The 72,089-nt window shown below is 32.9% G+C and overlaps 3 protein-coding genes across 3 annotated transcripts; all 3 read left to right on the top strand.

Moving 5' to 3' along the window:
- Positions 1–37,163: 37,163 nt before the first annotated feature.
- On the top strand, positions 37,164–38,513 carry LOC133033467 (uncharacterized). Its single transcript, XM_061108208.1, has one exon. It carries the CDS (start codon positions 37,164–37,166, stop codon positions 38,511–38,513), a length of 1,350 nt encoding a protein of 449 aa, XP_060964191.1.
- On the top strand, positions 38,510–42,583 carry LOC133033466 (uncharacterized). Its single transcript, XM_061108206.1, has one exon. The coding sequence runs from the start codon at positions 38,510–38,512 to the stop codon at positions 42,581–42,583; it is 4,074 nt and encodes a 1,357-aa protein (XP_060964189.1).
- Positions 42,584–52,375: 9,792 nt separating this feature from the next.
- LOC133032401 (cytochrome P450 78A3-like) lies at positions 52,376–54,642 on the top strand. Its single transcript, XM_061106333.1, has 2 exons — positions 52,376–53,507; positions 53,736–54,642. Exons 1-2 carry the CDS (start codon positions 52,521–52,523, stop codon positions 54,351–54,353), a joined length of 1,605 nt encoding a protein of 534 aa, XP_060962316.1. The 5' UTR covers positions 52,376–52,520; the 3' UTR covers positions 54,354–54,642.
- Positions 54,643–72,089: the final 17,447 nt, after the last annotated feature.

Here is a 72,089-nt window from a genome sequence, read left to right as displayed (position 1 = left end):
CAGGCTTTGGCACCAGGACCGGATTGGCTAGCAATTCCGGGTAGTAGACATCTCGAATCATGCCACTCGTTAGTAGTTTGTCCACCTCTTTCTCTAAGGCTTCAGCCTTTACTGAGTCGAGGGGGCGTCGCTTCTGTTGAACCAGTGGCATGTCCGGGTTGACATTGAGGACATGGGTGATGACGTGGGGACTTATGCCAGTCATGTCTTCTTGGCACCATGCGAAAACGTCAATGGCACCTCTCAATGTCTTTATTATTTTTTCTTTTTCCTCCGGTTCTAGGCTCTTTCCTAGCCGGAGGACTTTGGTGGAGTCGAGGTCGCACACTGACACTTCCTCGACGTCCTCCATTGGTTCTACAATTTTTTCGGATCCCACACGGGGATCCAACTCATCTTCTTTCGCCATTTCTGGCTCAATAGTTTCTCGGACCATCAATACGCGTAGGTGGGCTGCAAGGTTATAGCACTGCCTAGCCTCCCTTTGGTTTCCCTTGACGGTCCCTATCACAGCCTCTTGGGTTGGGAACTTCAGGCACAAGTGCCGTATTGACGTGACTGCACCAAAGTCCACCAAGGACGGTCGGCCGAGGATTGCGTTATAAGCTGTTAGGCAGTCCACCACCACAAACGTGCAGTACTTGAAGGTGCTCTGGGGTGTATCCGGGCATAAGGTGACTGGGAGCCTCACTTTTCCCATAGGGATAAGTGTTGTTCCATTGAACCCTGTGAGTTGGGAACCACTTGGTGATAAGTCTCGGTCCGTTAGGCCTATTGCAGTGAAGGCCTCTTTGAATAGCAGATTCACGGAACTCCCATTGTCGATCAGGACTGTGGCCACGATTTTATTGGCAATGGGGGTCTCTATGACCAACGGGTCATGGTGAGGAAAACGCATTGTTTTAGCGTCTTCTTCCGTGAATGTAATGGGCTGATCCATTAGCCGGGGCCTTTGAGCTGGGAGTTGAGTAACTTCCCAAACTTCATCGTGTTTCACGGCCCCCGTGCGTACCGCTTGAGCTCTTTGCGGGTAGTTCCTCCAATGTGGGGTCCTCCCGAGATCATAGCCACTCTCCTGTTGGGTCTAGGTGGCAGGCCGGGCATATGCTGGGCATCTCCGGGGGGATCAACTGGAGCCAATACTCCTGCTGCACCCCCTGGTACTCCTTACAGCAAAGCTCCAGCCGCCTGACCTGGGTTGAGATGGGGCAACCGGTTTTTGATCCATTCGTAGAGGTGTCCCAATCGGATCAAGTTTTCAATCTCGTCCTTGAGATTTTTGCATTCGTTGGTGTTGTGCCCAATGTCATTGTGGTACTCGCATCTCTTATTGGGATCCCTTCGGGAGCTATCTTTGTACAGGGGAGGCGGTCTCCGGTAGTGCGTATTTTGCTTAGTAGCAAAATATACACGTTCTTGAGAGTCCGTTAATTCCGTGTACTGGGTATATTGGGGGGTATACCCCCTTTTCTGTCGCTTATCCTCCCTCTGGGTGCTGCCCTTGGAGGACCTTTTACTCCTTGAGCCCTGGGGAAGGACCGGCTAAACTTGTAGCCGGAGTGGAGTGTGAGGGGGCTTGTCCAATTATCCCTGAGGGATTTCCAAAATGGGAAGATGCGGGGGCTAAGGTCTGGCCTTGGCTATGTCCGGGAGTAGCAGAAAACTGTATGTCGCTCATCGGTGGCGTTGCTGCTGGCATAGGGCCTGAGAGCTGGGCTCCGGGCACATATCCTGCTATCCCGGTGGGATAGTATCCTCCATAGGCCACTATTTGGGCTTCTTCCAGGTTGATGTATTTCTGGACTCTCTTCTGGAAGTCTTGAAGGCTGGAAGCCCCTTCTTGATGTAACTCGTTCCATAATGGAGTCCCTGTACGGATACCTGCTCGGAGAAGAGCAAGCTGTTGTCCGTCATCTACTTTCTTGGTTTTAGAGGCTTCTTCCCAGAACCTCTTTATGAAATTATTCAGTGTCTCCGTAGGCAGCTACTTGATGTTAGTCAAAGCGCTGACCTCCAGTTTGACTTTTCTTGCGGCGACAAACTGTCTCCGGAAGTTGGTTTGTAACTTATTCCAGCAACCCACGGATCTCGGTTCCAATTTCTTGAACCATTCTTCTGCGGATCCGCCAAGAGTAAGCGGGAAGCACAAACACTTAGCGTCATTGCTGACCCTCATGACTGTCATGACTCGGTTGAATCGTGACAGGTGATCACTTGGATCAGAGTTCCCGGTATAAGCTGCCATTTCGGGCATCTTAAAGTTTTTGGGGAGCTCCGCTTCTAGGATGTGTTTAGCACACGGCTCCCGGTCCTCACAATCAGAGTCAGAGTCGCCGCCTTTCTGTCTCCAGGAGACTCGGGCGATAGTATGGCAAATTCTACCATGATTCCTTCGTTTAACGTTCCCGTGGAGACCGCGGGTCCGTATTTCTTTTGGTCTAGGTGATCCCGGAGATCACCTTGGTTCCTGTTAATCTAATTTTGCAAATCAATGGGAGGACATTTCTGGCCCCTTCTTCCTTTCCCTCCAGGCTCTTGGTGCACAGAAACGCTCTTTCGGTACTCTCGATCCTGAGGGCCAAGACTCCCTTTTTGGAGTTTGCCCCTCTGCGGACCTTTCCCATTCGGGAAATCTGAGCGGACCTTTCGCGGATCCTGCACCTTTTTCTTTTTCCCAAGAGTGGAAGTAGGGTTTTTCTTTTTGTTCCCTTCAGCAGGATACCTTATAGGGCTTGGTTCCCTAGACTTCTGCTTTTGGGTACTTGGCGAGGACTCCTCTGGCTCCTTTCCAAGTCCAGCAGGGATGGCTTTAGGATGCACGTGGATTCCTGCTGCCTCCATGGCTTTTTACATGGCCAGCATCACCTATTGCATCTTTTGGTTTTGCTCTTTTTGGGCTGCGATTTCAGCTTCATGATCGATAGCCTTTTGCCTTAAGAGTACCAACTCTGAGTAGCTGCCTTCGTCGTAGGCGTACTCATCAAAGTTTCGTCATCAAGGGCTCCCTCTTCTTCCTCAGAACCCACAGTTGCTCTTGAGGCCACGTCCTCATCGTTTGGATCTTTAGCATCTTGAAGAGGGCGAGGTTGACGTGTCTCTCGAGTCTCCACCATTGTTGTTTTGTTGTAATGTACTGTCGACTTTCAGACGCTTCCTTCAACTCTCAATGAAAGCACCAAAATATTGACCGAGGTTTTCGGCAACCACTATAATAATAATTTAGAGAGCTATAAGAAATTAAGAGAGAGAGAAATTTTTACGTGGTTGGGGCGTTAATGAGCCTTAGTCTACGAGTCTGTGTATTGACGTGTCCTTCGAGTCTCCACCATTGTTGTTTTGTTGTAATGTACTGTCGACTTTCAGACGCTTCCTTCAGCTCTCAATGAAAACACCAAAATATTGACCGAGGTTTTCGGCAACCACTATAATAATAATTTAGAGAGCTATAAGAAATTTAGAGAGAGAGAGAGAGAGAGAGATTTTTACGTGGTTGGGGCATTAATGAGCCTTAGTCCACGAGTCTGTGTATTTATGATAGTATTTATTACAGAGAATGTTCTTGGTGGATTTTTACTCTTCTAGTTCTTTTGAAACCCAGAATTCTCGACCCCTCTTTAATGAGCTTTGGGGGGTATTTATAGTGTTTTTGTGGGGTGATCCCTAGAATTAAGGTACATGCATTTCTGTAACTATCAGTAAAGCCACACATTCCCAATGAATATATCATAGGTAATGCATGGTCTAATCCCTAAGCTCTGTAGGGATTTTATGAGTGCAGTCCTTCATCCTTTTTGACTGATGTGATTCCTCACAGAGTAGCCGTCACTAGACTTTATTGATCATAGCCTAGTAGGTGCAGAGTGGGGGTTGTGCCGTCAGACTTTATTACGTATGGCAGTTTCGACACGCCTCCGCCCATGCGGCATTAAATGCGAGATGACTGTTCAGATAGAACCTGACACCACCCGGAGGTGCTTTTGTGCAATCTTGCTCTCCGGGAGCATACGAGATTTGCATGCCTTCTCCGGGAGGCATGTCTAAGGTAATCCTGGGCTTTAAGGAGACTTAGCTGTTTTATTCAAATGCTAATCCCTTTCCATCCACGTGTCATCATCCGGTTGGTCCACGTATTTTGGACAAAATGAAGGGCAACAATACCAATCCCACCAATCAGATTAAGTGGTTTTTTTTTTCTTTCTATATATATATGTTTTTATAATATAAAATCTATATATAGTATAATTTATACATATTATTTTAAAAATAAAAAATCAAACTATTATATTTTTTACGGTGGTTGATTTGAACTTTAAATTCAATTTATATATTTGTTTCATTATCACAATTAACTATAATATAATAATTGAATGTGAAAAAAATATTAGTGCTTGATTTGGACAGGTTAACTATACCAAACCGACCAATTCATTGAACAGGTTGATTTTTTTTTTTTTATTATTTAGGCATGTTGTATTTAAATTTTTGTAACACAATGTTTATGTTGAGTTAAATAAAATATAACATAATATCAATCAAAATGACTGACACCCTTAAATTCAACCAAAAAGGGAATAGTAAGAAAATGAGTCTTTAGTTTTAATAGCCCATGTATTTTTTTATAAAGAGGACTACATGTCCACTATAAGAAAAAGAAATTGGGGGAGGGGTAAAAACGGTCAAATTCTCTAAATACCTCGTCTTTTTTGTAACTCTTAAATTCGATATAAAGTAACTTGTATATTAAAATTTTTTAATACTAGAATTACGTAAAAATTTCATTTCATAAATACATTATTATTCAGTCGAACTACATAATTATGAATAAAATTAATAAGAATCTTAAAAGATATATTTATATATATATATATATATAAGAAATTTCTGCTATTATAATGTATTAGGAATTACTCCTAAATAATCCTGTATAAATAAATATCTTTATATATTAAAAGTGCCTATCTAACGGCATTTTTTGGTTTAACAGAATATACTTAAAAATAAAAGAATATTCTGTTAAATTTAACGATTAGGTTTGATCTCCCGTTAACAAATAAACCCAATAATTAAACCAAAAAAATTAAACAATCTTTTAAATATTAATAATCTCTTTTTAAATTAAAAAAAAAATCATCTTAGCCACATATCTCTCTAACAAACCTATCTTAAGAGAATATTAATAATTTTTTTTATTTACTTTTTAAAAAAGAAAAATCTTTATATATTAAAGTTAACCTCACGTTATCTAATGTTTCTCTTGATAAGCATAGGAAGCAGAAATACCACTTCCATCTTTGTGTGATTGCAGATATACTACTTCTGTCATTGACCCACTTTTTAGTTTTATAAATTGAGATGTTCACATAATATTAACACTTTACAGAATATTTATAGATATAAACTTACATGATATGTTAAAAAAAGAACTAAATAGAATAATCTACTACTCCAATAATAAATTTATTTACAATTTTATAATTACACTAATATTATTTTTAATATATTATTAAATAATATTTCAAATATAAATATTTAATTTTTTCAAACAAAAAATTTGTAATTTTTAAAAATAAAATACATTTAAAATCTTAAAAAGACTAAAATCTTAAATGAAACTAACAATACGTGGCTCGACACGTACATTCACCTAGTATATCTATATATATATATTTATACCGAGGGACATGAGGTGAGGGCATTTATAAAATATGGCAACATTAATGATGAGTGATGGGAGGGATGAACAAAGTTGTCCACTTGAGAAGGCAGAGCTCTTAGAAGTTTAATTTGGATAATTTTTGTGGCTAGCAAAGTCATGGCAGAGCTCTGAACTCAACTTTGTGTTAACACCAACCAAAACCTTACGCAGACCCACCCAGCTGGAAGAGAGACCAAAAAGCTGAGAGAAAACAACACCAATCATATATTCCAATTCAAAACTTTTTTATTTTGTAATATATATATTTATTAACGAAAAAGATTTTTTGTCTTTGTCTAAAAATAAGACAAGTTAATTAATGTGAGTAACTTCGGTTATTAATCAACATATTTTAACTTTTTGTTCAAAAAGAATTAAGCATTTTAATTTGTATACGTTAGCTTTCGACAATGTCCGCATGCATTTGCGTATATATGAAAAATCTTACTGAAATCACTCTTTCCGGGAGTTGCAATTTGACGAAGATTATGTCAAAAGAGCATTTTGGTAAATGGTATTTTTATTTGACAAAATTATGTGTACCACTGGCTACTAATACGGTGAAAGAAGGGGCGCAATAAGTTTTGAAATTTTTACAGCACCTACTCAAATTTTTTACTTTTTTACTTTTTTATTATGGGCAGAATTTTTTGTAAAAAATACTAAAAAAAAATATTGTAGAAGTTTTATACTGTGTACTGTGTTAAGTTTTTCACAATTAATCTACAGTTGTTTTTTAGTTATTTTTCTGTTGCTTTAATTATTTTGTTTTGTTATTTTACAGTTGTTTTATAAAAAAACAGTATTTCTGTTATAAATTTTTTGTGACAGTAAAATTATAAACTTTTACTCAAAATTTATAAAAACTCTTAAGTTTTAAGAGTTTTTGTGGCTAAACTATCTCAACTATTATTTCACTTGCATTTAACCCTCTATAAACTCAAATTTTGGTGGTAAAATCCTCCAAACTACTAAACTATTGGCAAATTTAAGGTGACATCTATTTTTCATAGCTAACATAAACTGCTTTTGTGTACATTTGTATACACGTGGCATATTTATATTACTACACCTAATATTATTATTTAAAAATTATAAGAAAATATTTCAAAATTTATAATATTTTTATTTTTGTTATAAATAGTATTAATTATGTGGATGTCCAAATCTTTTATTTATTACCATTAATGTAATCAACATTCCCTTTTTCTTAGTTTTCCTTTCTCTTAGTTTCTTAATATTTGACTCTTGTATGTGTATAAATAGGAGATCACCTATTGGAATAAAACATAGAGAAAATTCTCATCTCTTCTCTATTTTCTTTCTCTAAATTATAATATTACATAATACTAATATTTCATAATACGTTATCAGCACGAGCCTCTAACCAAGGTATGACAATGTTTTTGTTATGTGATCTCGAATTGCTTCAAAGTCATGATACACTAAATATATATATGTATATATATATATACTTATCTGACTGAAACACATTCGAGTTAGCCATTTTTTTTTCTAATGAATTAATATTTATACAATATATGTCTATGCTTATATATATCTATATAGATGCTTATATATTATATATGTGTGTTGATTTGTTTATCATATTATATTGTTTAATCTTATTATCTTATTCTATATTTTACTATATTTGGTTGTATTTTTTTTCAAAGTTTATGTATATGTCTAATAATTTACACTTTATATTGATATAGTTTTATCCATGGCAAACCTTGCAAAACTTGATTTTGTGGCACTTGATATTTCTGGAAAAAACTATTTGTCATGGATTCTTGATGCTGAAATCCGTTTAGATGCTATGGGTCTTGGAGACACCATCAAAGATCAAAATACTGAAACAAAACAAGATAAGGCCAAGGCTATGATTTTCCTTCGCCATCATCTCCATGAGGGGTTAAAATCTGAATATTTAACCGTAAAAGATCCTCTTGTGCTTTGGCAAAATTTGAAAGAAAGATATGACCATCAAAAAAACTGTCATATTGCCAAAGGCTAAAAATGATTGGTTGCACCTGAGGTTGCAAGATTTTAAATCAGTAAGTGATTATAACTCTGCAATGTTTAATATCACTTCTAAATTAATGTTGTGTGGAGAAAAAGTTACTGACTATGAAATGTTAGAAAAAAACATATACTACTTTTCATGCCTCTAATGTGCTCCTGCAGCAGCAATATAGAGAGCGAAATTTTAAAAAATATTCAGAATTGATTTCATGTCTTCTAGTAGCTGAGCAGAATAATGAACTTTTGATGAAAAATCATGAATCTCGCCCAACTGGGTCTGCTCCATTCCCTGAAGTGAATGCTACAATTGCTGACAATCATAATCATAGTCGTAGTCGTGATCATAATCGAAGTAATAGACGTGGTCGTGACCATAATCAAAGTCGCGGTCGTGGTCGCGATCGCGGTCGAAGCAATGTTTGGCATCGTAATGGTCAAAATAAAAATTCATATACTCCAATGAAAAGCACAACTACTGAGAACAAGGGAAAAGGTCCTCAAAATAATAATCATAGAAATTCTGAAAATTTATGTTCCAGATGTGGAATAAAAGGACACTGGGCACGTGCTTGTCGTACGGAAAAACACCTTGCTGATCTTTATCAAGCATCTGTGAAAGGAAAGGAGAAAATAGAAGCAAATTTTGCCTATCAAGATGATGGTTTTCTCAAATAGCCTTTGGATATTACGCACTTAGATGTTGCAGATTTCTTTAATGAAGATCTCATTAATAACAACATGAATATCGATAATGGAGATGGGAATGTCCACAATTAGTCCCTTTTCTTTGTTATGTTTTTTTTTTTTATTATTATCATTTATTTACTTTAAGGTGTTTATTTTATTTGGCATATTTATGTAATGAACTTTTATTATTTAAGCATTTATATTTTGAACTTATTATGTTTTTTTTTGTTGATGAAGTAATGGACATTTGTCATTCTATACATGATTCTACAAATAATGGTGATGATATGTGTTTGGTGGATAGCGCAACCACTCATACAATACTCAGAAGTGATAAATATTTTTCAAATTTATCAAGAATGAAGGCAAATGTTAATACAATATCAGGCACTGCAAATTTAATTGAAGGCTCCGGAAGAGCCATTATATTGATGCCTAGAGGAACAAAAATTATTATAGATGATGCCTTATTATCCACCAAATCAAAAAGGAATCTGTTGAGTTTCAAAGATATACGTCGTAATGGATATCATATTGAGACAATAGATGAAAATAATTTTGAATATCTTTGCATTACATCTATTGTTTCAAGAAAAAAATGCATGATAGAAAAATTACCTGGTTTGTCTTCAGGTTTGTACGTTACACGTATAAGTACAATAGAAACTCATGTTATTGTGAACGAGAAGTTCGCAAACCAGAAAAATTTATTTGTTATTTGGCATGACCGGTTAGGCCATCCCGGTTCAATTATGATGCGTAGAATAATAGAGAACTCACATGGTCATCCATTGAAGAACCAAAAGATTCTTTTATCCAGTGAGTTCTCATGTGCTGCTTGTTCTCAAGGAAAGTTAATCATTAAGCCCTCACCGGTAAAGGTTGGAATTGAATCCCCTGGATTTCTTGAACGAATTCAGGGCAACATATGTGGGCCTATTTGCCCACCATGTGGACCATTCAGATATTTTATGGTATTGATAGATGCATCAACTGGATGGTCACATGTTTGCTTATTATCTACTCGTAATGTAGCATTTGCAAGATTGCTTGCTCAAATAATCCGATTACGAGCACAATTCCCGTACTATGCAATCAAGACAATCCGCCTTAATAATGCTGGTGAATTTACATCACAGGCTTTTAATGATTATTGTATGTCAATAGGGATAAATGTTGAACATCCTGTTGCTCATGTACATACACAAAATGGTCTAGCAGAATCATTTATTAAACGCCTCCAATTAATCGCAAGACCATTACTTATGAGAACAAAACTCCCAATTATAGCTTGGGGACATGCTATTTTACATGCTGCGGCACTTGTACGCATTAGGCCAACATCATATCACAAATTCTCCCCACTACAATTGGCTTTTGGTCAGGAGCCAAATATTTCCCATCTAAGAATCTTTGGTTGTACAGTATATGTTCCGATTGCTCCACCACAACGAACAAAGATGGGTCCTCAAAGGAGGCTGGGAATATATGTTGGGTATGAATCTCCATCTATCATTAAATATCTCGAACCCACAACTGGAGATGTATTTACAGCACGTTTTGCTGATTGTCATTTTGATGAGACAAGTTTCCCAGCTTTAGGGGGAGGGGAAAAGAAACAGCTGGAAAAAGAAATTATATGGAATGCACAATCATTATCTCAATTTGATCCTTGTACAAATCAATGTGAACTTGAAGTTCAAAGAATAATTCATTTGCAAAATATTGCAAATCAATTACCAAATGCATTCACTGACCCAAAGAAAATTACAAAATCACATATTCCAGCTGAAAATGCTCCAATTCGAATTGAAGTCCCAGAAGGACAATTAATTAATGATTCTAAAGCACGTTTGAAACGTGGTAGACCAGTCGGTTCCAAAGATAAAAATCCTCGAAAAAGAAAGGGAGCAAATAATCAAGATGGCCCTAATGAAGAGGCTGAAAATTTCGAGGAAGATGTTGACATAAACAAATCTCTTGAAGAGATTCAGGTACCTGAAAATATTAGCAATAATGAGATCTCAATAAATTATGTCAATACAAGAAAAGAATGGAACCGACTCGAAGTAATTGTCGACAATATTTTTGCTTATAATGTAGCGCTAGAAATTATGAATGAAAACGAGGATCTTGAACCTAAATCTATCAAAGAATGTCAAAATAGAAAAGATTGGCCAAAATGGAAAGAAGCAATTCAAGCAGAATTGAATTCACTTGCTAAACGCAAAGTATTTGGACCTATAGTCCAAACACCTGAAGGTGTGAAACCCGTTGGATACAAATGGGTATGTTTACGTAAAAGAAATGAGAAAAATGAAGTTGTGAGATACAAAGCAAGACTTGTAGCTCAAGGTTTTTCTCAAAGGCCAGGTATTGATTATGAGGAGACATATTCTCCTGTCATGGATGCAATAACATTAAGATATTTGGTTAGCTTGGCTGTGAGTGAAAAACTCGATATGCGATTAATGGATGTAGTCACAGCTTATTTATATGGATCACTAGATAGTGATATTTACATGAAGATCCCTGAAGGATTTAAGATGCCTGATGCATATAATTCAAGCAATCGAGAAATGTGCTCAATTAAATTACAAAGATCATTGTATGGATTAAAACAATCAGGACGCATGTGGTACAATCGACTTAGTGAATATTTATTAAAAGAAGGATATAAAAATGATCCTATTTGCCCATGTGTTTTTATAAAAAGTTCAAGTCCTGAGTTTGTTATCATTGCTGTATATGTTGATGATTTGAATATTATTGGAACTCCTGAAAAACTTTCGAAAATTTGTGGAATATCTAAAGAAAGAGTTCGAAATGAAAGATTTAGGAAAAACAAAATTTTGTCTTGGTCTACAAATTGAGCATTTAAAATGTGGAATTTTCATTCATCAGTCAACTTATACTGAAAAGATTTTGAGATGGTTTTATTTGGATAAATCACACCCATTGAGTAGCCCAATGGTAGTTAGGTCACTTGATGTAGAAAAAGATCCTTTTCGACCTAGAGAAGAACATGAAGAGCTCCTTGGTCCAGAAGTACCATATCTTAGTGCAATAGGAGCATTGATGTATCTTGCTAATTGTACAAGACCTGATATAGCTTTCTCTGTCAATTTATTAGCAAGATTTAGTTCTGCTCCAACATATAGACATTGGAAAGGGATTAAGCACATACTCCGCTATCTCCAGGGTACTATTGAAAAAGGATTATTATATTCTAATAATTGTGGGTCACAACTTATTGGCTACGCAGATGCAGGATATTTATCTGATCCACATAAAGCCAGATCTCAAACTGGCTATTTGTTCACTTGCGGTGACACTGCTATATCCTGGCGATCAACAAAGCAAACTCTGGTGGCTACTTCCTCAAATCATGCTGAGATACTTGCAATTCACGAGGCAAGTCGAGAATGTGTTTGGTTAAGATCAATGACACAACATATTCGAGGAACATGTGGATTAACATCTAATAAAGAAGTACCAACAATTCTCTATGAAGATAATGCTGCTTGCATCGCTCAACTTAAAGGAGGGTACATTAAAGGAGACAGAACTAAACATATTTCACCAAAATTCTTCTTTACACACAATCTTCAAGAAAATGGTGATATCGATGTTCAACAAATTCGATCAAGCGATAATCTTGCAGACTTATTCACGAAGTCATTACCAACATCAACTTTTGAGAAGATGGTTCACAAGATTGGAATGCGTCGATTAAAGGATCTCCACGAATGCCAAAATGAGGGGGAGTAATTTCATACTGCACTCTTTTTTTCCTTGACCGAGTTTTGTCCCACTGGGTTTTCTCGGCAAGGTTTTTAATGAGGCAGTTATTATGGACATCCAAGGGGGAGTGTTATAAATAGTATTAATTATGTGGATGTCCAAATCTTTTATTTATTACCATTAATGTAATCAACATTCCCTTTTTCTTAGTTTCCCTTTCTCTTAGTTTCTTAATATTTGACTCTTGTATGTGTATAAATAGGAGATCACCTATTGGAATAAAACACAGAGAAAATTCTCATCTCTTCTCTATTTTCTTTCTCTAAATTATAATATTACATAATACTAATATTTCATAATATTTTTTTAGTATTCTATTTTTTATTTTTATAATTTTATTTAATTTTACAATAAATTTTGAAATAATAATATTAGGTGTACTAATATAAATGTGCCACGTGTATAAGAGTATACCCATAAACGGTCTATGGTAGCAATTAACCGAATAACACCTTAAATTTGCTGACAGTTTAGTAGTTTGGAAGGTTTTACCGCCAAATTAAAATTTGAGTTTGGAGGATTAAGTACAAGTGAAATGATAGCTGAGATGGTTTAGTTGCTAAAAACTCTAAGTTTTAATAATTTATAGTTATAATTAATTTTTTTCATTAGTTTTAATTAAATGATGTTAAGTAATGTATTTTTTTTTAGTATTGCAGTTATATTGATGTAACATTTAAATGTGATTATATATATGTATTTTATATGTATAATATTGTAAATATTATAAAAATATCTATAATATTTTAAATATTTTAAATTAAAATTAAAATTTTTTATAAAAAATATTTATATAATTTTTATTTTAAAATATATATAATAATATTAAAAAATTAATAAAATATGTTCTGTTAACAAAAAAAATATTATAATTATATAAACATCTTTTATATAGAATGAATATTGTGGAGTTTAAAATATATATAAAATATTAGCATATACTTATGTTATGGCTTTTTTGCTTGATTAATGAAGTATTTAGAAGGGTGCTAATTATAACTTTTAATTATAACTTTTTTGTGTGTCTGAATTTGAGCGTACATATGTATTCCCATCATATATAGTACTCTGGTCCTTTTTTTTTACATCAATTATTATATCAGTTTTTTTTTTTTTTCATTAGATCTTCCCTAAAAGCAAAAGTAATTAAATTTACAGTGAATAGTACTTAATAATTTCACAATTCGCATTATCTTCACATGCTACTTTGATTGTTGTTTAGAAAAAGCATATATCGAGAAAGATAGAATTTGCACCAAAAACAAATCGTAAAAGCATTTTTAATAGCGTAAAAACTAGAAAGATTATGTGAAATTTAATCTTACTTTTAAGATCTCAACTATATTCTATACATATCATTCTAGAAAATGTTAAAACATTAAATAAATTCAATTACTATAATTTGTTTGTATATCTATATACAATTTGTGTGTTTATATATTGTTCAAGTTCGAAACATTAAATATATGCTTTTCCTTTATTTTTCCTGTTCTGGAAAGTATATATTTGTTTATGTCCATTTAATCAAAATAACAATATTTGTTTAGAAATTAAGTTTTAATGGACCAATTAATACTTATTACTTTATCACGTAAAAAAAATATTTATTATTTTATTGTTTGAAAATTGGTAAATATTATTTAGACTTTTTATTTTATAAAAATTATAGATTTAACTCTCTAATTTATTAAATGATAAAGTAGATCTTATATTTTTTAAAATAATACAAATAGAATACTGAAATAATTTTTTTGTCAAAATAAAATTTAATAACAATGTAACCTAGAGGTATTTACTATTTTGACAGAACTGATTAAATTTTTTGTATCTGTTCGTGTTAGAAATTGTCTTCAACTTAATTAAAAAAATTGTCAAAAATTAAGCTCAAAGTCCTATTTGTACCATATTAAAAAATACAAGTGTCATTTGTCATTTAACAAAACAGATGATACAGTATGTAACTTTTACAAAACACAGGATCTAAAATAGTATTTACCATTTGAAAATTAATCCCCAAATAACAACTGATCAGTTTATATGAAATTCAATTTCACTTTAAATTTTTAATGGATATTACTCATAAATATGTATTATTAGGAAAATTTAAGTTCTTATGTTTAATTTTGTTATATAATTAAAAAAAAATTATTTTTATATTATATATATGATTGAAGTTGTTTTATAAGACTAAAGAGAAATAAAAAATATTGAGTTAGAGAGGAATAAAAGTAATAATAAATATAAATATATTTTTGATGTAGTGTAAAAAAATAGAATTTTTAAAATAAAATTAAGAATAGAAAAATAATAATTCTTAGATTTTGTTATATGAAATTGTTATTTATGTTAAATAATAATTTACATGAAAAATAATATCATCTTGTATAAGTATTCTTAACACATCTGAAAACCCATTTTAGAAAAGAACAAAAAAACTCCAACAAAATTATGAGATATTCTCTACCAGAATGATACACAAACAATAAATTGACTCCAACTATACAATCAAAAAATTGTAGGCTAATTAAGATTTTTATTCTCTTTGACATGTACCAAATTATGTTCCCTAAACTATTTTAGTCGTTAAAAATTCCCCATAAACTATTGAGATAGTTAGATTTAAGAACTTTTGTCTAATTTCATTCAATTTTACTATTTCAGTGATTATTTATGTACCAGACTTTGATATCTACTAAATCATGTCCCTCAAACTTTGACATGTATTAAATCATGTCCCCTTAATTTTCATCCATGTTAGACTTTTTTTTACTAAAATTGGATAAAAGTCCATAAATTCAACAATCTCAATAGTTCATGGGGCATTTTTAACGACCTTAAAAGTTCAGGAGCATGAGTAAAAATCCTAATTAATCAAAATTGTATGCAGTCGTTAACAATTAAACCAAAGAAAGAGGTCATCGTAAATTGACTGTGAATATCCTCAACTACTACTAAGCAATTTGTCTCAAGAACCATCATTGACAAACTTTTTTCCTTAATCTAACTAAGGGTCTCTCGAATTCTCATAATCTTAGCCAACTCAAATGTCATGTTACCATACTGACACACAGTATAAGCTTCAATAAGGCGACCCAGATGAACACGTGTCACCATACCAGCTTTGAAATGAGTTGTCTTAACAAACAATACAACATTAACATGATGGCTAATTTATTTTTGTAATTTGATTTTAAAATGTGAGACTTTTTTTCATTGGGTATTTATTTATTTTGTGGTTTAAATTTATATTACTTTTTTTTAGGGTGTAACTGTTTTTTTTTTTTGTTTCTTTTTATATTGAGAAATAGGAGATTCAAACTTCTGAAATTATTTCAAGATATGCCTATGATCACCAAATACAAAATGATGATAGTGCGGATCATTAGTTTTATGTTTTAGGTTAGAAAGTTATTTTTATTAAGAAGATTTGATATATAGAATCAAATATAAGTTTTTAACGAACTTTAGCTTAATTATTTTAGAAACCGGGCCAATCATATTTTTATATCATTTGATCTTATTGTAGCCTAGTCTTTGGTAGGTGGGTTGTTCATCAAATAGTTTATATTGTATAATGTATATAAATCATCTGCACCGTATAATATTGCACAAAAAAATATGGTTTAAAATTTTTTACAGTATAATTGTTGCGATTTTAAATTTTAAAATTGGGATTCAAATTCTACTACAGTATTACAAAGTTACCCAAAGAATAGGGTGTTCTGTAGATTAGAAAATGAGTTATTTTGATAGATCGACAAGTTAACATGGGAGATTTAAGTTTATTGAGGGTGCTTGTTGAACACGTGGGGGATCGTGTGGCTAGGCTTTGTCGGGTCAGAAGGACAGGAGTACTTGCACCTGTGGCCCATGCACTTATGGGTTATGGCTATTGTGCACTGTTTTTGGGCCTAAATCCTATAAGACTGATCCTTTGGCCCACTTCCGTTGCTACGTCGCCACGTGTTCGTTGCATGCAATGCAAGTTTCATGTTCATGACGTTGACAATTCACAATCACAACCTTCTCTCTCCTAATTATTAAAAGTTTCCTCCAAACGTGGCCTTAATAGCGATAACAGAAATTGACAGCCTTTTATTCCCAAATTATCCTTCCATAACTTTAATTTAGCCATTTATGAGAGCTTTATGATATGGGTATTATAGTCATAGTACGAAGAAGTATGCGGAGTAGCTGGTGAGGGTGACTTATCATTCATGGTGTACGGCTTTTGAGAAAGAAGAATAGACAAAAATAGTGCTGTGGACTGTCCTAATTTTGCTCCGTTTGGGCTCTTTAGTGGACGGCCTGGATTTGTATCCCTTAGCCTTGACGAATCCCTGTCCGTTGATTTTAAGGTCATCATATATTGTCATAATGAGCACATATACAAAATATTATTGAAGACCATTTCTAAGTGAAAGAATACCATATGGCAAAAGTAGTTAGATTAGCCATTTCAAAAATAAATAAATAAACACATCATAGTTAATAGTTATCTGATTAATAAGGGTTGGTAACAATTTTTGAATTTCTTTTGTTTTTTGTAATTTGAAAAAAAAATATTTTTTAAAAATATGTTTTATATTTTTTTTTAATTTTTTAATTGAGAATTAAAATTTTCAAAATAAAAAAAAAATCATACTCAGACTCGGACCTCGTCCCTGATCCCAAATCCAAACCTCGACCTCAAACCCTGTCCGTCCCTAGACCTCAGCCCCAACCCCAAACCCACCCAGGACCCTGACCCTGGCCTCTGACTCTGGACCTTAGACCTGACGTAAATAAAATCAACAAATGAAAATAAAAATGAAATTTACATAACACATTTTTATTTTCTATTTTTAAAATTAAAAAACAGAAATAGTTATAAAACGCGTTTTTATTTTTCAATTTTTTTTTTTACATGCATGGTTAACATTTGGTAGTGTTATTTGTGTTTTCGAGCAATAGATACGTGACATAATTAAAGAAGAAGATTTGTCAACCTCCTGGATCAGCAGAGTTAACTATCAAAGTTCCTCGCAAAGGTCTCTTGGTAATCTGAGGAGTTTTATGGATACTTGATGCGCTCAAGTAGTGTTTCTGGGACACAGCAGAGCCATACTCATCCCCAACTCTGAGAAGTCCTAGAGCACGATTCAAGTAAGTGGCTTCCGGGTGAAGACCTATGAACTGGTCATGGATCATTACCGCTACCTCAAGGTAAATGGCCATGTTAGCTTCGTATAAAAATCGACCTACAGACGGTTACACCTTTTTCGGACACAGGATCAGATCTTGTCCCCCATGTCAAGCCATAGTAGTGCGCATATGCACCTATGGACATGCCTTTTGCCCAACTTGTCTATGGGTACTCTACAGAGGAAAAACCTTTGAGCAACACATATCTTTTCCAAGTGGTATATATTAACCACTGCCCCTGCACATCGCACGATCAAAGGTTCTACAACACCGAACGATCAAATTTACAACTGTACGAAATCCTAGCTAGGTAAAGGGAATGCCCTTACCCACATGTAAGTCTATTAATACCCTTATTTTCTATGTACAAGGGGTGAACAATTTTCATACTTATCGAACCTTTGCTAAAATCCCTATTAACTTTTTCTTCATCAAGAGAAACAAAAGGACTAAAGGAGTGTAGAGCTAGAATTTATATTGTAAACATTTGTATAACTTAAACACTCACCTGTCAGTCCAATACAACATACTCGTGAACTAGGAATTATTAATACACGAACCACATAAAAACTACCTATCTTTTATTTATTACTTTATTTCTTTTTTAAGTTCTATTTTACTCGTTTCTGAAAATCTCAAAAAACAAATAACAATATTGAGTAATATAAATCCCACATATCACGCATGAACTATGAGTGATTGAGTAATTTGTAGAAAACTCATACCTACCAAATCTTCACCTTAAAATATATATATTTTTTGTAATTAGATGTAATTAATTGAAATTTATCAAAATAAATATAAAAAAAAAATATACATATATAGAAATAGATTAATAATTATGTCAATTTTTTTATGACATAATTATCTACGTGTAATGTACATAATTATTTAGATAAATATGCTACGTGTAATTGTTGCAAGAATTCCATATTTTTTTTTTTGACAAAGTGATTAAAATCACTCATGAATTTACGACGCCCACGTCTGCCACCGGCGCTGGAACCTCCTCGAACCAGGATAGCTCATCGTCTAACCGCAGAGCATGCTTTGCCAACCATAGGCCGCTAAAAACTTAGAGCGAGCCCTATGGGACAAAACTGCTCCCGGAAATTTAGACAATAAAGCTATAACATCTTCCAACAACGCTCTCAACTCAATAAAAACTGAAGTTCCACCTGAAAAAATATCAAAAAAATAGAATAAAACTTTAATTAGAAAATTATTCAAACTGAATAGAATCAACTAACCGCCAAGACTAAGCAACTAGATCTCCCTATAAAATACTAGAACTAGCCAAAGGGAGTACCCTTTGGCTAGTAATAACTAAATTATAGCATTCTACTTCATAACCTTCCTAGGATCCCTATTCCTTACCTTTATCCTTTTAAAAACAAACATAAATAAAATTTTCCTTTTAATACCCATTATTCCTTAAATATTCAAAATATTATATACTAATTCTTTCATTTATTTCTTAAAAGTATTACTTATTTTTAGACTAAAACATGTCAAAATTCTTAATAAGTCAAATTGTTTATTGTTTTATTTATAGCGTAAAACATGGTATCTATAATCTTTATTCAACCTAAATTAAACCAAAATTGTATTAATATCCTTAAAACTTAAGTTTGTACTCTTCACATTCAAAAATACCTTTTTCCTAATACCTCTTAATCATACATTTAATTAATAATATTAAATTAATATTAATTAATCCAATTCGGTATTATGACATAATGCTTCCTTATTTATTATTTAAAAAGATGACCTCCTAATTATTATACCATTCAAATTATTATAAAAACCATTAATATTAGTATCTTCCTATACAACTAATAAGGCAATAATCTCAATACTTCATTAGCATTTACTTTCCATTAATTTCAATATCTTTCCAATAATAAAAATAAAATAAAACAAAATATTCTCAATTCACAATAAATGTTCCTACCTCCAATTAATTACAAAATCCCACATTTATAATTTATATACCAAAATTAATATTATGTTATTTATAATATTATGTTATCTATAATAAACTCATATTTGTTATAAATATTAATAATTATGTGGATGTCCAAATCTTTTATTTATTACCATGAATTGTAATGAACTGTGACAGTCAGTAGTCCCGTGATCCGTAAGGGGAAACACCGGGTAAGCTGTGCAATCCCACACCGCCTGGGAAGGTCAAGTGGGATGATTCTGAGACTGTGTAGGTATGGGACTACACAGTTGAATAGAGCTTAAATGGATTGATTGGTACTACCTATGTCAACAAGGTGCATCTTGTTTTTCGGTAGCCCATCTCGAAAGAACTCCATAGTTAAGCGTGCTTGGCTTGGGGTAATTTAAGGATGGGTGACCTCCTGGGAAGTTTTCCCAGGAAGCGTGCGAGTGAGGACAAAGCATGCTAGAAACACTCGTGTTGGTCTGTAGGGTCAGTCGTCAGTCCATGAAGCAGCCAGAGTGACGTACTCGTGTATAAGAGCCATTCAGTCTGTGAGTGTAAGGGCCCAATGGAGGCTTGAAGCGGGGACGTTACAAAATGGTATCAGAGCCTTGACCCAGTCAGAAGTGTGGTCGACGAGGACGTCGGACCCCGTAAGGGGGGTGATTGTGACAGTCAGTAGTCCCGTGATCCGTAAGGGGAAATACCGAGTAAGCTGTGCAATCCCACATCGCCTGGGGAAGGTCTAGTGGGATGATTCTGAGACTGTGTAGGTATGGGACTACACAGTTGAAGAGGGCTTAAATGGATTGATTGGTACTACCTATGTCAACAAGGTGCATCTTGTTTTTCGGTAGCCCATCACGAAAGAACTCCACAGTTAAGCGTGCTTGACCTGGGAGCAATTTCAGGATGGGTGACCTCCTGGGAAGTTTTCCCAGGAAGCGTGCGAGTGAGGACAAAGCACGCTGGAAACACTCGTGTTGGTCTGTAGGGTCAGTCATCGATCCAGGAAGCAGCCAGAGTGACGTACTCGTGTATAAGAGCCATTCATTCCGTGGGTGTAAGGGCCCAATGGAGGCTTGAAGCGGGGACGTTACATGAACATTCCTCTTTTTCTTAGTTTCCCTTTTTCTTAGTTTCTTAATATCTCACTCTTGTATTTGTATAAATAGGGGTTCACCCCATTGGAATAAACAACTCAGAAATTCCTCATTCACTTTTTCTTTCTCTCTTCATCTTCTTCTTCTTTCTTCTCATCTACTTTATATTATGTTATATTATTTTATAACACGTTATCAGCACGAGTCTCTCCCCAAGCTTCAAGCATGAGTCTCTGCCCAAGCTTCAAGCATGAGTCTTTGCCTAAGATCCAATGTAAGTATTTTGTTAAAGTTCTTGAATTGTTTCGAAGTCACGATACACTAAATATATATTTATATATATACTCATCTGACTGAAACAATTTCAATGATCTTTTTTTTTATTTTATTTTTATCTATATATCTATATATTATATATGTATGTATATGTTTTTATATATTTATTATTGATTTCATATATATATATAATGTTCTTATCATTCATAATATTTACAATATATGTGTGCCTATGATATGATAGAGAAAATCTATATAAATTATACATATATTCAAAAGATTATGTATTATCGATAAAATATTGCATATATCCTAAAGATTATGCATCATCGATAAAATATTGCATATATCCTGAAGATTATGCATCATCGATAAAAAATAATATATATCCTGAAGATTATGCATCCTCGATAAAATATTGCATACATCCTGATGATTATGCTTCCTCAATAAAATCTTGCATATATCCTGAAGATTATGCAAACGTAATATTCATTATATAGTTGATGGATATATAATGAAATAGATGAATACATATTTATATATATGTTCTTGTATTCTTTGAGGACAATGAAAAGTAATCTAATATCGATATAGATTTTGACAAACATTTCCTGAAGTAAATGTTTTATATTTGTCAAAAAAAAAAATGATTGTATTTATGTGAATACAACTAAAGAATCATTAAAAATGATTATTATTGATGCAATTTTATAGTGGGTTTTGAATATCCAAAAAGAATGTTAAGAAAATTGCATTGAAACATCAAAGTATAAGAATAACAATGAGCATGACTAATGTTATTTAAATACATGAGGCATGTATTTATTGTTCATCATTCCCTGCAGAGAATGATACGAATTGAAGTCAATTACTTTTAAAGATTCCTCGTATTAGTAATGTTATTATACATTGTTATTACTTGCAATGTTGGAAATTATTGAATCTGACATATATTAAAGATTAAATTTTGCATACATCTTGGAGACTATGCAAAAATTACATTCATATATTCTTTGAAATATCGTAAAAGAAATTGTTGAATAATTTCTTATATTTTTTATGGATGAACAAGTAATAAATTTTTAAGAAATTTATAATAATGTTCTACTTGTTCAACGTCATTTCCCGAAGTGAATGTAATGATTTTAAATAATCAATGACATTATTTACTAATCAAATATTTCCAGAAAAAATGGAAACAACTAAAAGATGAGATACCACACATAATCAAAGTGCATGAAATTTATATATCATGTGTGGAATTGAATAATAGTGGTCGCGTACCTGTAGTACGGACATACTTATAATCAAGATAAAAATATACTTGATTATTGAATAGAATGTGAATTGTACAAATTTACTGTACATTTAGAATATTTAAATATCATTCCCTAAAGAGAATGAATAGACATGAAATTCTATTTCAAAGAATATAGATTTCACATATATTGGCAATGCCAAAAGCAAATTAATATATACATATTTTATTATTTCTTGAAATCAATAGTTTCAAACTATTGTCAGTACCGGATATGTATATATATAGTTACTATATAATTCAGTTTGCATATTCCCAGAAGTGAATATATAACTTACTAACATTTGTTAGTGATCCAATATAATCAAAGTGATAAAGAATCACAAAATGATTATTTGAAAAGCTTCCTGAAGAAGTCTTACATACAATTGCTACTTGGAGTAGTAAAATATATTTGTATGTACCTAGATGTATAACTTTTATCTAGTTATAAAAATGATAAGAAATAACTTATTATATGTACTGGTTGTACATTTAAATATATAATATATCAAGTCATGATAATTAGACTGATGAATAGTCTATTAATAAATTAGACGACTTGTTAAAAAGATACCAGGAAAAATGAATGATATATTATGGTTATATCTATTTGACCATTACAATAACATGATAAAGTTGTCATGTATCTTTTAAATTATACACATCATTGAATTGATGATAGTGATTCCTGAAGAAATATAAAGTTTGATAAACATAATAGTGACTCCTGAAGAGTGTATATGTTTTGGAGAATAATATAATTATATTATTCGTGTATATAAAAATGAAACTTTTTATGATTACTTATATGTTGTAGTGATTTTACATTACCTTGTGAAAGTTTCATTGAAATACAAATTATAGTGAACCTGAAGTTCATGAATTGAATTATTTTGACATGATCAATCATATGCAATAAATTGTCAAAGAATTTGACTAAATTTTGTTGAAGAACCAGAAGATTCTTCTCATTGTTAATTTATAAGGCTCAAAAGAAGAATGTGCATATATTTGCACATAGAAAATATTTAAATTATATTTCCTTAACAATCTTGAGCTATTGTTAGATTTTTATTGCATAATTTCTTATCGATGTGATAAGATTATATAATCATGCATTTACAAAATGTGTAAATTTATGTATTTCTAATTATACACGTATGACTCATTCTTAGAAATGAATTAAGTTCATAAGGATTGAACTTGAAACTAAAGTTTATTGAACCTAAAGTTCTGTGACAGTCAGTAGTCCCGTGATCCGTAAGGGGAAACACCGGGTAAGCTGTGCAATCCCACACCGCCTGGGGAAGGTCAAGTGGGATGATTCTGAGACTGTGTAGGTATGGGACTACACAGTTGAAGAGGGCTTAAATGGATTGATTGGTACTACCTATATCAACAAGGTGCATCTTGTTTTTCGGTAGCCCATCACGAAAGAACTCCACAGTTAAGCGTGCTTGACCTGGGAGCAATTTCAGGATGGGTGACCTCCTGGGAAGTTTTCCCAGGAAGCGTGCGAGTGAGGACAAAGCACGCTGAAAACACTCGTGTTGGTCTGTAGGGTCAGTCATCGATCCAAGAAGCAGCCAGAGTGGCGTACTCGTGTATAAGAGCCATTATTCCGTGGGTGTAAGGGCCCAATGGAGGCTTGAAGCGGGGACGTTAAACACTCGTGTTGGTCTGTAGGGTCAGTCATCGATCCAGGAAGCAGCCAGAGTGACGTACTCGTGTATAAGAGCCATTCAGTCCGTGGGTGTAAGGACCCAATGGAGGCTTGAAGCGGGGACGTTACAAATGGTATCAGAGCCTTGACCCAGCCGGAAGTGTGGTCGACGAGGACGTCGGACCCCGTAAGGGGGGGTGATTGTGACAATCAGTAGTCCCGTGATCCGTAAGGGGAAACACCGGTAGCCGTGCAATCCCACACCGCCCAGGGAAGGTCAAGTGGGATGATTCTGAGACTGTGTAGGTATGGGACTACACAGTTGAAGAGAGCTTAAATGGATTGATTGGTACTACCTATATCAACAAGGTGCATCTTGTTTTTCGGTAGCCCATCACGAAAGAACTCCACAGTTAAGCGTGCTTGGCTTGGGAGCAATTTCAAGGATGGGTGACCTCCTGGGAAGTTTTCCCAGGATGCGTGCGAGTGAGGACAAAGCACGCTGAAAACACTCGTGTTGGTCTGTAGGGTCGGCCATCAATCCGGAAGCGCCTGCAGTGACGTACTCGTGTATAAGAGCCATTTATTCCGTGGGTGTAAGGACCCAATGGAGGCTTGAAGCGGGGACGTTACAAATGGTATCAGAGCCTTGACCCAGCCGGAAGTGTGGTCGACGAGGACGTCGGACCTCGTAAGGGGGGGTGATTGTGACAGTCAGTAGTCCCGTGATCCGTAAGGGGAAACACCGGGTAAGCTGTGCAATCCCACACCGCCTGGGGAAGGTCAAGTGGGATGATTCTGAGACTGTGTAGGTATGGGACTACACAGTTGAAGAGGGCTTAAATGGATTGATTGGTACTACCTATATCAACAAGGTGCATCTTGTTTTTCGGTAGCCCATCTCGAAAGAACTCCACAGTTAAGCGTGCTTGGCTTGGGGTAATTTAAGGATGGGTGACCTCCTGGGAAGTTTTCCCAGGAAGCGTGCGAGTGAGGACAAAGCATGCTGGAAACACTCGTGTTGGTCTGTAGGGTCAGTCGTCAGTCCATGAAGCAGCCAGAGTGACGTACTCGTGTATAAGAGCCATTCATTCCGTGGGTGTAAGGACCCAATGGAGGCTTGAAACGGGGACGTTACAAGTTCAATGTCATATAGTATATATGAGTTTAAACAAATATTGATTCATTGTGATATATTGAAATCCCTACAGGTGTATTAATATTATTAGATATCACAATTTTTAAAAAATCTCTCGATCAGGGGGAGAGAAGCAGTTGGGATCGATGATAATTTTTGAAAAATGATCCTTGCACAAAGTATATAAGAACAATATAGTTCAAAATGATATATACCAACTGCAAATCAATATTATTCAAAGTTGAGATAGAATGAGTTGAAAACGCCTGAAGCGTAAATGAACAATGTAGAAATTATTAATAAATGTTCATTTGATTTGCCCTGAAGTTGTTAAATCTAGAGGTACTCATGGAGATACCTTAATGTTATAAAGTATTAAAATGATAACCGTGATGAAAACGGTACTCGAAAAGACTCCCAAGAGAAGTTAGACATAACACATTTCATCATAATTGAATCCCTGAAGTGATTCGTTATAGGTACCTATAAATGATAAACATATTTGAAAAAATATGTAATTTAAAGAGATCTCTATAAGTTATGTCAATATGGGAGGAAATTATCATTTATTGAAATTTTTGTCGACAATAAATATTGAATGTTTGCATATGCAATAAACTAACATGAGATAGCAAGGATCATGGTATTAGATTTGTCGAGAATCATCAACTTACATTTTAATTTTTGGCCAAAATATTATGACGCAATCCAGGCAAATTTACTCACATAAAGTGAAGTAAGACCTGTAGGGTGTGCAAATAAATATTTCTAATGAGAAATTTGCATATATGTATTTGTACACAATGAATTGTTGTACAAAGTTTGCATAGACATGAGATTGATTGAAGTAAGGCTTAAATATTGAGAAAATATAATCATTATTTGATTATAGCCTGGAATATATTTTATGAGGATTTATAAGCGTCACATAAATGTTGCAACAAAAGATTATTTATTTGGAGCTCCTAATATAGTGAGAATTTGAAATAAGCCTTATCTAAAAATTCTAGAAGAATTTAATACATGTCTTAAGTGATATAAATTTTAAGTCGCGCGCACTATATGACAAAGATCTTTGTATGAAATAAAGACATGTAAGTAAATTATTGTTTGAAAAATACGCATGGTTGTCTATGCAGTATATGTTAGACTTTTATTTGGGCTTACATTAAATTTTATTGGTTTTATTAAAACTTGGGTTGATTGGATAGTTCTTTGCTGTGTTAGCCCATGTTGTTGGTGATCAATTGTTAATGGGCTTAGCATCTGTGAGTAAAGTCTAGGTGAAGCAGAAGTGTGGGCTTTTCTAGTTGACTGAAGCCTTTGATGAGCAGGCCCAGCCCAACTAGGGTTTTGTAGCTAAGTCCCCTCCCTAACTCTATAAATACATATTGTCTCATCACAATTGTATACCTTTTGATAATCAGAGAAAATAAATTGCTTCTGATTTAGAGATCTAGGGAGGAAGACTTAGTTGATAGTATTGTACTATCAAATTGGAGTAACTGCTGTGGATCAATCAGAGATAATTGCTATGGATCAATCAGGTACACATACTCAATTATCATATACTATTATTGTGTTCTATGTTATATACAAATAGATCTTGGGTTAATTGTTAATTTATCTAACATGTGGTATCAGATTGCCTATTGTATATGATTTAGAACCTATAAATAGTATAATTAATTTGTATATGTTAATTATCCATAATTTCATATCAATTTCGTTATTATTTTATGTGTAATTTTTTGTTTATAAATCTTAAAACTTTAGGGATTTTATTGATCGTTAAATTCTCTATATTATATGCTTGAAATTATTGTCTATATTAAGAGAATTTTAATTTTAAAGTTTTAGGGTTTATATAATTATAATATGAAATTATAATTTGTGTGTTTTGATTTTATGGTTTTTGATCTAAAATTGATGATAGATTTGTCATTATCAATTGTTTAAGATTGTTCCTACATGATTAATTTCGGATTCAAACCGAGATTGGCATTACAATTTTTTTTCTATTGTGTTTTTCAATTTTCGGTTAGATATTTGCCATGAAATTTAGAGATTTACACCTTAATACCCGAAATTAGTAGTGTACATGAATTAGAAATCCATTCCCGATCGAAACCCATCAATTTCCCCATCTTTTAGTCGATTTTTGGCCGGAAAAACTGTTGCAGACCCGAATCGGAGGAACCGGGTCGCGTGACCCGACTGGAGACCCGCTGGAGGTTGAAGACAACTCCCAGCCGCGAAGCCCACTCGCGCAGGCGGCGCGTGGGGGCGCGTGGGGCCGGCTGGGAGGTCCGTTTTCGACGATTTTTTTTTTCAGCGTTATTAGAATTTAATTTCTGATTTTTCTATGATTTTTAATTAATTTTTTGACTCCGTTTAATAATTATTATTATTTTAATGATAATTATGTAGTTAAAAAAATTATTAAAAATATTTTTTGATAATTTTTCGAAATTTGTCAATCATAGAAAAATTTTTGGGTTTCTTCTCGTTCCATATAACATAGTCACTCTCTTGTTTAATTTATCTTGACTATGTAATCTCCACCAATATTCTTTATTTCACATTTTTCCATTAACTGTTGTTCTAAAGTTATAAACTTGATTATTTGATATAAAAATAATGTGTTATGGTGGACACTTTATTTTTTTATTATCAATATAATAAAAGCAATTATATATCTCTTTTGGAAATTTGGTTGAAAATTATTAATTTTCAATGATTGTTTTATCACCAAATTTCACATGTTGAAGAAAATATTATATTTTTGGTTGACTATATGTGTAATTACTTGCCCAAAGGTAGTATTTACATATATTAGTTCACATTCCATGAAGTGAGTTAATATTAAATGTATATATTTTAATTATTTGCCCAAAGGTAATAATTTAAATATATAAATTTATTATTATTTTTTGTTTGAATTAATACATATTTTTAAGAAATTTATTTGCCCAAAGGTAATAAAATTCTTAAATGATATGTATTTTTTCTTTGTTGTTAACTTCATGAAGGTAAATCATGTGTGTGTTATATTCTCACCCCAAAGGGGAGTTTATAATGACCAGTTGATTCTACAATATTTTCTAATACATTGCTTATATTGCTTATTCAAGTTTTAATTTTTGAATTTTTCAGTCTCCTTTTCTGTGAACAACAATAATGCTTCCATCCATATTTTGAATGCTTCCAACTACAAGACATGGAAACGAGATGTGGAATTTACTTTAGGCATAATGGATTTGGACTTGTGCCTACGAGAAGAAAAACCTGCTGATCTTACTGACTCCAAGATACCGCCGAGAGAACTCATCATGCACAATGGGAAAAGTCAAGTCGACTTAGTCTTCTTACTATGAAAAGATCCATTCCTGAACATCTATTGAGTGGTTTGCCAGACACTACAAATGCCAAAGAGTTTTTCAATGCTGTAGAAAAATTATACGACACTGGTGAAAACGCTGAAGCTGGACATCTTATGGATGAAATGACAACCATTAAGTATGATGAAATAAAAGGAGTGCGAGATTTTATTCTGAAATTGGTGAATGTTCAGTCCAAGTTGAAAGATCATAATATTCCTCTTCCTGACTCTTTCATTATTCATCGAGCTCTTCATGCTCTTCCCCGCCTCTTTCACTTATCAAGACAGCCTACAACACTTACAATCAAACATGGACTATCGCCGATCTAATTTCTCAGTGTGTAGCTGAAGAACGCAAGCTTAAAAGGGAGAAGAATGAATCTGCTAACTATGTTTCTCACCTCAAGCCCAACAAAGGAAAAGGAAAATTCAAGAATAAAAATGATGGTGCTACTAAACAAAATGGTAATGGTAAGGAGCATAAGAATAAACACAAGAATAACAACGGAAAGTCCAAATACTCTAATGTGAAGTGTTACTTTTGTGAAAAATTGGGGCATCGGAGAACGTATCGTCACAAATTTAAGACTTGGTTAGAAAAGAAGCAAGCACAATCGTGTAATCCATTGGCATGTGTTTGTTTTGAATCTAATCTAGTTGATGTTCCTATTGATTCTTGGTGGTTAGACGGTGGTGCTCTTGTTCATGTTTCTGCTTCCTTACAGGGGCTAAGGGATCTCAGGAAGCCAAGTGAGAGGGAGTCCAAGCTTAAAGTGGGCAAGGATGTTGGAGTTGACGTTATCTATGTTGGAACATTTATTCTTGAATTACAATCTCGTGATAAGATTATTCTGAACAATACTTTTTATGTTCTTACTTTTAAAAGGAATTTAGTTTCGCTTCCGCTTTTGGTTAAACAAGGATATTCTTTTCATTTTGCAAATGATAATGTTGACATTATGCTTGACTCTCGAATTATTGGAAATTGCTTTTATTCTGATGGTCTTTACAAGTTGTCATTGGCTCCTTTAGATTCCTCTTTTAATGTTGTGAATACTGTGGGTAAAAGACCTCAAATTAAGGAAACATCCTTATTGTTATGGCACAAAAGATTGGGTCATATTTCCGAGAAAGTGGTTGATCGTTTAATTAAATCGAAATACTTCCTCCTCTTGATGCTTCGATTGGGATACTTGTGTTGATTGTACTCGTGGAAAATTGACTAAAACAAGAAAGAAGACCGCAAACCGCAACAATCTTTATTGGAAATTATCCACACGTACATCGATGGTCCTTATTCCACCACATTGTGCATAAATAAGTATTTTATCACTTTTATCGATGATTTTTCTCGTTATGGATTCACCTATTTAATTAAAGAAAAATCTGACGCCCTTGATAAACTCAAAATTTTTCGAAATGAGGTTGAGAAACAATTAGGAAGAGTCATCAAAGTTGTTCATTCTGATCGTGGAGGAGAATATTATGGTCGTTATACGTAATCCGGACAACACATGGGGTTTTTTGCGTAGTACTTACAAGAAAATGGTATAGTTGCTCAATACACTATGCCCGGGTTCACTGAGCAAAATGGCGTTGCCGAAAGGAGAAATCGCACTCTCATGGATATGGTTAGAAGTATGATGAGTAGAACAAATCTTCCGTAGTTTTTATGGGGTGAAGCACTTATGACCGCAACTTATATTTTAAATCGTGTTCCCGGTAAATCTGCTCCCAAAACCCCTTTTGAGTTATGGACTGGCGGAAGCCTAGTCTTAATCATCTTCGAGTATGGGGTTGTCCAATTGAAGTAAAGATTTATGATCCTAATTTGAAAAAGTTAGATCCGAGAACAAATCGCTGTTATTTCATTGGTTATCCAATGCGCTCAAAAGGCTATCGCTTTTACTGTCCCACTCGTGGTACGCGAATTGTTGAATCTCAGACTGCTAAATTTCTGGAATTTGATGTTGCTGAAAAAATTCCTTCAACATCTCTTGAAATGGGGGAGTCCTCTAAAGGAATTTGTATTCCTATGTCATTTTCAAGAGATGATTATAGTAGTCTCCATCCTACTCCAGTTGGTAATGCTCCCATTGTTGATGAATACGTTGCTCCCGATATCGAAGATGATGAAGGTCCTATTATTGATGAAGGGCCTATTAATGATGAAGCTCCTATTGTTAACGAGAATCCTGTTATTGAAGAAATTCCAGTTGTGGAAGATGTTATTCAAAACAATGATCAACAAAGAGAAGTTATTCCAGAAGTACCTCCTCTAAGAAGATCTCAGAGACAAAAGAAGTCAACAAAGTGTCATGATAATTTTGTTTATCTTGGAGAAGGAGAATATGATATTGATCATTTTGTGGATCCTGTCACTTTTAGTGAAGCACTTAATAGTCCACAATCTTCAAAATGGTTAGCAGCTACGGATGATGAGATCGACTCCATGAAGAAAAATGGTGTATGGGAGCTAGTTTTATTACTTGATGGTTTTAAACCAATAGGTTGTAAGTGGATTTTAAAGGCTAAAAGGGATAAAAAGGGACAGATTGAAAGGTTTAAAGCGCGTTTAGTGGCTAAAGGCTTTACTCAAAGAGAAGGTATTGATTACACTGAAACTTTCTCACCTGTTTCCACTAAAGATTCATTCAGAATTATTATGGCCTTAGTTGCGCATTTTGATTTAGAGTTGCATCAAATGGATGTTAAAACTGCTTTTCTGAATGGAGAATTGAATGAGGAAGTCTATATGTCTCAACCTGAAGGCTACAAGGAGAATGGAAAAGAACACTTAGTTTGCAAGTTGAAACGATCCATTTATGGTCTCAAACAGGCATCTCGCCAGTGGTACTTGAAGTTTGACCAGGTTGTGACATCGTTTGGTTTCGTAGAGAACAAGTATTTATATGAAGATCGGTGGGAGTCGTTATATTTTTCTTGTTCTTTATGTAGATGACATTTTACTTGCCAGCAGTGATTTGTCACTACTAAATGAGACCAAAAATTTTCTGTCTTCCAATTTTGATATGAAAGATCTTGGAGAGGCATCCTATGTTTTGGGGATTGAGATCCATCGTGACAGAAATCGAAAAGTTCTTGGCTTATCTCAAGAAGCTTACATTAATCGTGTGCTCAAAAGGTTCAACATGGATTTATGTAAAGTTGGTTCTGTTCCTATTCTGAAAGGGGACAAGTTCACTAAGCAGCAATGTCCTAAGAACGACTTGGAAAGAGGAGCAATGAAGAACATCCCTTATGCAAGTGTAGTAGGGAGTTTGATGTATGCTCAGGTTTGCACTCGACCTGACATAGCTTTCGTAGTAAATGTTCTTGGGAGATATTTATCTGATCCTGGCCTTGATCATTGGGTTGCAGCCAAGAAAGTTTTGAGATATTTGCAAAGAACGAAGAGTTTTATGCTTGTGTATAAGCAGGTTGACAATCTTCGAGTTGTTGGTTATTCGCATTCGGATTTTGGTGGTTGTGTAGATGATTTAAAGTCAACTTCGGCTATATTTTCACCGTGGCAGTCTTTGCTATTTCTTGGAAGAGTGTCAAACGTACTTTGATCACGTCATCTACTATGTATGCTGAGTTTGTTGCATGTTATGGGGCATCTTTGCAAGCTTTGTGGCTGAAGAATTTTATTTCGGAGATACGAGTGGTTGATTCTATTTCCACACCTATGCTAATCTATTGTGATAATAATGCTGCTGTTTTCTTTTCAAAGAATAACAAGATTAGTAGTGCTTCTAAACATATGGAAATAAAGTATCTCAATCGTCGCAGATTTGGTCAAGAAAGGAGACATTGTTATTGAAAATTGCAAGACCGAGTCGATGTTAGCTGATCCTCTAACCAAAGGGTTAAGTGCCGTGCTGTTTAATAAACATGTTGTTAATATGGGCATTTTAGAATCTTTTGATCTTTTGGGTTAGTGGGAGTTTTGTTTTCTGTTTGTTTTTAGAAATTATTATTTATAATTTTCTGAATAAAGTTATGAACTACATTTTATGTTTCAATATTTTTATTATTGAATGGATATGTTTTCAATTATGTTTTGTTATATTCTCGAGAATGATTGAATTGAAAGCATGTGGTTCATATTGTTGTGATCATTGTCTTTTAAATTTATTTGCTTATTGACAATGATATGTTGTTGGCTTAATTATTTAAGCAAGTTTAGTGACACTTACTTATTTTAAGTGGTGTATGTTTAATTTCACTGGCTTATTTATTAAGCATCACGGTATCAGTGAAATTGAGGACTGATAAGGATATTATGTTATTTTAAATTGATCACATGTTGAACATAATTCCTTACCACACTACTAGACTTATTGACCATGTCGATTTAATACTTTGGTATTTGTGATTATGAATGTCTTTTGTTGAGCTAAAAAAACAATATGACTGTCATAGTTCATTATCAAAGGTTAAATTGGACCGGTATGTTGAGATGCTATCAGAGAACTATCAGTTTTTAAAGTGGCCACAAATGTTTTCCTGTTGTTCAACCCATGAGTCGTTTTCAAATAAAATTATTTTGATATAATATATATGTATTAAAATCAATGTAGCCCAAGTGGGAGAATGTTAGACTTTTATTTGGGCTTACATTAAATTTTATTGGTTTTATTAAAACTTGGGTTGATTGGATAGTTCTTTGCTGTGTTAGCCCATGTTGTTGGTGATCAATTGTTAATGGGCTTAGCATCTGTGAGTAAAGTCTAGGTGAAGCAGAAGTGTGGGCTTTTCTAGTTGACTGAAGCCTTTGATGAGCAGGCCCAGCCCAACTAGGGTTTTGTAGCTAAGTCCCCTCCCTAACTCTATAAATACATATTGTCTCATCACAATTGTATACCTTTTGATAATCAGAGAAAATAAACTGCTTCTGATTTAGAGATCTAGGGAGGAAGACTTAGTTGATAGTATTGTACTATCAAATTGGAGTAACTGCTGTGGATCAATCAGAGATAATTGCTATGGATCAATCAGGTACACATACTCAATTATCATATACTATTATTGTGTTCTATGTTATATACAAATAGATCTTGGGTTAATTGTTAATTTATCTAACAGTATAAATACGTAAATTATACGTTGTGATAGACTCTTGAAGAGTTTTTGATTAATTGAAGAACAAACTTTTATTTCTTTTGTATATCGAGAAATATTAAATGTATAAAGTTTGTTCATTAGTATTGAAGTCCTGAAGTACTTCATATGTATTAAGAATTATAGATATATGATCATTTGATATGAAAATTAAGATCATACAACAAGATGGAACAAATATATGGTATTGGAGTACCATCATTGTGACAAATGAAATTTATATTATCATTAATGTGTTATGTTCATATCTACTTGAAATGTTAAATTTTAGTATGAACAAGATTGTATATACACATGAATGATACAATTAGTTGGATAAATATTAATGTTCCACGAACCCCTCATCTATAATTTAGAAGTCCATACATACTCTGGAAGAGTTATAGAAAATATATGATCAAAGATTATATATGGTGATATTTTAAAAGTGATAACAATAATCTTATGAGATATATTATCACCAAAAGAATTATGGATCATTTGTGCATGAGGGGGAGACATATTCATGTTGCACTCTTTTTCCCTTAGTTCAGGTTTTGTCCCAATGGGTTTTCCTGGCAAGGTTTTTAACGAGGCAACTTACAAATAGTTATGAATATGAAATATATATTGTACTCTTTTTCCTAGCTCAGATTTTGTCCCACTGGGTTTTTCTGGCAAGGTTTTTAACGAGGCAACTATAAATCATGTTAACATACTTGCATTTTATGAAGCAAGTAGAGAATGTGTGTGAGTGAGATCATTGACATAGCATATTCGGGAAACATATGGATTGCACTCAATAAAGAAGTATCAACCCAAGCAATTCTCTATGGATAATACTGCTTGCATCGTTCAACTAAAAGGAGGTACATTGAAGGAGATAGAGTTAGAACACATTTCACGAAATTCTTCTTTATACGCTTCAAGAAAATGCATATTGGTGTTCAACATATTCAATCAAGTGTCAATCTTACAAACTTATTCACAAAGTTATTACCAACATCAACATTTGAGAAGACGGCAGACAAGATCGAAATTCGTCGATTAGAAGATCTCCACAAATACCTAAATGAGGGGGAGTTAGTTTACACTATACTCTTTTTCCTTTGATCAAGTTTTCAGCAAGATTTTTAATAAGGCAGTTATTATGGACATCCAAGGGGGAGCGTTATAAATATTAATAATTATGTGGATGTCCAAATCTTTTATTTATTACCATGAATTGTAATGAACATTCCTCTTTTTCTTAGTTTCCCTTTTTCTTAGTTTCTTAATATCTCACTCTTGTATTTGTATAAATAGGGGTTTACCCCATTGGAATAAACAACTCAGAAATTCCTCATTCACTTTTTCTTTCTCTCTTCATCTTCTTCTTCTTTCTTCTCATCTACTTTATATTATGTTATATTATTTTATAACAATATTTATAATTTATCTAGCCAAAATTAATATTATTTTATCTATAATAAGCTAATAAGGCAATAATCTCATAATTACATACCATAATTGTTAGCTATTAACTTTTATAATATTTTTATAATTAATGATATCTTGTAATTTGAACCAAATTACCCTAAATAATTACGGGCCAGCCATAAATCAAGGGTGAAAACCTTGAAAGGCACCAAAACCATAATAATGGCGCAACTCATCCATCAAATTTGTACTTCTATTTCTTGCATAAAAAAAGCTAATACCACTCATCCAGAAATTATTTAAAAATACAAATAATGTAATAATTTTGGTGCATTCCCATAATATTGATAACAAACCAAAATTCCATAAGAATTTGACTTCCCAAGTATATCTGAAGCAATATATTCTCATTAGACCATTGGTATTACCACCTCCCTTTATTACAAGATCCTCAAGATTCTTATTCTTTAATTTATTTAATTAATTATAATATTAAAATCTGAATACTAAAATTTCAAACACGAAAATTCCTAAAAAAATATAAACCAAAATATAGCTAATAGGAATTAGCATTTAAAGTAAACCCTCTTAAACCTTATTTCAGTTTAAAATATTCTTTAATTCATACCTTAACCCAAATAATCCTTTTATTCCGACTAATAAATCTGTATAGTGCATAACTTTAACTTTAAAATATTATTCTGTCAAAATTTTCTTATACATTCAATACCGGAAATCGTGAAAATTTAAACAAAATACCCTAAATAATTAGGGGCCCGACCATATAATAGGTGCTAAAGCCTTGTAAGGCGCCAAAGCCATAAATAATGGCACAAAATAGAACAAAATCAATATAAACAAACCTATAACAAAATTACCACTATATCCTATTATATCAGCTCACCCAAAAAAGAACAAAATCAATAACAAACAACAAGATGAAATCAACTATCCACCATTTCAGCCTTCAACCCAACACGACACTGACCGAGATCTCCCAGGCTCAAAACTAAATTTAAAAAATTTAACTCAAAAACTTCATCACACTGTGCAAACATTTAAGTAAAAATTCTAAAATCTATAGGTCTTTCACTAACTCAAAAAGAACCAAGCATAAATTCTCAAACAAACCAACTACAAACAATCTTAATGAATCTAAAACTAAAGGACTAGTGTTATTTAGATTCACATACTGTATGCATATACAATCTGTGGCACAAAAATGAAAAATGAAATAATATAAACTAGAGGAATAGTGTTACTATGTTTTAGAAATCCGTCTCCTATGGAGAAATTGGAGTCTCACGGGCCAAGAAAATTTAGGGTATTAAAGATTTTGGGTTCGAAAAGATATTTCTAAAATTCATAACTCATATGAATATTTAAAAAGAATGAAAGATTTAATTCAAAACAAAAAAACTCACCTCATAATCGAGTTTTCAGTCCAATCCAAAAGAGGATCTGAGATATCATTCAGATCTGATCTATCTTTTGTTTTCACAGAGTAATATAGAGAGAGATTGAACATATAGTATTATATATTGATTTTATTTTATTTATATAAAGCTGAATTCCATATTTTTTTTTGATTGAATGAATTCTATAAATTCATGTCGGTCTATTTCAAGATACACTGAGAGGCTTTCTTCACCTCATTTTTAATGTCCGAGCTAGTAGATGTATTATTTTTATAGGTACATCAATTAATATACTTGATTTAGTTTATTTAAATTAAATTATAACAAATATCGATCTTTTGTTGAAAGAATTACAACAAATATATTTTAAAAAAATTATAACAAACATATATATATATATATGGAACACTTCTTAATGAGTAATACCCATTGATGGGAAATAAAAAAAATTAATAAGGTAATAATCCAATAACCTTTTTATGGAAAGTTTCTAAAAATTATTTTTTTTTTTAAAAAAAAATTATATTTATTTTTTATAAAATTAGAAATAATAATTACAACTAATAATTTGAAAAAAAAAATTATAAATTATTTTTAAAAATTAATTAAAATTACTACTTTATTATTTTATGAAATTATGAGTTTATTAATAATTTATTATTGTAAAACTAAAAATCATTTACATGTATATTAATGTATTTTTTTATTAGAAGACTAGGAGCTTGATTGTGGAATCCAATTGTCTTAATATTATTTATATTCTTAAAAATAAAATGCTACAATACTTCTTAGTTCTTACTTAGGCTAAAATATTATTACCATCCAATGATTTTTTTTGATATTACCATGAATCATTCTCCTAGAATAACTAATGAGGAAAATAGAGGTTCTGTTCAGAAATTAGGTCTTGTCTTTTGACATGTTTGTGAGTTTGTGAGTTTGTGAGTCTACGTGGTGTTAGTGGTTTTTTTTTCTGGTTGTTCTGGTTCTTGTGATTGTGACAATGGCGTCTAGCAGTCATGCTGTTGATGATTTGGGAGTGCAGTGGGCCGATCTACAGGTCGAAGATGAAGAGGGAGGAGGCTTACTGTTTGATCAAGAAGAGAGTTTGGTGGATGATTTTGATGGAAGATGGTGTTTGGTGGGCAAGTTATTGGCGGATAGACCGGCAGATTTTGATTCTTTAAGAAATGTTATGGCATCGCTGTGGAGGCCAGGGAAAGGTATGTATGTCAAGGAATTGGAAACTAATAAATATTTATTCCAATTCTTCCATGAAGTGGATATTGGTAGAGTTCTTGAGGGTACCCCATGGACGTTCAATAAGAATCCTTTGATTGTTGAACGATTGAAGGAAGGTGAGAACCCGAGGAACAAGGCGTTAAATACGATGGAGATGTGGGTTCAAGTTTATAATCTGGAAGTGGGATTCCGATCGGATAGAGTCTTGCAAGGGGTGGGTGCTTATATTGGGCAATATGTTTCCTCCTGTCCAAAGAATTTTGCCGGTATTTGGCGAGATTACTTCCGTGTTCGGGTGTTGATTAACGTGGAGAAGCCTCTCAAACGAAGAATGCGGATTTACAAGAACAAGGTGGAGTGGTTCTGGGCTAACTTCAAATATGAAAGAGTCCCAACGTTTTGTTTTATTTGCGGTATTATCGGACATTCCGAACGTTTCTGTCACCGGTTGTTTGAGGAATCAGCAAACACCATTGCCAAACCTTACGGTATGTTCATGAAAGCGCCTGACCGGAGACAATCTAAACAAATCGGGGCTCGATGGCTGCGAGATAATATGGGACAGCCACTAGAGGGGGCTGCTGGACTGAGCTCGACGGTGGGAAAGGATGAAAGGACATTGAATGTTGATCATGATTTGGGGGATTCGATGTTGATGGAGGGAGTGATTGGTGGAGTAAATGGTGGAAGATCTTTTGGTGTTAATACCAATTCTGGTAATAGCACAATTAACGTGGACAATAATGATGGGAGGGAGTTGCATGGGGAAGAAGGAATAAATAAGGGAATTGAAAATGGGGATATTGTCATTATAGATCTAAAGAGGAGACGTGTGAATGAGGGAGAGGTGATTGGTCAATCAAGTGAGGAAAATGTGGGGCTGAAGTTGAATGGGAGGGAAGGGGACGTGGAGCTATTTCAGGAAGGTACTAATATGGAAAGTGGCATTTTTGCAAATGGGGTTAATGGAAATGATAATGGGTCATTACAAATGGAAAAGCCCAGTGGGGGAGATGGTTCTTTAAGCAAAAAAGCTGACACTTTTGTTGGTATTTTTCCAAAAAACGATTATTTGGCGGGTACTCAGTTTGGGGCCCGCCAATCGTTATGAGTTTACTAAGTTGGAATTGCCGAGGGCTTGGGAACCCGAGGGTGGTTCAATTCCTTAAGGAAATTGTTTTCCAAAAGAGACCCACAATTATTTTTCTTTGTGAGACTATTTGTAAAAGTGACAGAGTTAATTATGTTAAAAGATTGTTGGGCTTTGAGGGTTGTTATGTGGTGGAGGCCCGTGGTCATAGTGGTGGGCTTGCTATGTTATGGAAGAAAGAAGATGAAGGAAAGTTGCTAAGCTTTAGCAATAACCATATTGATTTGGAGGTGAAAATGGATGGTTTTCCTACATTTCGAGCTACAGGTTTTTATGGTGAGCCTCAAAGAAGCTTGCGAGGTAACTCGTGGAGATTAATCAGAGATCTTTTAGGTGAGTCAACTCTTCCTTGGTGCTTGTTTGGTGATTTAAATAACACGCTAAACCATGGTGATAAAAGGGGAGGGAGACCATATCCGAACTGGCTCCTCACGGGCTTTCAAGATGTGGTTACTGAGTGTCATCTTATTGACATGGATTTGAGGGGATATCCGTTCACTTGGGAGAAAGGGAAGGGTACTGAAAATTGGGTTGAAGTTCGACTGGATCGGGCTTTAATTTCTCAAGAATGGCAAGGGTTGTTTCCTTCGGCTTCACTACATAATTTGGAGGTCTCGGTTTCGGATCATTGTCCTATTTGGATTGATCTTGCTGTAAGTAAACATGTCCCAACTCAAAAGAAGTTCCGGTTCGAAAATGCATGGTCTCGAGAGCCTATGTGTCGTATGATTGTTCAAACTAATTGGGATATGGAGCCGCTTGAGTCTTTGGATAAGAAATTGAATTCTTGCAGCACGGCTCTTGGTGCTTGGGGAAAAGATATCACGGGCAACTTCAATTACAAGATCAACCGGTGTAATAAAATTCTCAAGAGACTAAAGGGTAGAAGAGATTCAGAGTCCATTTCAACGTACAAAGAGACACAAGCTCAACTCTTTGAAGTCCTCTCTAAGAAGGAAGTTTATTGGAGGCAAAGGTCGAAACAGTTGTGGCTACAAGCTGGAGATCAAAACACCAAATATTTTCACTCATGTGCAAGTAATAGGAAGCGTACCAATCAAATTGTGTGCTTAAAGAATGATGATGGCACTTGGGTCGATTGGGATAGTGGTCTTCGAGATGTGATGGCAAAGTACTACATGGAGCTGTTTTCTACTTCAAATCCGAATTGGCAGCGTGTCATTGATTGTGTTCATGGTATTGTTTCGGAAGACCAGAACAGGGATATGTTACTTCCTGTGGAGGAGCATGAAGTGAGGAAAGCCCTTTTTCAAATGCATCCAGATAAATCTCCAGGTCCGGATGGTTTCAATCCCGGGTTTTACCAGAAGCATTGGGATATTGTGGGAAAGGATGTCACAAGTATGGTCCAACACTTCTTCAGTGTCGGTGAGTTTCCTGATCACTTAATCCATACTAATATTGTTTTAATCCCGAAAAAGACTCACCCTGAAAGCATGAGTGATTTGCGTCCTATTGCTTTATGTAATGTTCTCTATAAGATTGCGTCAAAAGTTTTGGCAAATAGATTGAAGGGATGTCTCCCAAGTGTTATTTCTGAGACTCAGAGCGCTTTCTTACCAGGACGCCTTATTACTGACAATATTTTGGTTTCGTATGAGATTATGCATTATCTTAAGCGAAAGCAAAAAGGTAAGCAAGGTTTCATGGCTTTGAAATTGGACATGAGCAAGGCGTATGATAGGATTGAGTGGGGTTTTTTGGAAGCTATGTTGAGAAAGTTGGGATTTCAGGAACATTGTATTCAGCTTCTTTTGACTTGTGTCCGCTCAGTTTCTTATAAGTTTGTTGCTGGGGGACAAGAGGTAGGGCCGATTGTACCTACTAGAGGGCTGAGACAAGGTGATCCTTTGTCACCTTATCTCTTCATCTTGTGTGCTGAAGGTTTCTCGGCATTGTTGAATGATTATGAGAGAAGAGGCAGAATCCGAGGCTGTAGAGTTGCAAGGGGGGCTCCTTTGGTGTCTCATATGTTATTTGCAGACGATAGTTATATCTATTGTCAAGCGACAGAGGAGGGTGCTAGAAATGTGATGGAACTCTTACAATGTTTTCAAGAAGCCTCGGGTCAGCAAGTCAATTATCAGAAGTCCACTATTTTCTTCAGTCCAAATACAACCCCGAATGTCAAGGATACAATTTGTTCTTTGATGGGAATCGCTGAAGCTGGGGAGAATAGTTTTTATTTGGGCCTTCCAAACACTTTGGGCCGCAACAAGACTTCATTGCTTGGTTTCTTGAAGGATAAAATGAGAAAAAGAATTCAAAGTTGGGAAGGAAAATTTTTGTCTAAAGCTGGAAAAGAGTTACTAATTAAAAGTGTGGCTCAATCCTTACCAAGCTATGCCATGAATGTTTTCCTTTTACCTGTGGAAACTTGTCAGGAAATGGAGCAACTAATGTGCAAATTCTGGTGGCAAGCTTCAACAAGGAATAATAAAGGGATACATTGGAAGAGTTGGGAGAAGTTAACAGTTTATAAGTCTAAGGGCGGAATGGGCTTTAGGAACCTGCGAGATTTTAACTTGAGCCTTTTAAGCAAACAAGGTTGGCGTTTGTTAAGTCAGCCTGATTCCTTGGTGAGCCGCATTTTCAAAGCCCGTTATTACAGAAGTGGTAGCTTTCTATCTGCTGATTTGGGGTGTAATCCGAGCTTTGTGTGGCGTAGCATTATGGAAGCTCAGGAGATGGTTCGAAGTGGGGTCAGGTGTCGTATTGGGGATGGTTCAACTGTTAACATTCTATTGGACCCGTGGCTGCCTGACCAAGGCGATCCGAGAGTCTCCTCCTCTCATCCGGCGTTAGTAAATCAAACTGTAAATGTGTTAATGACTACTGAAGATGTTGCCTGGGATGTCGACTTGGTTCGTGATTTGTTTAATGACAGGGACGCTAATTTAATCCTTAGTATTCCCTTATCTTTAAGTCGAAGAGCTGATGAATGGTTTTGGTGTTGGGAAAAAACTGGGCATTTTTCAGTTAAATCAACATATAAGCAGTTACAATTGTCTAAGGATGGGGTGTCTCAACAGAGTAATTCTGCTATTTGGAAGGGTATTTGGAAGTTGCATGTTCCTCCTAAAGTCAAAGATCTAGTTTGGCGTGCGGCTTCGGATTGTCTTCCTACCAAAACTCGGTTGCGGTCTAAACATGTTCAAGTTGATCATAGCTGTCCAAGATGTGTGCTTCATGCTGAAACTCCTTACCACTGTTTGGTGGAGTGTCCGTTCGCTAATAGTTGCTGGGAGCTTGCTGGTTTGAGGAAAACTACCCCAGCCGTGACCTCATTTGCAGGTTGGTTGGAAGCCATGTTCCTGCAGCTAGATAAAGATCAATTAGCGGATGTTGCAGTGTTGTGTTGGGCTGTTTGGAAGACCAGGAATGATCTGGTGTGGTCAGACACGGTAACGACAGCAGCTGCTGTTGTATTTCTGGCCAAGAATACTCTCTCCAACTGGTGCAATGCTCAAGACCGAATGCTGGTGCCTACAGCAGCTTATCTCACAGGAAAAGATGGGCATTCGGCTTGGTCCAGGCCTGGTGCAAACACAATTAAAGTCAATATTGATGCTGCAATTTTTGACAGCAATGGCACTTATAGCTTTGTTTGTGTGGCTAGAGATGCAAATGGTCACTTTGTTGAGGCTATTACAAGGTGTCGGGCAGGGATTGTAACTCCTGAATTGGCGGAGGCAATGGGGGTTCGGGAGGCCTTAAGTTGGATAAAACAACGAGATTGGCAAGAGGCGGTTGTTGAAACGGATTGTTTATCTGTGGTTCAAGCAATTAGGAGTGATCTTCCTTTATTGTCATATTTTGGGAGTATTGTTTCTGATTGTAAAATGTTTTTAGAACAATTGAGGGGTGTTTCTGTTATTTTTATTAGACGGTCTGCAAATAGAGTTGCTCATGCGTTAGCTCGAGCTTCCTATTTTGTCGCTGATCGTACTCTTTTGAGCAATGAGGTGTCTACCGATTTGCTTCTTGTAATCATGAATGATTGCGTTTAAATAAAGTTGGATGATTTTATTTCAAAAAAAAAGAATAACTAATGAGGTGTTGTTCATTATTTATATTTTTAGGATTGGAAGATGATAATCTTGTCTAGGGGTCAAATATAATTTTTTGTGCTGAAATTCTTGTGTTGGCAATTGTCATTATTCAATAATGTTTATGATACTTTTTTCTTCCTTCATTTTTTTTTGTTAAAATTTTCTTCATTGGTTTTGTTCTTATAGATTTGGTAAGCTCAAGTATTTTAAAAAAAAAATAAAAACATATAAATAATTGTTAATTATTATAAAATTAAAGATTTTAGGTTTAAAAAAAAAATCTTATACATTTTATGTGCATTACAGTTTAAATATTAAAATTATTATTTTTTTATTTTCAGTAATGCAATTTAGAATTCTAGTATGAAGAAATTTTTTAAAAAGATAAATATATACTTTTTTCTTTTTATTCTTTAAAATGATTTTTATTAAAAAAAAATAGTTTGTTAATTTTTCATTGTGTTTTATTTTTAAATAACAATTCCATTTATAAATTTTTTATTTCTATTAATAGTTTTATCTATTTTAGGAATATAGAGAATAACAAAATAGGAAATATTAATTTTTTAATATTTAATTAATGATTATAAATATCAATCATTAGATATTTGATAGTCAAAAATAAACTACCCATACATGGTAATACCCATTAAGAGCCTACTCATATATATATATATATATATACTAGATGAGAGTTACGTGGCGAGCCACGTAAATATTAGTTTTATATAAGTTCTAGTGGTTTTTGTTTAAGAATTCAATAACTAAGCAACGACAACAACAATAGTAGATAGATCTATTTTATAAGTTTTTCATATTTGTAAAGATTATAAATCTAAAATTTTAATTTTCTTGATTTGAGATTTTGAATTGTTCTGATTTATTTGTTTATGAATTTATTGAAATACTTGAATATTTATTTGTTCTGATTTTGAATTTTTCTGATTTATTCATACTTGAATATTTATATTGATGATTGTTAATGAAATTAGTCTGTAGCTTTATGTTTCTAGAAAAAAAAATGTATTTTTTAATATAGAGTTTAAATTTTATATTGATGATTGTTAATGAAATTAGTCTGTAGCTTTATGTTTCTAGAAAAAAAAATATTATTTTATATAGAGTTTAAATTTAAATTTATATAAACATATTTATTTTTAAAAAGAGTAATTCATAAAAAAAAATCGCATTAATACACAAATAAACTAAAAAAATTATCAAGTCTATGGTGGCTCAAATTTTCGCGATAACTATATATATGTCGACCTAGTTCATCCTATATGCTAATGTAGAATTCCATAGGATCATTACAAAGCCAATTGAAAACCCAAACTACAAAATCGAAATTAATCAAATCCACCCAACAATAAGAAGAAAGTAGATTAATAAATACGTAAGCTTCAATAATTTAATAACATACGAAGCTAAATTTGAAATTAAGAATAATAACAAGAAAATTAAAAGAGTACCTGAAGCTCTTGGAAAAAAAAACAATTGTATACATTAATTATTTATGCTGCATTTATTAGAGATTAGTACTTCTTCTTCTTCAAAATTATGCTGCATTTATTGAAATGTAGCTAGGCATCATTAGTATTTAATTAAAAATAAATTAATTTTCAAGACAAAAAGAAATAAAAAAAAATAATCTTTTAATCTATTATTATTGGTTATTGTGCATCATCAGTCTTTATTTTAATTTTTTACTAATTTATTGATAAAGAAAAGGAAGAAGATCAAAGAGAGAAATAAAGAATGATACCAACTAATGATCAAGAAAGAAAGAAACTTAAAGAACATATATTTTTAAAAGTTTTGCACAAATAATCATGAGAACTATGTATGTACTATATTTAAAGAAATGGATCCATTTATTAATTACTAAAGAAATCAAATTCGTTAATCCTAATTAACAATATATTTTTTTTTGTTTGAATAAGTTAACAATATATTAAAACGTATGTTTTCCAAGCATATAGAGAATTAAAATCTTCTAAATTTAAGAAGAAAATAAAATAAAAAGATGGGTACGTCGTAGTAATACACACTTACATTTGTTTCTTCAAAAAATGAGAGGTTTTGTTCTTCTAATGGATCCATTGAATTTTTTTTTGAAATTGTATTAAAAATAGAAGAAGATTTTTAATTAGAGAATAGATATTGATTTTGAGAGAGAAAGAAGAAGAAAGAGGAGAAATGACGAGAGAATTAATTAATTAAGAAGAGAGCAAATGTGGAAGAAAGATTACCCCATTGTTGTATACGTTTATGACATCGGTAATGGAGGAAGAAAGATAGGTTTTTTTTGAACGGGGATAATATATTTTCTTATAATTTTTGATATGTGGCTAAGATATTTTTTTTAATTTAAAAAAAGATTGTTTAATTTTTTTGGTTTAATTATTGGGTTTATTTGTTAACGGGAGATCAAACCTATCGTTAAATTTAACAGAATATTCTTTTATTTTTAAAAGTATATTCTGTTAAACCAAGAAATGCCGTTAAATAGGCACTTTTAATATATAAAGATAACAGGGATTTTTTTATATATATACGAATAAAGTGATTGTTTTACAATTATACCTTATAATATTTAAATGGCTAATTATGACGTTACACGTCAGCCAAATAATGTCGGATGAGGAAATTAATGCACCGAATTTAATTGCTAGTCCATTAGAATACATAGCATCAAGCGTCACTATCACCAAAATGAAAAAGCAAACATTTAGTTGCTTGCTTACAATATTTAAAAGAAAAAAAAACTTAGAAATTGTTTTAGAGACATAAAAATAAAATATACCAAAATATAAATTGCATAGATTATTAAAAAATTACTATTAAGTATAATACATAATAACTTTAATGGAATTTTTTAACCACATATGTTATATGTTTATTTTTTATTAAGAGAGTCACTTTTATAATTTTCGTGTGAGTAGTACGTAGTTATTTTGTATTAATCAAATATAAAGTATACATAAAAGTATTAAAATGTAATTACATAGAAATTTTGATATCCAAATTAAAAAATAATTAAGTTATTTCTCAAACACAACTTAGTTACTTTTTGACTAACTAAATATATCATTTTGGATTAAAAAAAAAAAAAACTTTTTAATTTCTTATGATGATGGTAAAATACAAATCGGTAACTTTTATTTATAAATTTTTTTAGATCATATTTTTGAGATAATTTTTTATTACCTTCAAAACGTAAATTTTTACATTATAAGATACCAGCTAATTATTTTTAAGTTATACTAATGGAATCTTATTATTTAAGATATATTTTGGTAACTTTTAAGTTTATTTCAAAAAACTAATAAGCTATCATCAATACATTTTAAAAAAATCTTAAGAAAATATATTGCTACATCATTAAGTAATATTTTTTTTTTTTGAAGAAAAGCGTATCATTAAGTAATATCTTAATACCGAACTAATATGCCTGAAATAGAATAAATTCCAAAATTTTAATTTTGATCTGCATTATAAAAGTAACTTTTAAGTTACTTATGATATTGTTAAGAAACCAATAAGTTACTTTATATAAGAGAAAAAAACTATCATTTTATATGAAATAATTTGAGATATATTTTAATTGTCTCCAAAACAAATTATTTATATACATCTTAGTAATTAATTAGTTATTTTTATGTTATAATAATGCATTGAGTAACCTTCAAGTTTATAATAATGTGGTCATTTTGACTTGTAACAACATATACATATTTTTCCATCGTCACCATAATGAAAAGGAACTATTTAGTTGCTTCTGATACCTAAAATGAAGTAATTATGATGTTACTTTTTCACACACAGTTAAAAAAATGATTCATTCATTTATTAGTTACCTTACTTTATTGAAGAAAAAAACTTTTTTTTTTTGATGAAGAAAAACTTTTTAGTTGCTTAAGATGCCGATAAAAAATATTCTAATGTTGGAAATTTTTTTATGGTGACCAATGATATTTTCATTGGTAAATTAACGTAATACTAATATGTTACTTGTTTATAAATTTGTTATTTTTATAATTATTTGTATGCATTGTTAAAATGTAACTAATGAGTATATAATTAGTCTATTTTTTTCCAGTCGAGACAACAAATCTAGTTGTATACAAAGTACATGACTGTAATATTTCTTACATAGTAAACCTGGATAACAATATATGCACTTATCAAAAATTTGAATATGATGAAATGTCTTGCTCATAAGTTTATTTGGTATATATACCTATAGTCATATATGCCAAATAAACTTATTGGCATATTAAAATAAATTTTTATTTTCTTAGTTTACATAGTAGCCTTTTCATATAGTCTATCATCGTATATGCTAATAAATCTATTAGTTTATTTTGGCATACTAAAATAAATTTTCATTTTTTTTTTCGTATATTGGAACAACAATTCATTTCATTTTGTATAGCCTACCATTATATATTTCAATAAACCTACTAGTTTCTATTGTCGTTGGAACAACATTTTATTTTTTTCAATACAGAGTAAACTATGTAATCAAACATAGCGATATACGCCAATAAACTTATTAGTCTATTTTTCGTATATTGAAACAACAATTCATTTTTAATTCAAACACAATGCGTGCCTATAAAATAATAAACTAATTCATTTATTTTTTTTAAGTTGAGACATCAAATCTAGTTATATACAAAGTACATGACTGCAACATGTGTTACTAGTAAACTTAGATAACAATATATGATTTCTCAAATATGATTAAATATCTTGCTCATAAGTTTATTTGGCATATATGCCTATACTCATATATGCTAAATAAATTTATTAGTTTATTTTGGCATATTGAAATAAATTTTCATTCTTTTGTTTATATAGTAGCCTTTTCATATAGTCTAACATCGTATATGCTAATAAATCTATTAGTTTATTTTGGTATATTATAGTATCTTATTATTTAAAAAAATAAGAGAGAGAAAGATTTTTTTTTTTTGAAGTTGGAGAGAAGAGAGAAAGAAATATTTATTTTATTTTATTCTTTTTATGTATAGTTATTTAATTTTTTTAATTATGTAAGTCTGTCTTTTAAATAAAAAACAAATGAAAAAATCACTATTAGTTAAGTTATAAAATGTAAAACAGTATAATAATTTAAAAAACGTTAGAAATGAACGTTAAAATTAATATAGTGATAGATTAAGTTATTATTGATAATAAAAAACAAAAGACGTATGTACATGTAAATTATCCAAGATATTAATCTACCCACTTTTATTATTAAGTTTTAGAGAAAAAAACGTGTCTAAATTTACACTCTTTAATTACGTAATATTTCATTTTTGCACATTAATTTAAAGCATGTAATTTATTATTTATTAACCAATTAATTTCACTGCATTTCTCTCTATTTAGTTGTAGATTTCTGGATTAATGAAAGATAGGATTCATTGTATTTGTGAGAAGCTTCGTTCGTTCCCTATATATGTTGAATTTCCTCCCTCCTGGTTAACATTCTACGTATTCTACTATTCCACGATCGAAAAGAAAGAAAAAGAAGTAACAATAAACCCATAACGTTTTGTTTTTAACGAAAACAGCCAAAAAGAACAAAAATAATGATCCAAGTAGTGCATGGACATGTTAAATTCCTATAAATAATGCAACATGCATTTTCCTCACAACATCTACTCAAAAGATATTCCTTTTGAGGTTCATTACATATTTTATCAAGGTCTCTATACACCCCACGAACGGTCACATATAATATATATGTATATAAATCGTATATGTAGTATATAATTATATAAAAATATGTCTTTAATAAATTATCATATATATAAGTTTGGATTTAATAATTACATTTGTGATACCTATTATTAAGTGATAATATTGTGTTTCCTAATTTTTTTTAAAGGAAAGTGATAATATTATGGCTATATATATTAGTATTATATATAGGAAAAATGTTTTGTGAGAGCATCAATTTGATTTTAGTGATGACAACTTAGAAGAAACATTGTTACTCTGGATAACACGATCAACAACAAAATAAGATGTTCTAAAAGTACTAATATGAACACTATTCTAAGATCGCCTAATAAAAAAAACGAAAATATCATTCAACTCTTCTAATAGCAATTTTATTAACGACAAATTTTGTTGTTAATATAAAGAGAAATTGTAAACTATTTAATTTTATATGATTTTATAAATTATAATTATATTAATTATTTTGATTCTTGTTTATTTTTGAAATTTTTTGAATAATTTACAGTATTAAAAATATGATTCAAATATACAGTTGCACATATAATTATTTTAATTTGCACGTGTGCAATTATAATAGTCACCACAAATTTTTTTATTTTTAGTCACAACAAAACTTGTGGCTAAAAGTAAAATAGTTGTGACTAATTACAAATCATCATTTTTATACTGAAACTAAAAAATCCGTGACTAAATTTAGTCACAAAAATTACAAATTGTTGTGAGACTAATTAATGTGTTTTTAGTCACAATATTTATTGTGAATAAAACTAAATTAGTGACAATTTGTGTCTAAATACTATGTTTTAGTTACAATTAACTTTTTGTTGTAACTAAAAGTCACATTTAGTCACAAAAAATTTATGTTGTGACTAAAAAATTGTGACTAATTAAAAATAACTATTTTTTATATAGTGAGTCTATATTTTAAACTTTATTTTTCACACCATAAAATATTTAGAGTTTCTTGAAAACGAACACATATATAACATCATTTTTTCAAAAAATTAATATACTTGGAATGTAATTTCTTAAAGGATGACAAATAGTAATTAAACGCCGATACGGTAATTAGAGCAAAAATAATACTCCACCTAATTAAGAAGCTCTCTCTTTCTATATATATATTACTATAAAAAAAATATAAATAATAGAAGCTTCTTGTTTTCCTGCCGATCGTATTTTTACTGTTTTGCTCTAATTTTAAGACTGTTGATTAATAACTTATTAGTGCGTGCATTTAAGTATCCAATTTTACATATTTTAGTTTAATAATAACAATATACAAATTAAACTACTAAAATATAAAGTAAAGACATGTTTTTGGCAGCTTAATTAAAGTGCCAGAATAGCAATATATGATCATTTAAATATAAGGTTTGGTAAGCTTCCTGGGGAACAGGTAAGAAGTTTTCCCAGAGTTTCTTAGTCCATCCAAAGACTTTGAAGAAAGAAAGCTTGATTAATAATCAATTTTTTTTAACAATCGATCCAATAGTCTTTTTAACAAATTAATTAATATGAAAATGAGCGTCACAAAATGCATAATTTTGAATACATTATTCTAGTAAAGGGAAATTTTATATCTTGTATATTCTTGTACTTATATATATATTAACATATAAATTATATATATAATTGTCTCTTGGAGGAAGCCAGCATAACTTCAAGGCAACTTCCCATGCCATTTGCAATTATTCTAATAATAATACATATAATATAGATGTGTTTATGAACTTGACTAAGACACTGCCGACAACACTGGCTATTATATTTTAATGTTCATTGATTAATAAATTAATACACAGTTGCTCGATTATTTATGTTTCAAAAATATTTCTTCAAACAAATATCTATTCGCGGAGTTCGATCCGAATTGAAGTCTTCAATTAAGTTTATATATATTGCTGTGAAAAAGAAGGTACAATTATTACCATATATTATACTTTCCAATTATTATTAGTTATATATAATGTGTATATACTTGCTAATACTTGTACGTAACGTCTGATATATATTTATATTATTTTACGTTCTCGGACCAACTTAAAAACAAATAAAAGCAAACTAATAGGAAAGATAGGTACGGAGATTATTATGCCGTTATTAGGGTATATTATATATCTCATCAGAACTTGGATATATTCTTTGTTACTTAGTATGATATTAATTTCGTAACTAATTAACGTATAATCAATTCAAATTCGTTGTTTTTATAACGTACTTAGCCACGTGGGTAATTAATTAAGTTTTTTTCTTTTTATTATTCTGATAAAAACTAGAATTTGTTTCTTAGGACTTCTCGATATAATGATGTATGCGTACAATTTGCATGTGTATATATAATCCGGCTATTTAAAGAGTACGAATATGTATAATCTCTGGCCATTTATATGTATTAATAATTAATATGTTTGTTTTCTGACTTTTTATTGGAAGTTTTAATTATTAGTTTTTAATCTCTTCTCTCTCTCTCTATATATATATAGTCTATTATTATATCTTATATAAAAAAATTGAGTTTGAAAGTAACTCATTATGAAAAAATTAAAAATAATAAGTATTTTAACACATTTTAAAATATATATATTAACTGGCCGCAAACTTCCATTACCTAACTAATATAAAAACATTATCCCTCCAAACCTTTACTTACGCTCAAGTTTGGGAAGTTAATTAATTAATCATATATATAACAAAGACTTCATATTTCTTGCTAATAAAGATAGTGAGACACCAAATAAACCAGACATACAATATATATAGTAACTAACTATATCCTTTTGGTAAAAAAAAAATGACTGATGATGGTAACATTTAATTAGTATATAATTAATAATATTTTTTTATTACGAACATATATATTAATGAATAATAACTACCAATGCATAATCTTTAGTCTGTGGTGGATGGAGTACTGGGCGCACGCATGTGGGATGGCCCCCATAAGTATGAGAAAATAATAATATAAAATTTTTGGTGGCCAATTTTATTTTTTCTTCATGATATATCTATATTATTATTCTCTATATTAGTCATTCTAAATTGTAATTAATCTTTTATAACTGAATTTTCGCATAACGTACATATATAATGGATTATTAAAGCACATATATATTTTTATGTATAATATTTTATACATAATGACGATGATCGATAATAAGATATTATGCTTATTTGATATGTATATATACATACAATCATGCTGTGCTTTAGAAGCGAATAATAAATATACGTATAAAGAAAGAGATAGTCAAAGATTATAATGGGCTCTATTAATCGTTTATATACTAGATATGGTTTTTCGTATGCACACACATAAATTGAAACTTAAAAGCAAATATTATATTAGTTCAGAACAAATATTAATTATAGCAAAGTTATATATATATATTATATGCATGTCATCATTAGGCATCAATCTTTTATTCTTTTCCCATTTATATACTAAAGTTGTAAACAAATGTTCATGAAATATAATCCTTAATTAGGGCTATAATTAGATCATATTGCATTATTAAAGAGAAAAATGTACGTTATATATATTAGTGTTTCATATGTTAGCTTTATTAATTATTATAATCAATCTTAAGAGCTTAATTTAAGTAGTGGGCTAGTTATTAGTACCTAACGCGCACTTGATTTCAACAGCAGCTTAAAATGGATGATTGGATTCGATATGCCATATAATCTGTGCAAGAAATTCCTCTCTGACTAATGACTAGCTATTGTTGGGGGTGGGGAGATGAGAGAGAGGTCTTAAGATTCCTGACATAATTTACATATTTTTGCTTTAATTATTAATTCAATTATTTATATATTTTGAATCTTTGAATGGTGAAAGAATAAGTTCAAACATTGTTCCGTAAATATCGAGGTGATATCCATTTATCTTAGTGATTGGTCTCCTTCTTCAGATTTTAATATCACTTTTTATTAATTTACTTTTTATTATTTATTTATGTATATATGTTTCATATGTATCAGTGTCCAGCTCCCTATAAATACCACCTTCTCCACATTATAATTTCGCTCCAAAGAAGAAGAAGCACTCAGCTCGAAACTGATATCAACTCTTCAATTCCTAGCTAGCTACCACTTCTTCATCTTCTCAAAAACTCTTTATTTCTTTACATTTATTACCATGAAATCAGACATTGAAAACCTTTGGGTCTTCGCCCTGGCCTCCAAAACATGCAGAGCCTTCTCTCAAGAAAGCTTTGCATGGCTGCTTCTCATCGTGGGCCTCACCTGGCTTGCTAGGTCCTTAGTTTATTGGGCACATCCGGGAGGCCCAGCCTGGGGCAAGCAAAAATGGATGAAAAACCCATTAAAACAGCTTAAGCCTGCAGCTGCAATTCCAGGCCCAAGAGGCCTTCCCCTCTTCGGAAGCATGGGCCTTATGGCTTCTCTGGCTCACCGCCGCTTAGCCGCCATGGCTACAGCATGCAACGCCAAACGTCTCATGGCCTTTTCTCTCGGGGATACTCGTGTTATGGTGACGTGTCACCCTGACGTGGCCAAGGAAATACTCAACAGCCCCGTTTTCGCTGACCGTCCGATCAAGGAGTCCGCCTACGGCTTGATGTTCAACCGTGCGATTGGGTTCGCTCCCTACGGAGTTTACTGGCGAACTCTTAGGAGAATCGCTGCCACCCATCTTTTCTGCCCCAAACAGATTAAGTCATCCGAGTTTCAGAGGCGAGTAATTGCCGATCAAATGGTTGGGGTAATGTCGAAAGAGGAGGCTGGAGAACAGGGCTTGCGAGTACGTGAAGTGTTGAAGCGAGCCTCCCTTAACAACATGATGTGTTCCGTTTTTGGAAGAGTTTACGATCTTGACTCGGCCAACAATGAGTTGCAGGAACTGCGTGAACTCGTCGACGAAGGATACGATCTATTGGGTTTGTTGAATTGGTCCGATCATCTTCCTTGGTTGGCTGAATTTGATGCCCAGAGAATCAGATTCAGATGCTCCAAACTCGTCCCCAAAGTGAACCGTTTCGTCAGCCAAATCGTGTCGGAGCACCGCTCCCGAACCGACCCAATAGCCCGAGATTTTGTGGACGTTTTGCTTTCCTTGCAAGGACCCGATAAGTTATCCGACTCTGATATGATCGCTGTTCTCTGGGTGAGTACAAATTACCGTTAATTTGTTATTTAAAATATATATTTATACGTACTATCAGTACAATACAATCACACTTGGATAAAAAAATTAGTTAGAGAGGTTTGATTAAACTAATTGTAGATTCATTATCATTAAAATAGTAGCACTAGTTTGTTTTTGTATAGTTCTGTACGTGCGTGGTTTATGCTCATATTATAATATGTTGGTTTTTTTCGTTAATTTTGGCAGGAAATGATATTTAGAGGGACTGATACTGTTGCCGTACTGATCGAGTGGATCCTAGCGAGAATGGTGATTCATCCTGATATTCAATCAACGGTCCACGATGAGCTAGACAGGGTGGTGGGCAGATCAAGATCTGTTGCCGAATCCGACATGTCCAAATTAGTGTATCTAACGGCTGTAGTGAAGGAAGTTCTAAGGCTACATCCTCCGGGCCCACTGCTGTCGTGGGCCCGCCTATCCATCACCGATACCACTATCGATGGGTATCACGTGCCTAAGGGGACCACCACCATGGTCAACATGTGGGCCATATCCAGGGACCAGGAGTTTTGGGCTGATCCGCTTGAGTTTACGCCACAGAGATTCGTGACAGGCGAAGACGAGGCAGAGTTCTCTGTATTCGGGTCGGATCTAAGACTCGCCCCATTCGGGTCGGGAAGAAGGACCTGCCCCGGTAAGGCCTTGGGGTTGACCACAGTTTGCTTTTGGGTAGCATCACTGTTGCACGAATTTGAATGGCTGCCAAATGGTCAAAGTGGGGTTGACCTATCTGAGGTTCTAAAGTTGTCTTGTGAGATGGCTAATCCACTCAGCGTTAACGTGCGCCCCAGGCGTATATAGGATAATAAACCCTTCTCAGTCCCAAGTTTTTTTTTTCTTTCTAAAAAGAAAAAATCAAGTGTGAGAACTACAAAATAAATATATAAAGAATATTATAATGTATAATTAATGAAAAAGAAATTTCCATTTAGGTTATATGTTTTGTTTGGTGACTTGGGATGTCACGCATGATCTCCACTTGTATTTTGATAGCGATATAAGATTATATGTGAAGATGTGTTCTATATAACTTATAATGTAAATATATAGTGGTGAAGTGAATTCAAGATTTATGTTGTTTACATATAAATTTGGCCTAATTTTAGTATTAGTATGTATGCTATAAACTTTGATGAATTGAATTTTCATACAACATTGATAAATGAATAAATTAAGGGTGGTTTCTCTACTACTCACCGCTTTAATCGTCTTGTCAAACTTAAATAAAAATGGTTATATTATGCCATATAGTCCTCACCATTGATTACATCAAATTATATTCTGTGCAATGCTCATGCCATTTTGTGAGATTATTAATTTATTATATGTACTAACTGCATATAGAAAGAAAATCATATTACATACCGTCAGCATATATAGATAGAGAAATATACAATGTGATTGTGAGGTAGTCAAACTTTTTTCTTTTGTTTATTTTTCAAGATTAGAGTTGAATTGTATGTAAACACAATATTCTTTCCAGGACAAATTAAAATGTTGTTATTGATTTGAGATGTGCTCCATCTCTTGCAAGTTTTATTTAACAATATCATGTGTCACACAAAACGTCATATGTATAGCTTATGGATGCTATGCATCAAATATTCATATCGGTTCTCACATAACACCAATTAATATCAAAATGATAGTGAACATCATCATGATGCTTTATATCGATTTCTCTATGGTAATATATTTGAAATATATATTTATGTTCCCTATTTAAGGGAGTATTTTTGGCCTGAATTTTCGACACGTACTACTGGATTAGTACTGGATCCTGTCTCTTAAAATATACGGTTTCTTAAAATTTTTCTCTAATATAATAGTTACATAATTATGTCACTTTCATTAAATTTTGTTTTCTTTATTGAAAAAGTAATTTTAAAAGTTATAAAGTTCTATAAATTCTGCAAAATTTATAAAAATTATTGAAAACTTTAAATTATTCCTTAAAAAATATTTTCAAACTTTTCTTTTATATGTAAATACATTTCTTAAAAAATCAAACCAAAATTATTCAAAATTCAATAAATAATTTTAACAAACTAATTTTTCTAAAGAAAAAATGAAGCTTATTTATATTTCTAGAATATATATTAAATTCTTTTGATAAAAATATTTGAATAATATTCCTTTAGCAATCTAAGCCATTGTTAAATTTTTATTGCATAACTTCTTATCGATGTGATAAGATCATATATGATCATAGATCTTTAAGGTCCTAAATCATATATCATCTACTCACATCTTTGCAGTAAATTAACATATAACTTCTATTAAAATTAGAATCTACAAATCACATAAGCTATGTAAATACTCTAGTTTTACATCAACTTATGTTTGTCCTATTAGAGCATTCCTAATATTCACTTCTCGAATTTTATATTAGGATCATAAGTCACATTTAAGATGGCCAGTCTAAAATATGTAATTAAAACAAATAAGAATAAATCACACAATCAGGGAGAAAAACTAATAATCACATAAACTGAATTAAAGAAACACCATCTAACAATCATCATACCCCTCAATTGAGAATTTAGTTCATATTCATATCCATAATAACACAAAAGCAAAATTTAACATAAAAGAAATAAAAGAAGAAAAAAAAACTGATGATGGAATGAATTCGGGCTGCCATTTTGCTCCTTCTACGGTCCTTGACTGCTTCTAGGTCTAAAATTCGCTTCCTTTTCTCTTTTTCTCGCACTCAATTTTTAATAGATTTAGTCCTAGACTTCAAAGAATCGAGAAAAGACAAAATTAACCTCAAATTTTACGGAACCCCGTTGCAGCCATGAAATGCCTCGCTACAGCGAGATAACGAACATAAAAGTTGATGTCCCTGTCAGGGTCTTGCCGCGACCATGAATAAATCTGCCGTGGCGAGGACCACTCTAGCCGCCGCCATGGGTAAGCTCACCGCGGCCACTGTGCTAGCCAAATTTCCACCATTCTTCCAATTTTTGGTCGCGGCCAAAGATGAACCAAATGCTATTTTTTTCAATTATCGTGGCTCGCGTTGGTCTTTTATCGTACTTTTGAAGTCCCAAACTTTCACAGCTATAGGAAACCTGAAAATATAGAAAACAAGCATAATTATGTAGGTGGACCACTAAAGATGTTAGAGTTGGTGTGGAGTAGGAAAAACTAGGGGGAGGACCACATGACTGATGGGAATAAGTTGGGTTAGAGGATGATGGGCCAGATCCTCGGCCATATGAGGATTTGCAGTGAGCCAAATTTACTTCACTTTTTGTGATGTCAAGTTCTTTAGTTGATTTGTCCAGAAACACTTCTTGAGCCATTAGAGGAGCTTCGATCTCTTCAATAGTATATGCTTCAGTATGAGTGTTAACAAAGGTTATGAACATATTGTAATCGATGGTCAGGCTATTAAAGATTGCCTCAATGTGATCTTGAGGAGAGGTGCGATGACTAATAGAGGCAAGAGTGTCAACAATACTCTTGAACTTAAGGAGATAATCACTGAGAGAATCTTTCATCCTAGTGTTTCGAAGAAGAGTTTATTGGCCAACATTAGCACGATTGAGATCTGTGTAGTATTCACGAAGAGTGAGCCAAAATTTGAGCAGCAGAATCACAGCCGACCATTCGAGTTAAAACACGTTTTGACATGGATGATAACAGCCATGACACAAGGACAATGTCCTGTTGCTCCCAATCTTCATACTGATGGTAGATTGTGTTATAGTTCATCGATCTTTTTTAGTGATGAATTGTGGAGGCATGAGGTTTGGATCAAGGAATCATTGAAGACGACTAGCTTTGATAGTAGCAAGTACTTGTTGTTTCCAGGGAAGATAATTTGTTTTATCAAGACAAATAGATAAAGCATGAGAGAAAGAAACAAGATTTGTTTTGGGAAGATGATTAGTGTTTTGTGATGAACCTGGTATGGAGGTGTGCAACGATTCTTCATTGTTGTTCGCCATGGAAGAAAGAACGATTAAGCGTCCGATACTATTTTATTGCTAAAGAACGAGAGAGAGAAAGAGATAATTCTGTATATTATTATGCAAAAGATATTATAGAAGTTTATATACAAAAAAATAGAGTAGTTACAACTAACAAATAGCCTAACTACTCTAACTGAAATAACTAACTAACGAAACACTTAAGCCTAATAATGACTATGCGAGCTCAGATAATTTATTTGCTTTGATACAAAGTTTGTATACACATGATATTGACTGAAATAAGATTTAAATATTAAGAAAATATAATCATAATTCGATTATAGCCTGGAATATATTTTATGAGAATTTATAAGCGTCATATAAATATTGCAACAAAAGGTATTTATTTGGATCTCCTAATATATTTAGAATTTAAAATATCACTACAAGAAAAATGGGATATTGGCACGTCCAACTAGGGCACGACCTAAAGTGGTGCCCATTTTTGGTATACTTTGGGCCGACACCACTACAGTCGTGCCCCTATATTTAACTTTTTTTTTTTTTTTAATTTTGGAGGTATGTGGGCACGACATGTGGCCCAATGGACACGATAAAGTCGTGCCAATTTAGCTTTGAAAAATGTCTGTTGTAATAGGCGGGAATTTTCCCTCCAGGACAGATGGGCACGACCACGTCGTGCCCCATGCCCTGACATGGCACGACAGTGGGCACTCACGTGTCGGCCCCAACTGTCCCATGCAATTTTTTTAAAAAAAAACCCTCAGCCTTTTATTATTTCATTTGTTTCTCTTACACCCCATTTCTCAGCCCCTTCTTTCTCTCTACACCCCATTTCTCAGCCCAAATAAAAACTTCGCCCAAATCTTTGTCCAGCCACCATTCAAGCCCAACCACCGTCGTCGACCCGTCTCTGTCGCCATCGACTCAGCCAAGCCCTCTCACCGGTGGTAAGCTTGTTTTCGTTTTAGTATTACATTTTTTTGTTCATCATTTTCATCTCACTCTTTTGGGTTGTAGGGGGTGGCTATGGGGACGGTTGAAAGGCGGCAGAGGGTTACATTTTGAAGAGATTCAGTCGATTTTGATAATGTGAGTAAATTAGGTTTTGATTTTGATTTTTTTTTTTGTTATTATTGTTTAAATTTGGAATTTTTCTAATTTATTTTAGTATTTAAGTGATTAAATTTGGGATTTATTTCAATTTTCAATATGTAAGAAAAATTTATATCTATCTGTGTGTTTATATATATCTATTTTTTTTTTTGTCAAAAAATAAAAAATCGTTAGCATTATTATTATTTTGGTAAGGTCTTTCCCTTTATATATATATATATATACACATATATATCACAATCACAATCACAATCACAATCACAGTAAAATGATAGAGCTTAACCTGCAGCTTCATTTTTTACACAGCTTTTAGTTTAATTTATTCTTATTGTCCTTTTTTATGAGGAAGTGGTATCAACTTACATAAATAATGTTTAAAAACATAGCTTGTAATGCAGATTGCTATATGTGTAAGTCTACTGATATAGATGTGCTAACTAAATTATTTGTGATATTGCATTTAATGATGATTTAGATATTCAAGCATCGTTTCTAGTTTTTGTTTTTGAAAGTAGTATAAGGTGAATCAAATCTGTTGGTTTCCGTTCATTGCTATTGTATTGTTGAACTGCTGCCAATGGATGGTAATACCATGAACGGCTCTCAAGAACAATGATTTATTCCTCTGTCTCTGTCAATCCCACTGGTTCTCTCCTAAGAGTTCTATGAAAATTGCGTACTAGTAACTATTGCATGGGCTGAAATGGCAGATAGATATAAGAAACGAAAGTTGTTAAGACATGTGCATTTTAAAAAATACTACAAAAGTCCTGCTGATTTTGATAACGCTGTTGCCCACCCGCCTAGTGATCTTACTCCAGAGGATTGGCTTCCTCTTTGTAATTTCTTTACCAGTCCAGAGTTTATTGCTCGTTCTAAAATTAATGCAGAAAATAGAAAAAAGATGCAGTACCCTACAACACAAGGATCGAAACTTATGGCTGAGAGGCGTTTTGAAAGAGTAAGTTAAAAGATTTATTAAATTAAGTTATTAATTTACACATTTTCTAATTTTTTTTTTCAATTTCTTTTAGAAGGACAAGGGTCACATTGAGACCTGGAAGGATGTTCATTTGTCGAAAAAGACAAATACATTTGTTAGTCTATTGGCTGCACAAAAATATGTAAGTAATTATTCATATGCTCTAAATAAAATACTCTTATGTATGTTAATAATGTTTTCTAACTTATATCCTTAATATAGGGTGAGCTCGTTTCAGCTTATGAAAAAAGAGCCAGTACTCCTGACGCTGGACCTGTTGAGGAGATTAAAGTGAGAGTACTCACTAATGTACTTAGTGAAAGGTGTGGTATAAATCGAGGAGTGGGGAGAAAAATAAGGGGATAATCTTCGTCGCGGCGCACACAACCTACTCCCACTCAAGATATGCCTATGGATCCAACATTGAGCGTCAACTTGAAAAATTGAAAAGAACAATGTTGTGGATGTCTCAAAGGTTGGGACCTGATTTTTGTCTACCTACTGAGGAGGAGTTGTTCCCAATGCCAATGCCTCCAACACAGATGTTCCAACCTCAAATGTCTGGAGGTGGGTCTACTTCATCTTCACAGCCCGGGACTTCCCAATCTCATCAAGCGCAGCAGAGTCCTATTCCATTTATGTATTCTTCGTCATCACCTCAGCAAATGTCCCTGTTTCCTTGGTTGTCCTCGCCAATGTCGCAGCTGCAAGTGAATTATATGCAACAGACACTACAAATGCAGCAGACTCAACAGATGCAACAACAATCATCGCAAATGCAACAACAACCTTTGATGCAAAAGATATAGATGCAGCAGACACCACAAATACAGATGCAGCAACAACTTTCCATGCAGCACACACCACAGATGCAGCAGCCCTCCATACAACAGACGCCGCAGATGCAGCAACAGACGTCGCAGATGCAGCAACAAAGGCCACAGATGCACTAGATGCATTTGATGCAGCAGATTGCGCATATTCAGCATGTGTCACATTTGCACCAATATGCCTTCTATGCAACAAATACCTCATATGCAGCAGATGCCTTCGATGCCATCGATGCAACATATGCCACCGGTGTCTCTTATGCAATAGTCATCACCGATGACATTAGTACAACAAATTCCACACATGCAGCAGCCATACTACCCGCAAATGCCAGATGTGTCGCAGCAACCTTACTATCCACAAATGTCGCATATTCCACAACAACAGTCTGGAGAGAACGGTGATGATGATGATGATGATGAGGCTGAGGAGGAGTCCACACAATTGGGATTATAGTGTCGTCATTTGTCGCAATATAAGTATCATTTGAACAATGAATTTGATAATATAAGTATTTTATATTTGAACACTTATTTTAGTTGTTTTTATGTGACAATATAAGTATTTTTATTTGAGCACTTAATTTAGTAGTTGTATGTTTGAATGCTTTTATTATTTTGATTATTGTAATTTTTATTAGTTTTTAATGAATATTTTAAATATAAATATAAATTAATTTTTAATTACAATTTTTTTAAAAAATAAATACCAATGGGTGCGTTCCTTGTGGTGCCCACTGCTATAGCTAACAACTTTCAACATTTCAAGTAGGCACTACATCTGTCGTGCATTTGTTTTGGCTGTTGGTACGATACCATATGTGGTGTCGGTTGTAAAATATTAGCACGAACCTATTGGCCCGACCAAAAGGGCACGACACGTCGTGCCAATCTAAAGATAGGCACTAAATAATGAGTTTGTTGGCACTAATTTAGTTGTGCCAATACCCATTTATTCTTGTAGTGATATGTCTTATCTAAAAATTCTATTGAAGATTTTAATACATGTTTTAAGTTATATAAATTTAAAATTATGCATATTATATGAAAAATATTTTTGTATGAAATAAAAATAGGTAAGTAAATTATTATTTGAAAATTAAAAAAACTTGCTTTGTTATAATTAACTTAATCCTATAAGACACGTGTACACATATGTGATTTATAACCATGTAAGCACACTCCATGTTGTTCAATTTGATCCTATATGAGATATGGCATGATATATAATAGAAGTGTAGTAATGAGTAGCTAAAAATACTAGAGATATATATAGATTGCCTAACCCATTACAATAATATCTACTATACATTGACTATTGAGGGGGTGTGTACTAGGGGTGTTCATAAAATAGCCGATCCAATCCAATCCGTACGATTCAATTCAATCCAATCTAATCTGTAAAGTGCGGATATCCGCACTTGTGTGGGTTGGATTGGATTAGAAAATTCAAAATTTGCACTTGTGCGGATTGGATGTTGATTAACATGTAAAAGTAACCGATACAATAATAAGATATAATAATTAGGTATGTGTACCTGATTGATCCATAGCAATTATCTCAGTTTGATCCACAGCAGTTACTCCAATTTGATAGTGCAATACTATCAACTAAGTCTTCCTCCCTAGATCTCTAAATCAGAAGCAGTTTATTTTCTCTGATTATCAAAAGGTATACAATTGTGATGAGACAATATGTATTTATAGAGTTAGGGAGGGGACTTAGCTACAAAACCCTAGTCGGGCTGGGCCTGCTCATCAAAGGCTTCAGTCAACTAGAAAAGCCCACACTTCTGCTTCACCTAGACTTTACACACAGATGCTAAGCCCATTAACAATTGATCACCAACAACATGGGCTAACACAGCAAAGAACTATCCAATCAACCCAAGTTTTAATAAAACCAATAAAACTTAATGTAAGTCCAAATAAAAAGTCTAACATTCTCCCACTTGGGCTACATTAATTTTAATACATATATATTATATATCAAAATAATTTTATTTGAAAACGACTCATGGGTTGAACAACAGGAAAACATTTGTGGCCACTTTAAAAAATGATAGTTCTCTGATAGCATCTCAACATACCGGTCCAATTTAACCTTTGATAATGAACTATGACAGTCATATTGTTTTTAGCTCAACAAAAGACATTCATAATCACAAATACCAAAGTATTAAATCGACATGGTCAATAAGTCTAGTAGTGTGGTAAGGAATTATGTTCAACATGTGATCAATTTAAAATAACATAATATCCTTATCAGTCCTCAATTTCACTGATACCATGATGCTTAATAAATAAGCCAGTGAAATTAAACATACACCACTTAAAATAAGTAAGTGTCACTAAACTTGCTTAAAGAATTAAGCCAACAACATATCATTGTCAATAAGCAAATAAATTTAAAAGGCAATGATCACAACAATATGAACCACATGCTTTCAATTGAATCATTCTCGAGAATATAACAAAACATAATTGAAAACATATCCATTCAATAATAAAAAAATATTGAAACATAAAATGTAGTTCATAACTTTATTCAGAAAATTATAAATAATAATTTCTAAAAACAAACAGAAAACAAAACTCCCACTAACCCAAAAGATCAAAAGATTCTAAAATGCCCATATTAACAACATGTTTATTAAACAACACGACACTTAACCCTTTGGTTAGAGGATCTGCTAACATCGACTCGGTCTTGCAATTTTCAATAACAATGTCTCCTTTCTTGACCAAATCTCTGACAGTGAGATACTTTATTTCCATATGTTTAGAAGCACTACTAATCTTGTTATTCTTTGAAAAGAAAACAGCAGCATTATTATCACAATAGATTAGCATAGGTGTGGAAATAGAATCAACCACTCGTATCTCCGAAATAAAATTCTTCAGCCACAAAGCTTGCAAAGATGCCCCATAACATGCAACAAACTCAGCATACATAGTAGATGATGTGATCAAAGTCTGTTTGACACTCTTCCAAGAAATAGCAGCACCTGCCAAGGTGAAAATATAGCCAGAAGTTGACTTTAAATCATCTACACAACCACCAAAATATGAATCTGAATAACCAACAACTCGAAGATTGTCAACATGCTTATACACAAGCATAAAACTCTCCGTTCTTTGCAAATATCTCAAAACTTTCTTGGCTGCAACCCAATGATCAAGGCCAGGATCAGATAAATATCTCCCAAGAACATTGACTACGAAAGCTATGTCAGGTCGAGTGCAAACCTGAGCATACATCAAACTCCCTACTACACTTGCATAAGGGATGTTCTTCATTGCTCCTCTTTCCAAGTCGTTCTTAGGACATTGCTGCTTAGTGAACTTGTCCCCTTTCAGAATAGGAACGAACCGCCTTTACACAAATCCATGTTGAACCTTTTGAGCACACGATTAATGTAAGCTTCTTGAGATAAGCCAAGAACTTTTCGATTCCTGTCACGATGGATCTCAGTCCCCAAAACATAGGATGCCTCTCCAAGATCTTTCATATCAAAATTGGAAGACAGAAATTTTTTGGTCTCATTTAGTAGTGACAAATCACTGCTGGCAAGTAAAATTTCATCTACATAAAGAACAAGAAAAATATAACGACTCCCACTGATCTTCATATAAATACACTGATCAAACTTGTTCTCTACGAAACCAAACGATGTCACAACCTTGTCAAACTTCAAGTACCACTGGCGAGATGCCTGTTTGAGACCATAAATGGATCGTTTTAACTTGCAAACCAAGTGTTCTTTTCCATTCTCCTTGTAGCCTTCAGGTTGAGACATATAGACTTCCTCATTCAATTCTCCATTCAGAAAAGCAGTTTTAACATCCATTTGATGCAACTCTAAATCAAAATGCGCAACTAAGGCCATAATAATTCTGAATGAATCTTTAGTGGAAACAGTGAGAAAGTTTCAAAGGTAATCAATACCTTCTCTTTGAGTAAAGCCTTTAGCCACTAAACGCGCTTTAAACCTTTCAATCTGTCCCTTTTTATCCCTTTTAGCCTTTAAAATCCACTTACAACCTATTGGTTTAAAACCATCAGGTAATAAAACTAGCTCCCATACACCATTTTTCTTCATGGAGTCGATCTCATCATCCGTAGCTGCTAACCATTTTGAAGATTGTGGACTATTAAGTGCTTCACTAAAAGTGACAGGATCCACAAAATGATCAATATCATATTCTCCTTCTCCAAGATAAACAAAATTATCATGACACTTTGTTGACTTCTTTTGTCTCTGAGATCTTCTTAGAGGAGGTACTTCTGGAATAACTTCTCTTTGTTGATCATTGTTTTGAATAACATCTTCCACAACTGGAATTTCTTCAATGACAGGATTCTCATTAACAATAGGAGCTTCATCATTAATAGGCCCTTCATCAATAATAGGACCTTCATCATCTTCGATATCGGGAGCAATATATTCATCAACAATGGGAGCATTACCAACTGGAGTAGGATGGAGACTCCTATTATCATCTCTTGAAAATGACATAGGAATACAAATTCCTTTAGATGACTCCCCCATTTCAAGAGATGTGGAAGGAATTTTTTCAAGAACATCAAATTCCGAAATTTAGCGATCGAGATTCAACAATTCGCGTACCATGAGTAGGACAGTAAAAGCGATAGCCTTTCGAGCGCATTGGATAACCAATGAAATAACAGCGATTTGTTCTCGGATCTAACTTTTTCAAATTAGGATCATAAATCTTTACTTCACTGACAACCCCATACACGAAGATGATTCGTACTAGGCTTCTGCCCAGTCCATAACTCAAAAGGGGTTTTGGGAACAGATTTACTGGGAACACGATTTAAAATATAAGTTGCAGTCATAAGTGCTTCACCCCATAAAAACTCTGGAAGATTTGTTCTACTCATCATACTTCTAACCATATCCATGAGAGTGCGATTTCTCCTTTCAGCAACGCCATTTTGCTCAGGTGAACCAGGCATAGTGTATTGAGCAACTATACCATTTTCTTGTAAGTACTCTGCAAAAAGCCCCATGTGTTGTCCAGATTCTGTATAACGACCATAATATTCTCCTCCACGATCAGAATGAACAACTTTGATGACTCTTCCTAATTGTTTCTCAACCTCATTTCGAAAAATTTTGAGTTTATCAAGGGCGTCAGATTTTTCTTTAATTAAATAGGTGAATCCATAACGAGAAAAATCATCGATAAAAGTGATAAAATACTTATTTCTGCACAACGTGGTGGAATAAGGACCACTGATGTCTGTGTGGATAATTTCCAATAAAGATTGACTGCGGTTTGCAGTCTTCTTTCTTGTTTTAGTCAATTTTCCACGAGTACAATCAACACAAGTATCCCAATCAGAAGCATCAAGAGGAGGAAGTATTTCAGATTTAATTAAACGATCAACGCTTTCTCTGGAAATATGACCCAATCTTTTGTGCCATAACAATAAGGATGTTTCCTTAATATGAGGTCTTTTACCCACAGTATTCACAACATTAAAAGAGGAATCTAAAGGAGCCAATGTGTAACGCCCCGATATTTTGCCTTATTTTACAAAAATACTATTTTCATGCATAATTTGAAAAGATAAAAAAAAAATAATTTAAATACAACAGTGGATTTTAAAAAAAAAATCAAAATGCAACAGAGAAGGATCCTTCATTTGTAAAACAAGATACAGTAAGTAAATAATTTTAAATAATGCATTTCCACTGTGTTAGATTTATCAACTGCTTAAAATAAAACTAAGGCACCACCGGCGTTCAAGATCGTTTGTCCGCCCGTAGCCGCTCACAGTATACATACCAGAACTGACCCTGCTCACTATACATACTTCCCTGTCTAATACCTGTAGGGGGAAAGTAAGGGGGTGAGCTAAAAGCTCAGTAAGGAAATGCTTATCAAACAATACCATATAATATCACACATACCATTAATGTATTTATTAAGTTTTAGCAATATCATACATGCTCTTTTATAACTATAACCAAATAACTGTACATATGGAAACCTTTATCATACAAGTCTATACTATTTGTTCACACCGTACACATATACAGAGATCATAACTCCAATATCATACTCATAACATAATCATATCAATACTATAAATAATAATGTCATTATCACAACATTGGCATATCATAGTCATTACTTACATAACTTGGGCCTAGCCTGACCCTACAATATCCTGGGCCTAATCTGCCCATATAATAACATGGGCCTATGCAGCCCTACCATTGTTATAGGATAGGGTATCTCTATATTTAACAGTAACATCACTGTATCATACCCACCATAACAATCTCATAAACGACTCAGTAAAATGCAGGGTAGGGTATCTCTACATTCAACGGCCTTATCCCGTATCATACCCCACCATGGTCCCCCACTTTACCTGAGACGTTAGCATACAACATACAACATATAACATGCAACATACAAATACATAATACAACACACAACCTGAAACATACAAATACAACATACAACATATACAAGTCATACAACCATAATCTATGTATCAATTCACAAACTCATATTGTGTCCATACCACACATTCTCAGTACCATATACATATTCATAAAAACAAATCATAAGTCATATTTCAATACATAAAGAATTTAAATTTATGCAGATAAACACATACAAAACTATCTAATTTCCTTACCTCAAATCCCGCTGCTTAAGAGTTGTTATCTCGTCACTATTACCTATAATAAGACATGGGTCAAGGCCCTAATATTAAAATTCGTACTCTTACAGTACAGCAGAAAGATTACTATTTTTGACCAACAACTACACTAATTCAGTAAAAGTTGTCTTCATAAAAATTATAGGAAATTCCATTATCTTTCCAACGATATAAAGATCATTAAAAATGGATTAAAATTGAGAGAGTTATGATTCTTTTACTGAAACTATTTCTGAGAAAGAATATGGAGTAACGAATTATACGACTTAGAAAAAATACAAACTTTTTGTATTGAAAGGTTCAGAACTAGAAGATAACATCTTCATGAAAGTTTTAGGAAATTAAATTCCCTTTCCAATGATACCAAAATCTCTGAAATTGGAATTATATTCAAAGAGATATTACAATTTTACCGAAACAGTTTTGGAAGAACAAGATTCAAGAAACGAATTACATGATACAGAAGGAAACTAACTTTTCGACATAGTATAACTCCGAATTCACGAAATTTCTCTTCATGAAACTTATGGAAAATTAAATAAGCTTTGAAACCATATATAGATCATTAAAGATGGATAAGAATTGAGAGAGTTATGGTATTTTAAGTGAAAGTACTTTTTCTGGGAATATGAAAAAAACGATTTACAACAACATCAGAAAGATAATAATTTTCGACATAGAATATCACCGAACTGGTGAATAGTTTCTTCATAAAAATTTTAGATCATCGAATAAGCTTTCTAACGATACAAAAATCGCTGGAAACGGATCAATATTGAGAGAGATATGACTATTTTACTAAGACAATAATTTTCAGAAAAAAAATAAAAACGAGATTTCATAGTTTAACCTAAAAGTTCACAACAATAAGTGGAAGAACTCTCTTACCTCTTGATGACTCTTCTTAATCAGTGCTAGATCTTGAAATCTCAAATTATTAGAATGGTGATGATGATCTCAATGTTATGTTGATGAAAATCATGAGTGTTGTTTGGCGAAGAGAATGAAACAAGAAGAAAAATTATAAATCTTTGATAGGTAGCGAGATGGATAACTTGTAGGATATATGATTTTATGAGTGTCTTCTCTAAGAATTGTGTTCAGGCTGAAAGAAAGAGATTGAGATTGAGTTTTATTTTTCTTAGGGTTAGAGACTCTGCATATTAAGTATCAAGAATGTGATAGATTTAGGTTTTATAATCTAATTAAATCTATAAAAGAAAATAATAAAATAACCCCTATAATCTGATGCTAATTTAACTCTAAATAGAATAATTAAATAAAAATCTTATTTGTTAGATATAAGTTTTAAATTTAAATTTTAAAACTTAGGGTTTCTATACTAAACTTAACAGGTCGCCACTTTGTAACCTAATTTTGACCCCAATAAAGTTAAAATTACGATAAATCTATTTCTACATAATTGATAGATCTTTGAATTATCTTTCCAACGCCACTGAAATCACCTCAATCCGAGCTCTAGAACTCCAGATATGATTGTTTTAGTAAAACAGTTTTTAATCCTGCGAATTTATCCAAACCTACGAATTTTTAACATTAATTCTATAATAATGTTATTTGATATCACTTATACCATTAATTAAAATTCACTAAATAATTTATAAAACCCTAATAAACTTTCATATTGGGCTTTAATTAAATGATTACCTACCTTGTAAAAATACCATAATATTTTACTTTCGTAGTTAATATAACTTTAACTCTCTCTAGAAAATTGGTACAATAATCTAAGCAACAATCTCAACTCACTAACAACACAAATGTATAAGATAATTATCCTCACACAATTAATATCCCAAGGAGAGAAAAAAAAATTAAATACTATTTTAATCTGGATATTACACAATGACAACTTGTAAAGACCATCAGAATAAAAGCAATTTCCAATAATTCGAGAGTCAAGCATAATGTCAACATTATCATTTGCAAAATGAAAAGAATATCCTTGTTTAACCAAAAGCGGAAGCGAAACTAAATTCCTTTTAAAAGTAGGAACATAAAAAGTATTGTTCAGAATAATCTTATCACGAGACTGTAATTCAAGAATAAATGTTCCAACATAGACAACGTCAACTCCAACATCATTGCCCACTTTAAGCTTGGACTCCCTCTCACTTGGCTTCCTGAGATCCCTTAGCCCCTGTAAGGAAGCAGAAACATGAACAGTGGCACCACTGTCTAACCACCAAGAATCAATAGGAACATCAACTAGATTAGATTCAAAATAAACACATGCCAATGGATTACCTGATTGTGCTTGCTTCTTTTCTAACCAAGTCTTAAATTTGTGACAGTCCGTTCTCCGATGCCCCAATTTTTCACAAAAGTAACACTTCACATTAGAGTATTTGGACTTTCCCTTGTTATTCTTCTGTTTATTCTTATGCTCCTTACCATTACCATTCTGTTTTGTAGCACCATCATTTTTATTCTTGAATTTTCCTTTTCCTTTGTTGGGCTTGAGGTGAGAAACATAGTTAGCAGATTCATTCTTCTCCCTTTTAAGCTTGCTTTCTTCAGCTACACACTGAGAAATTAGGTCGCTGATAGTCCATGTTTGATTGTAAGTGTTGTAGGCTGTCTTGATAAGGCTGAAAGAGGCAGGAAGAGCATGAAGAGCTCGATGAATAATGAAAGAGTCAGGAAGAGGAATATTATGATCTTTCAACTTGGACTGAACATTCACCAATTTCAGAATAAAATCTCGCACTCCTTTTAATTCATCATACTTAATGGTTGTCATTTCATCCATAAGATGTCCAGCTTCAGCGTTTTCACCAGTGTCGTATAATTTTTCTACAGCATTGAAAAACTCTTTGGCATTTGTAGTGTCTGGCAAACCACTCAATAGATGTTCAGGAATGGATCTTTTCATAGTAAGAAGACTAAGACGACTTGACTTTTCCCATTGTGCATGATGAGTTCTCTCGGCGAGTACATGCGAAGTCGATAAGATCGGGCGGTTTTTCTTCTCGTAGGCACAAGTCCAAATCCATTATGCCTAAAGTAAATTCCACATCTCGTTTCCATGTCTTGTAGTTGGAAGCATTCAAAATATGGATGGAAGCATTATTGTTGTTCACAGAAAAGGAGACTGAAAAATTCAAAAAATTAAAACTTGAATAAGCAATATGAGCAATGTATTAGAAAATATTGTAGAATCAACTGGTCATTATAAACTCCCCTTTGGGGTGAGAATATAACACACACATGATCTACCTTCATGAAGTTAACAACAAAGAAAAAATGCATATCATTTAAGAATTTTATTACCTTTGGGCAAATAAATTTCTTAAAAATATGTATTAATTCAAGCAAAAAAAAATAATAAATTTATATATTTAAATTATTACCTTTGGGCAAATAATTAAAATATATACATTTAATATTAACTCACTTCATGGAATGTGAACTAATATATGTAAATACTACCTTTGGGCAAGTAATTACACATATAGTCAACCAAAAATATAATATTTTCTTCAACATGTGAAATTTGGTGATAAAACAATCTTTGAAAATTAATAATTTTCAACCAAATTTCCAAAAGAGGTATATAATTGCTTTTATTATATTGATAATCAAAAAATAAAGTGTCCACCATAACACATTATTTTTGTATCAAACAACCAAGTTTTATAACTTTAGAACAACAAATAATCAAAAGATGTGAATATAAGAAAATTGGTGGAGACTACATAGTCAAAATAAATTAAATAAGAGAGTGACTATGTTTTATGGAACGAGAAGAAACCCAAAAATTTTCTATGATCGACAGATTTCGAAAAATCATCAAAAGATATTTTTAATAATTTTTTAACTACATAATTATCATTAAAATAATAATAATTATTAAACGGAGTCAAAAAATTAATTAAAAATCATAGAAAAATCAAAAATTGAATTTTAATAACGCTGAAAAAAAAAACGTCGAAAAACGACATCCCAGCCGGCCCCACGCGCCCCCACGCGCCGCCTGCGCGAGTGGGCTTCGCGGCTGGGAGTCACCTTCTTCCTTGGGCGGGTCTCTGGAGTCGGGTCACGCGACCCGGTTGCTTCCAGTCGGGTCTGGCGTGAAAAACCGGCCAAAATTCGACGAAAACACCAGATTTTTCATGGGTTTCAGTCGGGATGGGATTTCTAATCAATCTAAGTGTCTAATTTCGGCTATTAATTGCTAAAAAACAATAGATCTAAAGAAAAGCTATCCAAAAATAAAGAACATAAAAAAAATTGATTTGGAATATCAATCTTAATCAAAATATAAAATTAATCATTTAAGAACATTCATAAACAATTAATAATGAGATATCTATAATCAATTTTAGATTAAAAACAATAAAATCAAAATACACAATTATAATTTCACATTATAATCATATGAACCCTAAAACTTTAAAATTAAAATTCTCTTAATATACACAATGAATTCAAACATATAATATATCAATTGAAAGAGAATTTAACGATAAACAAAATCCCTAAAGTTTTAAGATTTAAAAACAAAAAATTCAACATAAAATAATAACGAAATTAATATGAAATTATGGATAATTAACATATGCAAATTAATTATACTAATTATAGGTTCTAAATCATATACAATAGGCAATCTGATACCACAAGTTAGATAAATTAACAATTAACCCAAGATCTATTTGTATATAACATAGAACACAATAATAAGATATAATAATTAGGTATGTGTACCTGATTGATCCATAGCAATTATCTCAGTTTGATCCACAGCAGTTACTCCAATTTGATAGTGCAATACTATCAACTAAGTCTTCCTCCCTAGATCTCTAAATCAGAAGCAGTTTATTTTCTCTGATTATCAAAAGGTATACAATTGTGATGAGACAATATGTATTTATAGAGTTAGGGAGGGGACTTAGCTACAAAACCCTAGTTGGGCTGGGCCTGCTCATCAAA

The sequence above is a fragment of the Cannabis sativa genome, chromosome 1, assembly GCF_029168945.1.
Source record: "Cannabis sativa cultivar Pink pepper isolate KNU-18-1 chromosome 1, ASM2916894v1, whole genome shotgun sequence".
NCBI classification, from domain to species: Eukaryota; Viridiplantae; Streptophyta; class Magnoliopsida; order Rosales; family Cannabaceae; genus Cannabis; species Cannabis sativa.
Note: the sequence above shows the minus strand (reverse complement) of the source record. Positions and strands in the feature narration are given on the sequence as shown.

What these genes read in the sequence shown, in the direction of transcription:
- LOC133033467 (XM_061108208.1), top strand. Translation starts at nt 37,164, where the DNA reads ATGGCGTCTAGCAGTCATGCTGTTGATGATTTGGGAGTGCAGTGGGCC.
- LOC133033466 (XM_061108206.1), top strand. Translation starts at nt 38,510, where the DNA reads ATGAGTTTACTAAGTTGGAATTGCCGAGGGCTTGGGAACCCGAGGGTG.
- LOC133032401 (XM_061106333.1), top strand. Translation starts at nt 52,521, where the DNA reads ATGAAATCAGACATTGAAAACCTTTGGGTCTTCGCCCTGGCCTCCAAA. An exon ending in ATATGATCGCTGTTCTCTGG is followed by an intron (nt 53,508 to 53,735) that starts GTGAGTACAAAT and finishes TAATTTTGGCAG; the next exon opens with GAAATGATATTTAGAGGGAC.